General features: G+C 32.1%; 4 protein-coding genes across 4 annotated transcripts; 1 reads left to right on the top strand and 3 right to left on the bottom strand.

The window, feature by feature from the left end:
* The first annotated feature begins 15,588 nt into the window (after positions 1–15,588).
* LOC149563484 (toll/interleukin-1 receptor-like protein) lies at positions 15,589–18,853 on the top strand. Its single transcript, XM_089828201.1, has 2 exons — positions 15,589–16,100; positions 18,577–18,853. Exons 1-2 carry the CDS (start codon positions 15,589–15,591, stop codon positions 18,851–18,853), a joined length of 789 nt encoding a protein of 262 aa, XP_089684327.1.
* Positions 18,854–35,892: 17,039 nt separating this feature from the next.
* LOC149563485 (TMV resistance protein N-like) lies at positions 35,893–36,582 on the bottom strand. The gene is made up of 2 exons (XM_089828202.1): positions 36,361–36,582; positions 35,893–36,213 (listed from the first exon to the last, which is right to left on the bottom strand). The coding sequence occupies exons 1-2, from the start codon at positions 36,580–36,582 to the stop codon at positions 35,893–35,895; spliced, it is 543 nt and encodes a 180-aa protein (XP_089684328.1).
* A 28-nt stretch (positions 36,583–36,610) lies between these two features.
* Positions 36,611–39,990, bottom strand: LOC149563486 (toll/interleukin-1 receptor-like protein). Its single transcript, XM_089828204.1, has 2 exons — positions 39,479–39,990; positions 36,611–36,887 (listed from the first exon to the last, which is right to left on the bottom strand). Exons 1-2 carry the CDS (start codon positions 39,988–39,990, stop codon positions 36,611–36,613), a joined length of 789 nt encoding a protein of 262 aa, XP_089684330.1.
* A 25,933-nt stretch (positions 39,991–65,923) lies between these two features.
* Positions 65,924–69,850, bottom strand: LOC149563487 (disease resistance protein Roq1-like). The gene is made up of 3 exons (XM_089828205.1): positions 69,339–69,850; positions 66,485–66,735; positions 65,924–66,387 (listed from the first exon to the last, which is right to left on the bottom strand). Exons 1-3 carry the CDS (start codon positions 69,848–69,850, stop codon positions 65,924–65,926), a joined length of 1,227 nt encoding a protein of 408 aa, XP_089684331.1.
* Between the last annotated feature and the right edge of the window lie 2,239 nt (positions 69,851–72,089).

Here is a 72,089-nt window from a genome sequence, read left to right on the forward strand (position 1 = left end):
CTACCATAATTGGACTCTAATCCTATCCCTAACCCTAACTATAAGCATAACTCTAACCCTAGCCTTAACCATGAGCATAACTCTAACTCTAGATCTGACTCTACCATAATTGGACACTAACCCTAACCCTAACCTTAATTTTGATCCTAACTCAAACCCTAACCCTAACTCTAACCTTAACCTTGATTCAAACCTTAACCCTAACCCTAACCCTAGCCTTGCTATAAACCTAACCCTAATCATAACCATAACCATAACTCTAACCCTAACCTTAACCATGACCATAAGTCTAACCCTAACCTTAACCATAAACATAACTCTAATCTGAACCTTAACCATAAATCTAATGATAACCATAACCATAATTCTACCCTTGACCTTAACCATAGCTCAAACCCTAACCCTAACTCCAACCCTAACCCTAATGCTAACCCTAACCCTAATTCTATCCCTAAGGTGAACATTAACTGTAATGTTAACTTTGTCCCTAACCATATATCTACGTATGACTATAACATTTTACATTACAATATCCCAATTTTTTTTATTTATCTAAATTAAATTCCTTATATTAAATTAAAAGATATATTTGACTCAAACCCTAACCTTAACCCTATCCCCACTATAACCCTAACCATAACCATAATGATGACTCTAACCCTAACCTTAACCATGAGCATTACTCTAAACCTAACATTAACCATAAGCATAACTCTACCCCTAACTCTAACCCTAATTCTAACTCTACCATAATTGGATTCTAACCTTATCCCTAACCCTAACTATAAGCATAACTCTAACCCTAGCCTTAACCATAAGCATAACTCTAACTTTGGATTTGACTCTACCATAATTGGACTCTAACATTAACCCTAACCTTAATTTTGATACTAACTCAAACCCTAACCCTTTAAACTCTAACCTTAACCTTGACTCAAACCTTAACCCTAACCCTAACATTAGCCTTACTATAACCCTAACACTAACCCTAATCATAACCATAACCATAACCATAATCCATACGCATTGCATGAAGCTAAAACAACACACATGCTTTTATTGTTGGAATAATTCCACCTTACTATCTCCACGTTGCCAGTCAGTTATAACAAAACTACCAGTTTGTCATATTTCCCAGCCATTGACTGTTAGTGTTGTTAAAATAATACTAGGTCCTCTACAATGTATGAGCAAGTTAGTTTGTTTGCAACATGAATTCAGGGAATTTCTACCAACCTATAGGTGTTGGAAGCATCTATATATAGAGAGAGCCACTATAATGTGTTGCTATACTTAGATTAATAAAACAATATCTTTCTCTTTCAAATTTTTTTTGTGCTGCTATTCTTTTCTCTTAAGTTTCTTTATGTTTTCTTCATGGTATCAAACATTTTCACTAAGTTTGCTAAACATTTTTTTTTTTTTAAAGTAAGAATGTATATCATACACATCAAACACATAGTAGCGGAAGCAATAACATGTAATCATCAACAAACATACATCACAAGTTACATTCCTTAAGGATCCCAAGACGTTGAGTCACATTTAAATTTAATTAATTCTAAGTCTAACAACTACCACATCCACATGAAATAATAATAAGAAAGTCCAATGTCCATAATATACTTTTGTTCCGAATGCCTCTTGGCAATTTAATTTGGAATGCTGAATCATCCACTATACATGTCACAGGGTATGAAAGGCTTAAAAGAATATACATATGTAAAGATAAAGATACATCATCCTCAAATCCATGATACAAAGTACCGTAAAATAAATGAAACTAATAACATACTTGATACATCCATACATCCATAATGATAAAACATCTATCATAAAACACAACTAATCTAAGTGTGTGGTTCCTCCCAACCATTAATAACATCATTAGACCATCATGGGCCCTAGCCATCCCCCATGCGTAACATCCCAAGTCACCGAAGAGATCATCGGTAGTATAGTAATAGGGACATCACTCCTAAAACATACTACCTTATATGCATAAAGAAATCTAACATGCTACCACATATGCATAAAGAATTCTAACATGCAAGAATAAAGCATAAGATGATCCTCCAAAGTAGAACAAATCACCTAAACATTATGAACAAGCATCCCAAGAAGCTCCAGCCATGGTAGCACCAGACAGATCTCAATTGGTAAGAGTAAAAGCATTACCACCCGACCACGTGGAAGCTAAATGGTCCACTCCCACCGCGCTGAGGAGATAGTCTCAAGTCCCAAACAAGGTATCAAAACACAAAACACAAGTACTCTCTAAGTCTGGGAAATCCTTAAAGTACACTAACGCAAAGGTTCCAACATAGAAAGACATCTAGACCCAGAGGCACCACAAAGACACGTAGGAAACCTACTATGCAAGCGGGAAAGTGTCATCACAAAAGTCACGTAGAAGTTACCCGAGCAATCCCTTAGGAATCTCGGGTCGCTAGTGATCCCTGCGGCCACTAGTATCCTCTCGTACTGATGAGGCATACTGCGGAATGCAAGGTCATAACCAAGCATTCTCTCTACCCCATCCTAGCCTGTACTAGCACTCAAGGCATGGGAGAGAACATACAATTATCTTATTAGGTTCATTTAAGTCAGTATTTAGGTGAGATGTTTTCACTTGTTAAAACAACTTACAATGGGTTACTCCAGGCAGCCTCTTAGGGCCCCAATCCCCATTGCAAGCCACTTCCCGACACTACACATAGATAACCTACCCTAGGCTCATGAAATCACAAATCAAAGAATCATAATAAAATCACCTCAGTCCTATACAAGCAACTGAAAAATATCATCAAAGATAAGCCACAAAATTACATCAGTTCTTCATGAGCAACAGATAAGCATCAAATAATAATCATATGATCACAATAGTTCTCTATCAGCAACTGAAGGCATCAATGATAAATCACAAAACCCAATGGTTCTCCAATGAGCAACCAGAAAGTATCCCAATAATAAATCACAATACTGATCAAAGACTCCAAAATGGTCAAGTCAACACATGACATCATCAAGAACATAACAAACACTTCAGTCCTCTCAACCGACCGAAAGCAATCCAAGTGTAACTGATTGAGAATCAAAAATGGTTATCAAATATAACTGATCAAAACTCAAAAATGGTTATCCAATATAACTGATCGATGACTCAAAAATGGTTAAGTCAGGTATCTTATATACATACACTTCAGATAACACAAGGAAACTGAAGAGCAATAACAACTAGTAAAAAAAACATCCATATCATAGAGCACTTCATCGCATTACCATGGTTGGGTTAAGAAAGATCGAGACCAAATCAACATAACATCACATTCACAACCCCAAGCCTCTGGTAACAACCTAAACTGGTCAACACTAGAACAAACCTCAAAACCCCAACAACATACATAAAATAGAACGTAGGTATCACGTTCGGTTTGATTGATAATATACTATTGAGTTAATGTAACGTTTCAGTTTTAGTTTCAAGGTATGATTCTAGTTCAAAAGATTTCTAGATTACCCTACAGGTTGACCCATTTACTTGTTCGAATGAAACTAGAATTACCCTCCCATCATATTTTAAAACAATAATTCTACAATTTATTTCCAAATAGAATTCATCATTAAATAACTTTAATTAAATTAATTATTTTTTTAAATAAAGTAATTAATAATTAAAGATCTAAACGCTCATATTAATATTTTCATTATTATCAATTTATTAATATTTAATTTATAAATTAATATTTACATAACTATATTTAAAATGCATTAATAGTTAAATTATTAAATATTGATAAACTAATAATAAAAAATTATTAAATAATAATTAATATATTAAAAATTATATATAACAACAATTCAATTTTTATAAAAATGAATGCAAATTTATATCATTACAAAACAAAGTCGAATTCCAAATATATTGGAATGGCACGAATTAAATACGTTTAAGCGATTATAATCGCTGGCCCCGAAATCATGCGTACTGCTGTCGCAGGTACGGCTGCACAGTAGCCACCATCTTTTATAGCCGTCGGTCAATGAAAACAAAGGGAAGGGGGTGGTTAGGCCGCCCCTCCCTTATTTGTTATTATTTATTTATTTATTTATTTTTTTAAAAAAGGGTTTATTATAAAAACAAAACTTTTACAACATGTAATTTCTTTTAAATCTAATTTTATTTATTTCATACAATTTATAAATATTTAAATTATATATATATAATTTATTTATTTTTAATTTTTAATTAATTAATGTTTTTTTTATTTTTTTTATTTTTATTTTTTTTTAAATATTGATTTCATCTTTATTCTGAAGAAGACAAAAAAAAATTTTAACCACACGAGTTTTCAATCTATACTTTTCAATTTTAAATTTCAAATTCCTTCCCAAGTTAAATTCTAATTATCTTTATTCTAGAAAACGAGGGTTTTCTGATAACTCTAATATTCTTCATGTATACAGAAATTATCGACAAGCAATTAATAATTCACTGTTTTGAAAAGTTTAATCTTTCATCATAGAGAAGTTGGATTTACAATCCACAAACACGAAGATGACAAGGAAGAGTAATTGTGTATTTAATCAACAAATCAAGGCACAAGACCCTACCTGGTCCTGATGCTTATATGAAATCCCCGAAAAATCTTTCCTAGAATTCTCCTTCTGAAATTTTGCTTCCAAAAGTGTCTCCCAAAATTTCTGTCTTCCCCCAATTCCTTGTCCAAATTCTTGTCCCCCAAAAATGAACCCCCAAAGTTGTGATAAGGAGTCTTCTCCTCAAACTGGGGCACTAATTGTGCGTTCACCCGAGATGACTCTTTGCTCAACTGAGTTAACTCAAAATTATCTTTTATTAACCTTTGCTTTATCTTTTTAATGCATATTAAATGAATCATTAAATAACTTTATTTAATTTTTCCACTTGACTTCTATTTTTAATCTTTATTACTTTTAATCCCATGCGCACTTTAGGAAATTAAAATAACATTATTATTTCCTCTTATTTTATCTTTTAATTTATTTCTTTATTTTCAACACATGCTCGCATCATGCAATCTTACAACTTTTAATAATTAATGTATTTTCACTTTTTAATTTATTTTAGAAACTTAATTGATAAAATATTTATTTAACTTAAATAACAATAATATTTAGCATTTATTTAAAAATGAACTCTAAATATATTATTATTAAATTAAATAAATATTATATCGTTCTAAATTATCCTTAAACTTTTATCTCCAAATTTAATTCTTTTTATTTAATTAATTTCTCAATTAATTAAATATAATCAAATATTAAAATATCATAATAATCTTCTATTAAATTAAATCATTAATTAATCTTTTTAATTAATTTCTTTTATATTTAAACTCATGCTTAGATCATGCGATCTAGAAACCTTTAATAATTTAATATCTTTTCCACTTTTAATTTATTTAAGAAATTTTAATTGATAAAATATTTATTAATTTAATTAATAATAATATTTAGCATTTATTTAAAAATGAACTCTAAATATATATTATTACTAAATTAAATAAATATTATCACATTCTAAAATTATACTTAAAACTTTTTATCTCCAAATTCAAATCCTTTTATTTAATTACACTTAATTAATAAGAAATACATCAAGGACTCATAAGGCAACATACGAAAACCCGTCATAGAAAAATACATACTAAATCAAACAAAAAGGGTTATAATCACAAAATAACATCAATTGATGCATTCGGAGGGTACTTAACTCAGATACTTGTCCTAATTATCAATTAGGACAATTGACTAAAGGGTTTAGGAATTGGACTTAAGAGTTTATCTCCCCTCTCTTACTATTGAGATAATGCGATAGGGTACGCTCATCCTGGCAATTCAAGAAAGTCGATACTCGGTACCTGCAACCTGCATAAAATCCACGCATGTACAGACATAATATTCTAAGCTAAACAGAAAATGGCAGGAAGTGGTGCATCGTGTAGATCCCGACTAGCAGGTGACTACGACTCCCTTCCTTAACCACATCAGAAACACCATACATAAAGAAAACAAACACGCATACCATACACATGCAGTATGGGGTAAGTATCCATAAGAAAGCACATGTGATAATAAACCATCAATATCTAAAAACATTGTATAATCATCATGCATATATGAAATATAGAGTAAAAATCAACTGAATCTAAGACAATATCTGATAATCACCAAACAATACTGCTAATCATTAAACATAAAATTAGCCTAAAAGAGTTTGACAAAAATAACAGAAATGCGAACTAGGGGCAGGCACTACACTATGATTCACAGCTTATGGTAAAAATTGTTTGTGTGAAGTTTTAGTTTTTTTGCTGCATGTTATTTATGATTGAGCAACATCAAATAAATCTGCGAATGTTTTGGAAAAAGCTAGAAGAATCCAATAAAGTGTTTATCAGAATCATATGAGAAAATGTCTTTTAATGCCAAGCTGAAGAAAAATTAGAAAAGTGTTGAATATCGTAGGAAGCAAGACAATGTTGTTTGTGTAGTTCTTAAAAAAAATATTGAGTAGTTTGGGCTTTATGTTGGCTATTAGATCTATCGTTTTTATTGGAGTTGAGTGTCTAGGTATAGAAAATAGTTGGGAGATGGTATGTTAAAGTTTTTTTTTTATCACATAATGAAGATGATGTAGGATGTAAGTGTATGGATTGGTAGTAAGTGGATATGTCAATTTAAATGTGAAGGTTATGTTGTCAAGTTTTGGTCATGTAATGGAAGATTGTTGAATCAAATATCCCTCAAGTGAGTATTGTACCTAATCTATTGTAAGAGGTGCATTATCGGTTGTGCCCGACACCTCAAAAGTTTTAGATATTGATGAACCATGTATCTGAAAAATATTTCTAGAGAACTATTGAGCACAACGGCTAGGTACCCATGTGACTCGGTAGATGGATTATTTTTTATATGGACTCAATACTAATGTGCATGAGAAAAGTTTAGAGTTGGTTTCTCCATCATTGGATCAATGGTTTTGTGAAGTTTGAAGGGTTTGTGGTAATCCAAAACCACTTGTTTAGGTGAATCTATTGAAAGGTTTGTGGTAAGCGAAAACCACTTATTTAGGTGAAAAACCTAAAAGTCTTGAAGGGTTTGCGGTAATCCAAAACCATTTGGTTAGGTGAAAAACCTAAAAGTCTTGAAGGGTTTGTGGTAAACCAAAACCACTTGTTTGGGTGAAAGATCCTAAAGCATTTTTTGAAGAGTTTGTGGTAAGCTAAAACCACTTAACAAGAGGAATGAATTTTTCCATAGTGATAGTGATAGGGGAAACTAAAAAATTCTAATACAAAAATGAGACACAGTAGGCTTTCTTCCACTCCAAGCCTCTTTAGGGGATATGTTCATGACAACCTTTGTAGGAGTTCTATTTAGAATATAAACTGTTGTATGAATTGCTTCAGCCCAAAGATTTACCTCTATTTGTTCTTATAATTCTTAGAAATTTCCCACTTTGCTTTTCAGTTAGAACCTTAAACTCCTTAAATTTATGAAACACTTCCTCCTTCATTTGTAGAAAGTATACCCAAATTCTTCTTGAATAGTCATCTATGAATGTGATAACATACCTTGCACCTCCAAGTGAGGATGTTTTGAAAGGACCCATTACATCGCTGTGGACTAAGTGTAAAGGCGTTTTGGTTCTCCATGATTTTCCTAGGAGCATTATACGTGCAATCATACCAATTAAAGCATATAAATAGGTCTATGCTAAGAGATTCAAAAAAGGGGGATATCTAACTTTGAAATATGAAAAAGAAAGTGCCTTTCTACTCTAAAAGCTGTGGATTTGGAACTGTGATTCAAAATTCGACTATGGGTTTGTGTTCAATGCAAAGAAAACCCAAAAACCTTGAAAATCTCAAAATTCTTGATCAATTTGGGTGACATCTACCAATTTATGAGATTACAAACATGTTCAAGAAGTTTAACCTAGATCTTTCCAAATCTTTATTATATAATTAAGTTTCTTCAAATCAATAATAAAAATCACTCCAACACATATTTTGTACCATAATATTCTATAATAATTCAAAGAACAACCTAAAATATTACTGAACTGCTTACTTAAAGTATACATTTGAATCAATCTTCAAAAATATTTCATATTAATAAGTTAATGTTAATTACTATTATTCTTATTTAACGTGTTCTAGATTAATTAGATATTAGAAAATTTTAGAAAAAAATAAAAATACAGCTAATCATAAATCTAAATGAAAATGTAAATAAAAAATAGAAATCTCACCTGCAAAAATGTTACTCCAAAACTTCAATTTACTCCTATTCAAAAACTCCAATCTAATCCTCCAATAACCTCCACCTCTTCCTTCCTGCAAAAACATAAAATGAAAATGAAATGAGGAGCCTTGGTTTTATAACTTCTGAGAGGCTCCTCATATCCCCCAACAGACGTCTCTTCACATTCCATGAATTTGTTTCAAATTCCCCCACTCCCCGCAAAAAATAAGCATGAATGTGCATGCAAAATTATATTTAACAAAAAGAAAATCATATTGAAATTATTTCGCCCCTATTTTTCCGAGCCCTATTTTTTCGGGTCCTACTTTTTCGGGCCCTACTTTTTCGGGCCTATTATTTCGGCCTCCATCTAGCTTCCTATTATTTTGGCCAGCTATTATTTCGGGAATTCTTTTTTAATATTTAATTTGGAAGTTTGTAACTCCTCCCAAATCTTTTTTACTGACAAAGAATCTTGGCATATTCTTGTGTTGCCATTGTATAGAACGCCTCTCGACGTAATAAATTGATTAAAATAAATTTAAAAAATAATTGAATTTTAAAATATATGTTCCATCTCAAGACTTAAGAAAAGAACTAAAATCTAAGACAAAATTAAAACAAAAGATTATCTCAAAAAAGTAAAAATCATTAATAAAAATGATAATTTAAAAATTGAAATAAATAAATTGACATAATATACAATTTCTTTTTAATATCAAATATTAGAAACATTGACCTTAAAGATTTATCCTAATCCATTTATACAATTCACAATTACTATTTTTAAATAGAGTTCTACATAGAAATTGTGATGGAATATAATAATTTGGATCATGTGTTAGGAAAATTTCTTGTTTTTTATCTAAAACTTGATAGTAGATAATATGAAAGTAGTAATAGTTAATTATAAATATAATAATTTTAAATTGACATATAGATATATTCAAAATATCTACACCTCACTGAAAAATACCTTTGAGAGGAATGTGACCCTTTTTCTGGGAAGAGGCGCTGAGAAGTAAATATTGCAGCTGCAAGCACTTGCAGTTCAGACGTATACTTCAGGAATTCCCAATTTCTTTGCTAATATCTGAGCCCAACTTAAAATCCCATTAAAAATAATGCAGCTCAAAGAACGGGCATGTGTTGTTTCTTCAAATTGATTGAAACAATTATCTGTCATGGATTCACAAAGCTCACCAATTAATTGGTTGATTCGTCTGTGTTGAAGAGGAAGACCATGTGGAATACTTTTGAAGGCAATGGCACTCATTGACTGGATTGATCCAGATTTAAACATTTTCTCGTCCATATATTCATTATTAAAAGTGATGTGGAAGCCTGGGGGACAAAACTTTGGAAAATTGCATTAAGGCCCCGTTTGGTTGCCGGAATATGAGTGGAATAGGAAAACGAAATTAGAATATGTTCTATATTCGTTGTTTCGTAAGCTCAATCGGAATTGGGAATAGGAAGACATATTCCAATTTTGCCCCTAAAATGAGCATATGTCTATGCCCAAAAATATTTGTTATTGGAATAGGCCATTTCCATTCCCATTCCGATTTTCCATTAAAAAATATTTTTTATTAAAAAAAAATTTCGATTTTTTTTTTTTTTTTTTTTGTACTTTTTTTTTTGTTAAATTTTTTTAAAAATTTTTTTTATAACATTTTTTAAAATTATATCTATTTTTTTAAAAAAATGAAAATGAAAATGAATTAACTAAAAAAATAATAAATTAAAAAAAAATTAGGAAAAATGTTTTTAAAAATACAACACTTAACCTTACTCCTATTCTATTTTTGTACAACCAAACAATAGATTAACATATTCCAATTGCATTCCAAGTGCACCAAACATGATTGGAATTGTCTATTTCTATTCCCATTCCTCATTTCCATTCTCATTCCATTTTTCTATTCTAATTTTCTATTCCTATGCCAGCAACCAAACGGGGCCTAAGAGCATAATTAATGTGATATACAGAAGGAATACCAACATTACAACATGAGTTGGATTCTCCATGCCTATTCTTAATGTGACTCATAGATTCCTTCCAACTGTGGACATCAAATCTCCAATGGTAAATAAAAATGCAAACGTAGACATAGGCATAAATACGAGAATCTGGGTTTAACGACACAGGGCCCCACATGACGACTGTACAACTATGAGGTCAGCGTACGAATAAAAAGAATGGACAAAAAACAATGAAAAACCTGTGAGAAGGCGTGGACAAATGACAAATACATCAAGGTCATCAACAGTAATGAAATGATGAAAAAGCGGTGGACATCATCAGACGGCTGTATAGCCTTCAATCGTCTTGACTCTCGCCTATCACTTTCCCGCATTGCAAGTCATTGATAGACAAACTTAGTAAAGTCCATTTCACATAAACACCTTTCGAATAATAACTAGCAATTGCACCTTAGGTTGCAATAAGGATACCGAAGAAAATTATGTTAAGTTTAAAATGTTGGTAATGAATAATATGATAAACATTTATTTTTATTGCATATATTTGAACAAAGATAAGTACAAAAGTTTATGTGGCACACAGACATCTTTGTATGGATCTATCGTATCCAGGTTTAGCATTGCCTATTTTTTCCATAAAGAAACATAACACAAGCAATAGTCAAAAGACACATTTGAATATCAGCAAAGAAATATGAGTAGTAAGAAATTGTAAATCTGTCATTAAATTGTAACAATGAAGGTATAGAAGACATATTTATTTATTTTCGAGAAATAAACAAAAGTTCAAAGCAATCCAATCAACAATCAAATGGTATTAATTAATAAAGTATCAAGTGAGGTGTGTAAATTTAACAAATGCAAATATAGGAATGGGTATAGTTGGACAAGGTGAGAAACATGATTTGTATTATTATATGTTTCAATTTTTGAACATTTAAGCTTTAATGAACAAAAAATTATAATTGTGCCCAAATGTTGTATGGAATTGTGTGTGGATTATAAGTAGCAAATAAAAATGTTCTTTTAAACATCATTTGGTAGCTGAGCATTTGAAAAATATATTGGAAACCAAATAGAATGAAAAGCCAGTGCGTATATAAAATGTGTTGCATTCGTTGTTAATTAAGACATGCTCAATGAACTATTTTTACTGTTTTGTAGTCAACTGTAAAAGAATAGAATCTAAGATCACAACACTCATGAATTTGGTAATTAGTTTTGAGTTTGGCCGAATAATGTGGGAAAATTATGTCTTTTATGATAAAAAAAAATTCTCCATAGACAAACATTAAAAATATAAGTCTTCTTAGTGCAATCGCAGTAAGGAGAGCTAGTGCTATAATAAGAATTATGAATTGTCCCTTTTCTGATTTGATATGGTATTTCACACCTCTAATCAGATTTTCAAAATCAAACGACTGATATCACAAAGATCCACCAAATTTCTCAAGAAACCCCAAATCGGGTATGCTGAAAATAGTGCCAAAAAACTTCACAGCTTCACCTGTTATTAATAAATTTGAAAGTAGAAATTTTTACAGAAATTTGAGCAGCATAATAGCCTATAAAATGTCATTTCCAGATCTGTATAACATGCACACCATAGCTCCCGAATGGAGGACAAAAACAATGCTCATCGGGCTCCCAAAAATAGCACAAAATAGCTCGAAATCACCACAAAAACTTAATAATCTATCACAGAAGTATAATCATATCCAAATACATATTTTCAGCTCTATTTTAACATTTAAATGTCTGATATACAGCAACAACCCAAACTGATTTGAAATACTCAACCGGAAACACCAAACTCTTACAAAAATACACCTGGAAACTCACAGATCTGCACTGTTTAGCACAAAGGCAAACTCTGCATGAGCATGCACATGGAATGGCTTCAAACTCCCGTCCTTAGCCTTCTTGAAAACCTGCAAACTCTCGTTCTTGGGTCTCCCTGGAAACCTGCAAACTCCCGTTCTTGGGTCTCCTTCTCCACAGGTTTGGCAGCCTCTGAAGAATAACAAAGAATGAGCAAAATCAAGTTCTGGAATCAGCCCAAAATGCCTTCAAACCCCTTAAAAGAGGGCATAAATGTAACTCACGTCCAAGAGAGGTTAATGAAACATATTTTAATAATAATTTTCATTTATTAGTCCAACGGTTTCCAAAGATTAACCCCCTTTTTCCGAAACTTCACTTTCTTGGGCCTACCTGCCTTAGCAAAGATTATTATTTTTTAATTATTTGAAAAGGGGACATGACAAATTATACAGTAATCCACCATGCATTTAGATCCTCACAAAAATAAACATCAAAATTGGATAAAATATTATCACATCTAACACCAAATTTGTTGTGCGTATAGAAAGTAGAGCTCAGAGGCGATATTGCTCAACAAATTGATGGCCAAGGCAAGAATATCTCCCCACTGGTCTCTAGACCCAGACGCGGCTATTCCCGGCAGCAGATAACCTATAAACACACATATTATGAGTCTTCCACTCTCAATGAGGAGATGATTGCCAAGCACCATTGACATGCCCCATATGTTTGGGTTGTCCGAAAGGCTCACAGACGCCATGTCCAAGTATGACAGAGCCTCAATTGTCAGCGCACACAGAACCAAATACTTCCCCGGGATCCAGTACGTTCTCTTCTTAAAGCTTCCCCATAGATCGAGTGCTATTACACAGCTAAAATAGACAAAGTGCTATGGACGCGAATACCAGGTTTTGAATATTCGTCAAGAAGTAACCCCAAACATCCTTCTCCATTGCGCTTCCCTCACTCGATATACAATGTGATTGACATGCAGAGCATAAATCATATTGAGCCTAACCTGACGGTGGGAACGTGAACAAATAATTTTTAACAAGTATTTAATTAGTTCTACTTAATTTATTAACATTATTAACAATTCAACGATTTCGAAATGATTTTTAACTACTTCAATAGTTGCAACCAAGTTTAGTAATAACTTTAGAGTAGGGGTGAAATATATAATATAGAAGAGAACTATGAAAGCAAATTTCTGGATTCCATTGAAGGCCCTCGTAATTCTAGGCCAGACTATTTTTGTTCGAATAATAATGACAGAACATTAATTATGATAATGAGAAGCATTTATACTTGCCTATATTTTGTTGATTTCCCATCCACCAGCTAAGACTACCTAAAGAAGATAATTTTAGGAAAGATTCCACATTTTAAAATATACAATCCAGTCCCAGTTCCTCAAAGCGCACAAATGGTGATCACCAGCACTGATTTCAACATATTCTGCTGCGGTTGACGGCACTCCCATCTGAACATACACGTTGTTTCCCCAGCAATATGGCTGCCCGGAGCCCTCCAATCAGCACACAAATCCATCGCCGCCAGTCAGCCCTGTGAACGCCTTTCTGAGAGGTGCTCCGTACATGATCGCCACATCGCTTCCAAAGCGAGTCACAAATTGCGAACCATCGGCGTTCAATCCGTAGAGCGTCCGCCCATTTTCTCCATAAGAAGCCGCCAGAGAATTCATATAACCGACCGCCAAAACAGCCGTTAACTCAACAGTCAGGAAAACAAAGAACGCCGCTACATTTTCCATAATCTAAACCCATATAGGATTATGGCAGTTGGTTGAGATAAATGCGTGTTTTTTTAAAGATGCAGATCAAACACGTCCCATACAAAAAAAATTTGGAAAGGACTACATTTATCACACGGTGAGAAAAGAATTTCATATTGGACTTTCACATTCTGAAAACACTCAACAACAAATGTAATAAAATATTCTAAAGGATTACACTTGTCAGGAATTGCATATTTTCATATTTTAAAATTAATCATTGAGATTACTGCAATCATCTTGCATCCTATATTAATGAATATGATCGTTGATTTTAAAATGATGTTTTGAGACAACTCCCCCTTTCGTGGAATCCTATAACATGTTTAATTTCAACTTTACTTGCCCGGGTGCCCCACAAACGAAAGTTCTTATCTAAGTTAACCGTTACGAGCTTTCTGAGGAGAAGGATGCACATTATGTCAAATCTGAGCAGGCGAGCGAGGAAAATTTCCTAAAGGTGTTGCATTGTATTCGAATATATCGTTTTCAATCTACAAAATGCGTCAGCCAAAAAGTGCGTGTAACGTGGAAAGCGAATTGGCCGGCAAAAAGTTCAAGAAAATAAATATTTTTCCAATTTCTGTGGCTTTCCTTCACCATTCTTCTAATTAAACATATAAGTTTGATGCGGTAGTATGTTTGGGCTTTTGTTAGAATCTTAGGAGGAGGGCCAATTCCTGTTAGATGCCATAGAATCAACCAAATGGTCAAGTAGGTCCACCTCCAGCTCAGTCTTATCTTCATGATTAGTGCAACCTGATCACAAACTATATATGTCATGAATACTATAACCAACTTCATGACCACCATTTATTATGCATTTGACTATAAATCTAATAGATTGATGCTCCTTTGTATCTCCTCCGGTGCATGTTTTTCATAATTCGCAGAAGCTTCATGTTGAAGCATCGCTCAGGACTCAAATATTATATCGTTCTAATTCCAGAACAAGCGGCAAGGCAATGCGGTAGAAGTTAAAAAGTACGCCCTCACTCGACCCTAAACTCTCAAGCTCGTGAAGCTATGCAGATGTTTCTTCCAAAACAACGTCAAACTCTCTGTCGGAAAATTTAACCCTGTTAGAGTCCTGTTTGACAGTGACTTTCAGACTGAAGTTTTCTTACCATTTGCTTTAGCAAATTATTGAATTTGTAAGTCTTCTTTATATTTGCTTTGTTTCAGTATTTTTACCACCAAGTCCAGTTGACCGAAAAAATATTATACATTTAAAATATATTAACTTTTATTTAATACAAATTTTTAAAATATCATACATGTAAAATATAGTAGCTTTTATTTAATACAATTTTTTTTTAAATTATTGATAAATTTTAATCTTTTGTTTTGGAGAATATTAAATTTCAAAAAATTAAAACTTGAACATTATCAGATATAAAGGCTCCCATTGAAATTGACATGGTAATAGTAAATAGATAATAATAAAGATCTTCTATACCAATACATCTAGAGAGCTGCACACTACAGTATATCACATTTGTAATAGTACGACGAAAGAGTGCATTTATGGAATGTCTATTAATGAGTTGAAAGGAAGTTTCCTGCTATATGGAGTACAAGTTAAGATCTGATCTTTCCTATAATATTTTTCATTTTTGGGTTGTGCCCAATATCGCCCTTCTGTATCTGGGTTTCATTACATTCTCCTTCCTTTCAATTGGAACTCTGACATGGAAGGATTCATGCCTTACCTTCTGGCCACCATGACAAAGGTTTCTTTCCATGCTAAGAGATATCATGTGTTTTTGAGTTTTAGGCGAAAAGATGTGAGAAAGACTCTAGTTGACCATCTCTTCCAAGCTCTTTCCATAGCCGGATTGAATGTATTTCTTGACACCCACAAATTAAATAAGGGGGGAACCATTGATTCCAGCCTGAAAAATGCAATTATGTGGAGCGCAATATGTATTCCTATATTTTCCAAACGCTATGCAAGCTCAGTATGGTGTCTTAGGGAAGTTGCCTTTATGTTGGAATCTTCTGGGACGATTATTCCTCTCTTTTATGAATTGGAACCGACCCATGTTAGGTATCCTCTAGGAGATTCCAGCCCTTACAAGGAATCATTTGAAAAGCACTACAACCATCCAAATCGATATTCAAGAGAAGAGATTGATGGGTGGCAGCATGCCCTTGAGCAGATCTGCTCTCGTTCAGGGTGGTCACTAGATATGACTGCAAGGTTAGTAATTGATCTTTGTTTTTTTGTTTTTTCAAATTCAATTATTAGTTTAAAATTGAATTATTTTTTAAAAGTAAAGGATGAAATGTGTCAAATTTCTTTTTTATAGTTAGATAAGAAGAAAAATAGATAGATATAAATAGAAATGGAAAATAAATAGTCAAAAGAGATATTGAGGGAGTTTAAATGGATAGAACTCTATGTAATTATATATAAAAAAGGGGAAGAGAGAGAATTTTTAGTCATGAAATTGTTTTAAAACTAACATTTTCAACTTGGTGTGAAATGGATACACTCAAGAGATTTCGAAAGTCTATACTTCTGCAAGTTTCAGCTAGAAATGGCAAATAGTTTGTCTAAAATGCTAAGATTTAAAAACAAAAATATAAATTAGATACTACATACTGAAGGGCAAGACCTTTTTGATAAAAGACTCACAATTTACCATTGTGGTGTAAGCTCTTGCCTATAATCTATTAAACTTTATTATTCACTATACAAATAAAATATAAATGAATATTTTTAATAGTTATAATACATTTATAATCCAATTACACTTTCTCCTTTCTTTATATTGGCAATCTCAAGTGAAACCTAATATGCCGAATCAAAAATGTTTTTTAAGGAGACGGAAAATAGGATAGCATTTATTTACTTTAAAAGCATAAACCCAAAAATCTCCTAAAAAATAGTTATTTTTATTTTATATCGCACCATTCATGGATACTCTGGTGGCCTCGGTCATATATATATATATATATATACATATATATATATTCACCTATTGAGTATTGAGAGGTTTAGAGCCATCCAATTTAGTGGAGATAATGTTGATCTCTACTTTGTAGTATAATATTTGTACCCACTGCAATATAAAATGCGGGTTGTACCGGGCATCTTCTGAGCGATGTAACGTTATTGATGCCTGTAAGCTGCTCTTATGTAGAAGGGTTACCAGCTGCATCTACGGATGAGATACACATGTACATATGGTAAATATGAGTCAAATGGACATACAATGAATAATATGGACATTTCATTGATGCAGCATATGAACAATTTAGCCCTGTTGATTCTTATTTAATTCTAAGTCTGTGAATTCCAAAATAAATATTATGAATTGTCACGTGACTGAAAGTGTAAATCTATCAATTTAAAATTGAGGAGTTTCAACAGTTGAATGCCTCCACAAAGCCAGCCTATTTTAAGAAGGAAAAGAAATACCAGATTCGTTTATCACATAATTAATGCCCCATATCTAATATAGTGAGCACTCTTAAGAACGTCAAAAGAAAAAGCCAAACACCTGAACTCAATCATTCAAAATAACCAAATTTGAGCATCTAGAGGTTTCCTGTGGGCTTCTCATTTCTGACTATAAGTATGGGACAAGTTGAATTGTTTTGGTCGTAATAAAAGTAGCAAGGAATCTAGTCTATTTTGTAAAGCTGAAATAGCTAATATCTTGCAATTGAAGAGCATGTGCAAATTTTCATTTCCATTGAGAAATAGAAAACAAGTTTTTAATTACTGCAAAAGAGTTCTAGATTAACTTTCATATGATATATGTAAAAGAAGTTTAGATTGCAGAATATATATTTTTAAATGTTGATAATATAAAAATGATGTGTTGAGTGACCTTCATGTTATGTAAAAGATCACAGACTTTGAATAGGTTAAGATCATCACTCTGCTTATAGTATTCATGAAAGTTACACAGAATAGTAGATCAATAATTCACGATCAAATATTAATACAGATTTAAATATATATGAAATATGAATTTTTTTTTAATTTGATTTTTAAAAATCTTACCTCTCTAGTTTTCTGTTCCTTTTTATTTCATTTTTCCTGTGCTCTTTCTTTCACTTTTCTGACGTAAAGACTCCATCATATCACTAAGCTTTATTTCCTTGCACGGTAGTTCGCAAGCATTAGCTTTCACTTGAAATACTTGGAAAACCTGAAGCAATAATGATTCGAAAAATGGAGTTAAAAGGAAGATTAGAGAGGATAATCTTTTAAATTAAATATGGAAGAAAGCTGGAGCAGATGAAAAAAAGAATTCTTACCTTAGGTTTTCCTTCATACGCATGAGATAAGATGCCAAACAATAAAGATCATCAGAGATAGTTGTGTGGCTTTACTCATATCCATCCATTGTACACTATTAAAACAAAATCATAAAACATTTAAAATCTGCCCTCTTGGAAAATAACAGGAGATACTTAATTGGCTGGACAAAAACTAGCACAATGTTTCAAAGCAATATGCACCAAGTTTTTAGTATGAGCAAATTTCCATAAATACATAGATTTGCCATGGTTATTATGAAGATTATATATTTTTTGGGTGATTAGGATGGGCACAAATTAGATATACTTCATAATTGCAATTGCATTGTCATTTGAAATGATAGAAAATAGATTCAATTATTTTGTCATTGTACAGGTGTCACTAACTTCGCAATATACAGATTCGAAGGTCAGCTAGTGAAGAAAGTGGTGAACGACCTAATGAAGACACTTGACAGGGTGCCGTTACAAGTTGCCAAACATCCGGTGGGATTTGAAACTGTACGAAAATGTCTAATTCAGAAATTGCATCTCATTTCATCCCAATATGGAATATTGGGTATAGGTGGCATTGGGAAGACCACAGCTGCGAAGGCCGTGTATAATAAAATTTATAGTGAATTCGATGCTGCTTCCTTCCTGTTTAATGTCCACGACGCTAGCCTTCCAAAATTGTAGGGTCAAATTCTCAAAGATTTGGTCAACTATGAAGAAGATCTGTGTGGAAAAGGGCAAATATTTGTTGACAGATCGTTTGCAAGGAATCTGCACCCTTGTCATCTTGGACGATGTTGATAATCACGTGCAATTGGACGCCTTGGCTGGGGATTGGCTAGCCCCTAGAAGCCGTTTAATCGTTAGACACATTCTCAATACCGCTCATATCTCATCCGATTGCATTCACGAGATGCGAAGATTTGAGGAAAGCATAGGGCTCCAGTTGTTTTGTTGGCACGCCTTCCTCAGACCATCCCCCATTCCCCGTTTTAAACAACTCTCAAGAAGAATAGTGGAGGCTTGCAAGGGACACCCTCTTTCTCTCGAGATCATTGGAGCTTTTTTGTACGATAAGCAGGATGACCTTCACATTGATTGCTGGAATGAAACCCTTGAAAACGTTGCAGGCAATAGAGACATTTTTGAAACACTCAAGATCAGTTATAGTGGTCTTAGTAGTGAGGAAAAGGAAATGTTTATGGACATTGCTTGCTATTTTATTGGAGAATGCACAACTTCTCCCATAGTTTTATTGAAATCCATGTACAAGAATGTGCGCATTGCTATCAATAATCTATCAAATAACTTGTTGATAAAGATAGACGATAAAGGTGTATTTGAAATGCATGACCTTGTGCGAGATATTGGCCGAATCATTGCTGAGGAAGATCAAACCCAGCAACGGGAGACTGTCCACTTCCAGTCAAGCAGCTCATTCAACAATGCAAGTAGCACTATCAATATCTCTCGCCTTCATCTCCATCAAGGTGATTCACGGTGCCTTAAAAAGTTGTGTACACCTAGTCTTCACTATCTTCATTTGGAGCAAGTGCTCATAGAAGATATCTTAGAAATTCTTCCTCTAACTTTGAGATGGGTCAAGGTGAATTCTTAGACAACCTGAGTTGGTCTAGTGGTGGAGAACTTGTACTCTTGAAAGAGAGGTCACAAGTTCAAATCCCACTGGGGGGTAGGGTATGTATGTCTCATTTGTAGTGCCAAGCGCCTCTCGAAAAAGAGTACGAGGTAGTCCCATATCACTGTCACCATACGTAAACCCAAAAACTATGGCATAGTGTCGTGGACTATAAAACCACCTTGCCTTGCCTTTTTGCAAGCATGGGGTGTAGCTAGAATTCGTTGGAGGAGTTACTTTTAGCAATAAAGGAGAAATCATCTGTTTTAGGCACGAGATCGCAATTGAGGATCATCAACTAGACTGACTGCAGGTCCCTGCGAAACCTCCCGGACAGTGTTAGTTATTTGTCACTTTTGCAGTCCTTGAATTTTTCACTATGTCAGAATTTGAATTGTCTTCCTAACATCATTTCCGACCTCTCACAACTGCAATACATGAAGTTGAGTTACTTTGAAATTTTTTTTTGCCTTCCTGACAGTATTGGGAACCTCTCTGGGCTTGAGTACTTGAACTTAACCTGTTGTAAGATCTTAGTTCAACTTCCCGACAGTATTGGCAATCTATCACAGTTGAAACATTTAAGCCTAAGCTGGTACGTAAAATTGCAGAGCCTTCCAGAAAGCATTAGCAACTTGTCAAATCTGGATAAGTTGGACATTATGAGTTGTTATTCTGCATGGAAATCAACTCCATATGCCATTTTGATCAAACCAACAATATGCCTCTTGGGATTGCCTCCTCAGGCAGAGAACTGGCGGAAGAATTTAATTATAACCCCAGGATGTAAATAAATACTATATATTTATTTCGATATTGAATACTAGCAATCAGCTCATTACAGCTTGTCTTATGGTTTGATGCAATGAAATTTATGCTTTCCCTTATTTGCATAAAAGCATGTGTAATGTGTAATGTACTGGCAGCGTCACACAAAGAGTAGATCAAAACGGTATACCTCAACCTCCTGATCATATCTTAAATGCATTAAATTCTTGGTCATTTTTTGTATGCAATCTTAAATAAATTTTACACTTCAAAGCTCTTAAAAAATATACTTACTATCACATGCTAAAGGGGATGCTTTCCTTCAATCCAGAAAAATTAGTGTCCAAGCTAATAAAAGTCAAATGGTCGCGGGGTAAAAGTTCAAAACTAAAATCCAAATTGTCTGGCAAACCCAGTAAAGGTAAAAAGCATATCAATCGCCTTGCATGTAAGTTCAGACTCGTCTTATTTTTTCTTCACGATTTTGTTTGATTAAAATCTCTTGGATACAATCTCATTTTTAAAATTCAATTAAGAATATATTAGAAGAATACTGAAAAGTTTTTTTTGCCATATATATTAAAATGGTTGGAAGCAATTGTATAATGGTAATGCTTTAAAATAAGGTTGTATTGTTTCAGCTTCATATTTATAGTATTATATCTATACTAATATGAATATGAGAACTTATATTTAATTTAAATTTTTACGCTAATTTTTTATTTTTATATTGTTGAAGACTTGATTTTTAGGCTATAACTGTTAAAAAGTTAAATTTAACTACTTTTTACAAAAATTAATTTATTTCTTAATATGTGATGTCTAAACTGCTAAATTCTTCTATGAATAGTAAATATTAAAATATAACATGATTTTATTTTTCTAAATCTTAGAAAATTTAGATTCTTGTGACGAAACCAAACCCATTGATCATGCGTGGAGTGTCCCAATATTCTCAGCAGAGAAATCTGGTTTTTCCATATAGACAAGGAGTGCCCCTATTTTCCCATGATATAAAGAGAAAACCCGTGGATATGATGAACAACAAAAATGGGATGAGTAAGCCACGTTTGTTGAAATGAATCAAGACGGGAATTCAAGCTGGTAGGAAAACAAACTAAAAGTAACAATGAGATTTATATTTGTAATCTCAAATGCAAATTGACCCTCTATTTGTTATGTGCTACCAAAAATTATATTGGAATTTATTTTGTGAGTTGTCAAATTTTATAATAAATACCTTTCTCTGGTGCCTTTTTAAATTCTTTATTGAACAACGGCATGGTTTTAGAAATCAATGACTTAAAGTTTTTTTTTTTTTTTTTTCGATCTTCTATAACTTAGAACCCATTTTTTTGATTGCATGAATTAGCAATCTAGCATTTGTCTAATATTGGAATTTGTTAGATGTTGGATTTGTTAATCTAGAGTTTGATTTTGGAAATATAATTGGATCCATTTGGTTCACTTGAAATTTGATGGGAAGATGTTTTCCTTGTTTGATTATACATAATCAGAATTGGAATAAGATTAACTTTATAATTTATTTTGAAATCTCATTGAAATGAAATCTTCCAGAGATTGCATGAAAATAAAATTTTGTATATTATGCAAACTAGTTAACAAATTTCGGGGTGCTTCTTTAAATTCTTTATTAAGAAAGTGCTTTAATATTAAGGCGTGGTTTTGGAAAACACTAGCTTGGATTTTTATTTCTTTTGTCTTCTATATCTGTTTGACTGGAGGAATTAGCAAATGCAACATTTGTGTAATACTGGAATTTGTTAGTTATTGAATTTGTTAATCTAGAGTTTGATTTTGGGAATATGATTGAATCCATTTGGTTCACTTGAAATTCAATGGGAACATATTTTCCAGTGTTTGGTTGTACAAAACTAGAATCAGAATAAGATTAATTTTATAATTTATTTTGAAATATTAATTTTTTTAATTTATTAATTTTTTTATTATATTTTTTAATAGAACATAAAGTATTTCTTCAAGTTTTCTCTAACTATGTTTACCCAATTTTTTTACTACAAATTATCAATATTCATTTTTTTGTATTATGCATCCAGTTGATAATTTGGTAAAACAAAATTCCTATCAACTCATTGTTGCAGGCAAAAAAAATCTGCAACAACTAGTTTTTATGAACATTTTGAGAAAGGAGTTGGATGGAAGGGTTCCAAGATTCTGAATTTCCACCACAGTGAGGAAGAAGAGATGTTTTTGATTGAATCTCAAGATCCTAAATTTGATTATTCAAAAATGATTTCCATTATTAAAATAGTATTATCCCATGCTCCATCTAAGTCCTCCTCCAAGAAGAGATGTCAAAAATATAAGATAGCTAAATTGAAGGAAGAAATTGACATTGGTAGTCAATCCATCTTGGATGGAAAATCATTAGTTTCTAAAAGGTTGAGGAGACTGTATCGCTTTCCTTGAGCCCAATGAAAATTATAACATGGAATGTCAAAGGTTTAAATGCATCTAATTAGAGGTACGAGATCAAGTATCAATTGTATGCACTTAAGGTATATATTATAATGTAACAAGAAACCAAAAATTCTCTACAAAACTTTGAAGACACTATTCAAAAATGTTATAAATAGAATGCAGTTCATACACTTATTGCAGGAGCCCTATGTGGTCTTATTACTATCTAGAACCTAGAATCAATGGTTATTCATGCTGAAAAATAGGATCCAATTGGCAGGATCTAATGGTTGTCAATTATAATCTAAACTTCCTATTACTTAATTTATATGGACCAACTTAGACCTATAATAAAAAGAAGTTATGGATTTCTCTACTTAAATATGAATCAATAAAATAAAATATTAAGTCTTCAATACTTATAAAAATTTGTTTTTTTTCTAGATGTTTTCTTCCATGCTAGTATAGCATTGTTCTCATATTGTTTTCCTCAACATGATATCAAAGAAAAATTTGATACTTGGAAAGTGATATGGCTTTTTTGTGAAATTGTGATCTTTTCTGCTAAATAGTGTCAAGAATTTTTCTTGTGTCAACTAATTTCTATATATGTTTAGTGAGATTTTTTTCATTTGTTAATTTGAGATTTGATGATTCTAATTTTTTTTCTTGTCCAAAAATGAGAGAAGTTGATACAATAGATTATCTTAGTGTTATTTTACATGCAGAAAGTTAAGTGGAGATAATTACTAGTATTGGGTTTCACAAATAGAGATGTCTCTAACACATCAACATTATTATAATATTGTTATTGGGATGAACAAAGATAGAGCAAGTAGATTGGGATAAAATGGACAAGAAGGCATCAACTTTGATCAAGCTTGCACTTTCAAAAAAAAGTCTTTTCGAAAGTAGTGTGAAAATATAAGAAATGTAAACAAAACTATCAAAATTGAGGTGATATATGAATCATATCCCTCACCATAGACTTGTACAATATGGAGTTATCAAATTCACAAGAAATAGTCTATCATTTAAGTAAATTAAAGGAATAGAAGAATTAGTTGTTTTCAATAGAAAGGAATATAAATGATAAAGATTTTGTACAAATAATATTACAAAATCTTGAATAATCTTATCAATCATTTAAAAAGGACTTGATACTCCAGATAAATTAAAAATATTAAATCTAATGAGTCATGTGCTAAGTTAATCTATGAAGAGAAACATAAAATAAAGGAAAGAGAATCATTTATTGCTTAATCTTGAGTCTTAAGCATTTAAGAAAATAATGTTATAAAAAGGCACAAAATAATTAATCTAAAGAAAGGAATCAAAATTATGGAGATAAAACAATGAACTCTTATTGGGTTGGGGGGGGATGGAAACACTCAATAAATTATGTATCAAATAAGCCTTCCACTTCCTAAATAGAAAATACAGGTGAAAGAGGGGTATTCCAAACATAACTCTTAATATAATCAAGGTTAGACTAGCAAAACTCAAATAGGATGGAGAGATGTCAATATTAAACTCATATTATGTAATCAGGAAGTGTTCATGCAAATCAACTTTCATGCAATGTTCATTTACTTTAAGATGTGCAGTATAAGTGTAAATTGAACCAATTAATTAAATGAAATATATCTTGGAGCATTATACGTGCAATCATAACAATTAAAGCATATAAATAGGTCTATGCTAAGAGATTCAAAAAAGGGGGAAATCTAACTTTGAAATATGAAAAAGAAAGTGCCTTTATACTCTAAAAGCTGTGGAATTGGAACTGTGATTCAAAATTCGACTATGGGTTTGTGTCCAATGCAAAGAAAACCCAAAAACCTTGAAAATCTCAAAATTCTTGATCAATTTGGGTGTCATCTACCAATTTATGAGATGACAAACATGTTCAAGAAGTTTAAACTAGATCTTTCCAAATCTTTATAATATAATTAAGTTTCTTCAAATCAATAATAAAAGTCACTCCAACACATATTTTGTACCATAATATTCTATAATAATTCAAAGAACAAACTAAAATATTACTGAACTGCTTACTTAAAGTATACATTTGAATCAATCTTAAAAAATATTTCATATTAATAAGTTAATGTTAATTACTATTATTCTTATTTAACGTGTTCTAGATTAATTAAATATTAGAAAATTTTGAAAAAAATAAAAATAAAGCTAATCATAAATTACCTAACAATTGTTCTTTGCACTACATAGAGTTTTTACATAAATCTGACGAGCAAAGTCGCAAACCGATTTTCTAAGGTATACGCCCCCTAAAACTACTTGGACATTTCTTCTCGAACAAGGTCAAGCTCCTCTCTCAGAAAATTTAGTCTTGATAGAGATTCGTGTGCCACCAACTTTCAAAATAGATTTACAAAAAATTATAAAATGTGTTTGACATTGACTTTCAAAATAGATTTAACATAACATTGCAAAATAGATTAAAAAATAGACATGCATGGAGGTACCCACTACAATATAACAATTGTATGGGGAAAGAGTGGGGAAAGAGCATATAGGATGGCTATCAAGAAGTTGGAATAAATTCCAATGATATATGTAGTAGAGGTTAAGATCTGATGCGTGGATTTAGGTTTTGTCTCATTAAATTCTTCTTCTTCCTTTGAATTCAAACTCTAACATGGAGGGAGTCAAACTCTACATTCCTACCGCCATAAAAGTTTCTTTCAATTCTACCATGAAATATCATGTGTTTTTTACTTTTAGGGGAAAAGATGTGAGAAAACTCTGGTTGATCATCTCTTTCAAGCTCTCTTTGTAGGCTGATTGAATGTGTTTCTTAACATCCACAAGTTAGAGAAGGCGCAAATCATTGATTTAAGCCTGGAAAATGCAATTAAGTGCATTCCAATATATGTTCCTATATTTTCCATAGGCTATGTGATCTTGGCATGGTTTCTTGGGGAGTCTGTCTCAATGTTGAAATCTTCTGCTCTTATGGGCGAGCTTTCCGATTTATAGGAAGGAAATGAATGAAATTTTAATTGAAAGCTCCTTGTTATAATCTTCATGCGGTGCATTTCTATAAGAAAATTTAATTCTAATTAGTACTTTGGGTTATTGCCTCTCTTTGTTGCCCATATTCGTTGAACAAGAGAAGTCTTCTATGTGTTGGCAGTAGCCAACTACAAGGGTCTCTCTCTGATGTAGGAGAATTTGGGGGCATTGGACAATTTTACATCTTGTTTAAGTATTATTATTTCTTTTTTAATAATAGTTAAGTAGTTGAAAATGAATGCAGGCATATATAAATTTTTATGTATTGGGCTGGGAAAAGTGTTCAAGAGAACACAGAAGTCTGAAAATACATCTAAACTATAATTTTCAACAAGGTACACCTGAACTATCATTCATAATGGTTAAATCAAAAAAATTGATTTTTTGAGGTGTGGAGAAATCTACCTTTAGTTTTGCAAGTCTGAAGAACAATTGGAAGATAGTATCTCTATGGTGTTATGAAAAAGTAAATTTGAGTGTCTGCGATAATGAAGTTTTAATAAAAATAAAATGGAGCAAAGAAAAACAGAACAAAGATAGGGCAGAAAAGAGGAATTAAATACAACACATATGGACACTGAAAATTTAGAACTTTACTGCCAGAGCACACTGCAACTTTTTGTTATATACATGAGCCAAAGCAACTGGAAATTTATAACCATTTATGCAGACCTCTAGAAAGCTCCCAATAAGCTACGTTGAAGATGGGATAAGATGGGGAACAATCTGGATGTTTAAGGTACCTATTTTGGAAAATTGAATAGATACACTTTTTAGAAGCTCTGTTGGAAAAGTTGAAAGGTGGTCTACTCGTTATGTGTTTCTTATATTGATAGAGATGTGTTGTTCATCAAAAGGAAGAGAGATTTCTAAGAGGTGAAAAAAATATAAAAAGAAGTCGTAGACTAGAAGTTATTTATTGGAAGTTGAGTTCTTCTCTTCTAGATAAAATAAATAGTAAGGAATCTCGAAGAATAGCTTGTAACTTACAATTTGTAAAACTAAAATAGATAATATTTTGCAATTGAAATAGAATAGCATGTGTGAATTATCATTCTCATTAAGAAATAGAAGGCAAATTATTTCCTATAAATTTCTTACTTTGAATATATTATATTAGTTTGAATAATCCTCTTATGATATGAAACAACATGAACTTTAAGTATTTTAAGAAAGTTCTTTTGATCACTTTGATTTTCTCTTTATAAAAATCAAATAGTAACAATAGTTCTATGATTTGATATATATTCAATTAAATATTAATAAAATTTAAAATAAACATGAAATATGAATTTAAAAAATTTCTATTTTTTTTTATTTTTATTTTTCCTCTGCTACTTTCTTTCTCTTTTCTGACATAAAAGACTCAGTGATATCAAGGATCTTGATTTCCTTGCACATTAGTTTACAAGAATTGGCTTTAGCTTAAAATACTTAAAAACCTAATGAAATAATGATTGAAAAAATGGATTTATAAAAAAAATTAGAAAGGGTGATCTTTTAGGTAAGTTTAGATATGAAAGACAGTTGATACAGATGAGCATGAGATATTCTGACCTTAAGTTTTCCTCCGTTTGCATTAGATAAGATGCAAGAAAATAAAGATCTTCAAAGACAGTTCTATGGCCGCCTTGGTTTTCATCTATTCTATAGGATATAAAAATATGGAAAAAATTTAAAATATTCCCTCTTGGAAAATAAGTGGGGATAATTCACTAGTTGAACAAAAACTGGCAAATGCGTCATAGAAATATGTACCAAGTTTTTAGTATAAACAGATTTCTGTAAATACATAGTTCTACCATGGTTATTTAGTTCCCTTTATAATACATTCAGCAGCTAAGATTTCCCTATACTATTAGAAAGGGAACTAAATAACCATGGTAGAACTATGTATTTACAGAAATCTGTTTATACTAAAAACTTGGTACATATTTCTATGACGCATTTGCCAGTTTTTGTTCAACTAGTGAATTATCCCCACTTATTTTCCAAGAGGGAATATTTTAAATTTTTTCCATATTTTTATATCCTATAGAATAGATGAAAACCAAGGCGGCCACAGAACTGTCTTTGAAGTTCTTTATTTTCTTGCATCTTATCTAATGCAAACGGAGGAAAACTTAAGGTCAAAATATCTCATGCTCATCTGTATCAACTGTCTTTCATATCTAAACTTACCTAAAAGATCACCCTTTCTAATTTGTTCTATAAATCCATTTTTTCAATCATTATTTCATTAGGTTTTTAAGTATTTTAAGCTAAAGCCAATTCTTGTAAACTAATGTGCAAGGAAATCAAGATCCTTGATATCACTAAGTCTTTTATGTCAGAAAAGAGAAAGAAAGCAGCAGAGGAAAAATAAAAATAAAATAAAATAGATATTTTTTTAATCCATATTTCATGTTTATTTTAAATTTTATTAATATTTAATTGAATATATATCAAATCATAGAACTATTGTTACTATTTGATTTTTATAAAGAGAAAATCAAAGTGATCAAAAGAACTTTCTTAAAATACTTAAAGTTCATGTTGTTTCATATCATAAGAGGATTATTCAAACTAATATAATATATTCAAAGTAAGAAATTTATAGGAAATAATTTTCCTTCTATTTCTTAATGAGAATGATAATTCACACATGCTATTCTAATTCAATTGCAAAATATTATCTATTTTAGTTTTACAAATTGTAAGTTACAAGCTATTCTTCGAGATTCCTTACTATTTATTTTATCTAGAAGAGAAGAACTCAACTTCCAATAAATAACTTCTAGTCTACGACTTCTTTTTATATTTTTTTCACCTCTTAGAAATCTCTCTTCCTTTTGATGAACAACACATCTCTATCAATATAAGAAACACATAACGAGTAGACCACCTTTCAACTTTTCCAACAGAGCTTCTAAAAAGTGTATTTATTCAATTTTCCAAAATAGGTACCTTAAACATCCAGATTGTTCCCCATCTTATCCCATCTTCAACGTAGCTTATTGGGAGCTTTCTAGAGGTCTGCATAAATGGTTATAAATTTCCAGTTGCTTTGGCTCATGTATATAACAAAAAGTTGCAGTGTGCTCTGGCAGTAAAGTTCTAAATTTTCAGTGTCCATATGTGTTGTATTTAATTCCTCTTTTCTGCCCTATCTTTGTTCTGTTTTTCTTTGCTCCATTTTATTTTTATTATAACTTCATTATCGCAGACACTCAAATTTACTTTTTCATAACACCATAGAGAAAATATCTGCCAATTGTTCTTCAGACTTGCAAAACTAAAGGTAGATTTCTCCACACCTCAAAAAATCAATTTTTTTGATTTAACCATTATGAATGATAGTTCAGGTGTACCTTGTTGAAAATTATAGTTTAGATGTATTTTCAGACTTCTGTGTTCTCTTGAACACTTTTCCCAGCCCAATACATAAAAATTTATATATGTCTGCATTCATTTTCAACTAATTAACTATTATTAAAAAAATAATAATAATAATACTTAAACAAGATGTAAAATTGTCCAATGCCCCCAAATTCTCCTACATCAGAGAGAGACCCTTGTAGTTGGCTACTGCCAACACATAGAAGACTTCTCTTGTTCAATGAATATGGGCAACAAAGAGAGGCAATAACCCAAAGTACTAATTAGAATTAAATTTTCTTATAGAAATGCACCGCATGAAGATTATAACAAGGAGCTTTCAATCAAAATTTCATTCATTTCCTTCCTATAAATCGGAAAGCTCGCCCATAAGAGCAAAAAATTTCAACATTGAGACAGACTCCCTAAGACACCATGCCAAGATCACATAGCCTTTGGAAAATATAGGAACATATATTGCAATGCACTTAATTGCATTTTCCAAGCTTAAATCAATGATTTGCACCTTCTCTAACTTGTGGATGTTAAGAAATACATTCAATCAGCCTGCAAAGAGAGCTTGAAAGAGATGATCAACCAGAGTTTTCTCACATCTTTTCCGCTAAAAGTAAAAAACACATGATATTTCATGGTACAATTGAAAGAAACTTTTATGGTGGTAGGAATGTAGAGTTTGACTCCCTCCATGTTAGAGTTTGAATTCAAAGGAAGAAGAAGAATGTAATGAGACAAAACCTAAATCCACGCATCAGATCTTAACCTCTACTACATATATCATTGGAATTTATTCCAAGTTCTTGATAGCCATCCTATATGCTCTTTCCCCACTCTTTCCCCATACAATTGTTATATTGTAGTGGGTACCTCCATGCATGTCTATTTTTTAATCTATTTTGCAATGTTATGTTAAATCTATTTTGAAAGTCAATGTCAAACACATTTTATAATTTTTTGTAAATCTATTTTGAAAGTCGGTGGCACACGAATCTCTGTCAAGACTAAATTTTCTAAGAGAGGAGCTTGACCTTGTTCGAGAAGAAATGTCCAAGTAGTTTTAGGGGGCGTATACCTTAGAAAATCCGTTTGCGACTTTGCTCGTCAGATTTATGTAAAAACTCTATGTAGTGCAAAGAACAATTGTTAGGTAATTTATGATTAGCTTTATTTATTTATTTTTCAAAATTTTCTAATATTTAATTAATCTAGAACACGTTAAATAAGAATAATAGTAATTAACATTAACTTATTAATATGAAATATTTTTTAAGATTGATTCAAATGTATACTTTAAGTAAGCAGTTCAGTAATATTTTAGTTTGTTCTTTGAATTATTATAGAATATTATGGTACAAAATATGTGTTGGAGTGTATTTTATTATTGATTTGAAGAAACTTAATTATATAAGAAATATTTGTAAAGATCTAGGTTAAACTTCTTGAACATGTTTTTCATCTCATAAATTGGTAGATGTCACCCAAATTGATCAAGAATTTTGAGATTTTCAAGGTTTTTGGGTTTTCTTTGCATTGAACACAAACCCATAGTCGAATTTTGAATCATAGTTCCAATTCCACAGCTTTTAGAGTAGAAAGGCACTTTCTTTTTCATATTTCAAAGTTAGATTTCCCCCTTTTTTGAATCTCTTAGCATAGACCTATTTATATGCTTTAATTGGTATGATTGCACGTATAATGCTCCTAGATATATTTCATTTAATTAATTGGTTCAATTTACACTTATATTGCACATATTAAAGTAAATGAACATTGCATGAAAGGTTATTTGCATGCACACTTCCTGATTACATAATATGAGTTTAATATTGACATCTCTTCATCCTATTTGAGTTTTGCTAGTCTAACCTTGATTATATTAAGAGTTATGTTTGGAATACCCCTCTTTCACCTGTATTTTCTATTTAGGAAGTTGAAGGCTTATTTGATACATAATTTATTGAGTGTTTCCATCCCCCCCCAACCCAATAAGAGTTCATTGTTTTATCTCCATACTTTTGATTCCTTTCTTTAGATTAATTATTTTGTGCCTTTTTATAACATTATTTTCTTAAATGCTTAAGACTCAAGATTAAGCAATAAATGATTCTCTTTCCTTTATTTTATGTTTCTCTTCATAGATTAACTTAGCACATGACTCATTAGATTTAATATTTTTAATTTATCTGGAGTATCAAGTCCTTTTTAAATGATTGATAAGATTCTTCAAGATTTCGTAATATTATTTGTACAAAATCTTTATCATTTATATTCCTTTCTATTGAAAACAACTAATTCTTCTATTCCTTTAATTTACTTAAATGATAGACTATTTCTTGTGAATTTGATAACTCCATATTGTACAAGTCTATGGTGAGGGATATGATTCATATATCAACTCAATTTCGATAGTTTTTTTTACATTTCTTATATTTTCACACTACTTTCGAAAAGACTTTTTTTTGAAAGTGCAAGCTTGATCAAAGCTGCTACCTTCTTGTCCATTTTATCCCAATCTACTTGCTCTATCTTTGTTCATCCCAATAACAATATTATAATAATGTTGATGTGTTAGAGACATCTCTATTTGTGAAACCCAATACTAGTAATTATCTCCACTTAACTTTCTGCATGTAAAATAACACTATGATAATCCATTGTATCAACTTCTCTCATTTTTGGACAAGAAAAAAAATTAGAATCATCAAATCTCAAATTAACAAATGAAAAAAATCTCACTAAACAAATATAGAAATTCGTTGACACAAGAAAAATTCTTGACACTATTTAGCTGAAAAGATCACAATTTCACAAAAAAGCCATATCACTTTCCAAGTATCAAATTTTTCTTTGATATCATGTTGAGGAAAACAATATGAGAACAATGCTATACTAGCATGGAAGAAAACATCTAGAAAAAAAAAAACAAATTTTTTATAAGTATTGAAGACTTAATATTTTATTTTATTGATTCATATTTAAGTAGAGAAATCCATAGCTTCTTTTTATTATAGGTCTAAGTTGGTCCATATAAATTAAGTAATAGGAAGTTTAGATTATAATTGACAACCATTAGATCCTGCCAATTGGATCCTATTTTTCAGCATGAATAACCATTGATTCTAGGTTCTAGAGAGTAATAAGACCACATAGGGCTCCTGCAATAAGTGTATGAACTGCATTCTATTTATAACATTTTTGAATAGTGTCTTCAAAGTTTTGTAGATAATTTTTGGTTTCTTGTTACATTATAATATATACCTTAAGTGCATACAATTGATACTTGATCTCGTACCTCTAATTAGATGCATTTAAACCTTTGACATTCCATGTCAGAATTTTCATTGGGCTCAAGGAAAGCGATACAGTCTCCTCAACCTTTTAGAAACTAATGATTTTCCATCCAAGATGGATTGACTACCAATGTCAATTTCTTCCTTCAATTTAGCTATCTTATATTTCTGACATCTCTTCTTGGAGGAGGACTTAGATGGAGCATGGGATAATACTATTTTAATAATGGAAAGCATTTTTGAATAATCAAATTTAGGATCTTGAGATTCAATCAAAAACATCTCTTCTTCCTCACTGTGGTGGAAATTCAGAATCTTGGAACCCTTCCATCTAACTCCTTTCTCAAAATGTTCATAAAAACTAGTTGTTGCAGATTTTTCTTGCCTGCAACAATGAGTTGATAGGAATTTTGTTTTACCAAATTATCAACTCGATGCATAATAATAAAAAATGAATATTGATATTTTGTAGTAAAAAAATTGGGTAAACATAGTTAGAGAAAACTTGATGAAATACTTTATGTTCTATTAAAAAAATATAATAAAAAAATTAATAAATTAAAAAAATAAATATTTCAAAATAAATTATAAAATTAATCTTATTCTGATTCTAGTTTTGTACAACCAAACACTAGAAAATATGTTCCCATTGAATTTCAAGTGAACCAAATGGATTCAATCATATTCCCAAAATCAAACTCTAGATTAACAAATTCAATAACTAACAAATTTCAGTATTACATAAATGCTGCATTAGCTAATTCCTGCAGTCAAACAGATATAGAAGACAAAAAAAATAAAAATCCAAGCTAGTGTTTTCCAAAACCACGCCTTAATATTAAAGCACTTTCTTAATAAAGAATTTAAAGAAGCACCTCGAAATTTGTTAACTAGTTTGCATAATATGCAAAACTTGATTTTCATGCAATCTCTAGAAGATTCGATTTCAATGAGATTTCAAAATAAATTATAAAGTTAATCTTATTCCAATTCTGATTTTGTATAATCAAACAAGGAAAACATCTTCCCATCAAATTTCAAGTGAACCAAATGGATCCAATTATATTTCCAAATCAAACTCTAGATTAACAAATCCAACATCTAACAAATTCCAATATTAGACAAATGCTAGATTGCTAATTCATGCAGTCAAAAAAATGGGTTCTAAGTTATTAAAGACCGAAAAAAAAAAAAAAAAACTTTAAGTCATTGATTTCTAAAACCATGCCGTTGTTGAATAAAGAATTTAAAAAGGCACCAGAGAAAGGTATTTATTATAAAATTTGACAACTCACAAAATAAGTTCCAATATAATTTTTGGTAGCACATAACAAATAGAGGGTCAATTTGCATTTGAGATTACAAATATAACTCTCATTGTTACTTTTAGTTTGTTTTCCTACCAGCTTGAATTCCAGTCTTGATTCATTTCAACAAACGTGGCTTACTCATCCCATTTTTGTTGTTCATCATATCCACGGGTTTACTCATTATATCATGGGAAAATAGGGGCACTCCTTGTCTATATGGAAAAACCAGATTTCTCTACTGAGAATATTGGGACACTCCACGCATGATCAATGTGTTTGGTTTCGTCACAAGAATCTAACTTTTCTAAGATTTAGAAAAATAAAATCATGTTATATTTTAATATTTAATATTCATAGAAGAATTTAGCAGTTTAGACATCACATATTAAGAAATAAATTAATTTTTGTAAAAAGAAGTCAAATTTAACTTTTTAACAGTTATAGCCTAAAAATCAAGTCTTCAACAATATAAAAATAAAAATTAGCCTAAAAATTTAAATTAAATATAAGTTCTCATATTCATATTGGTATAGATATAATACTATAAATATGAAGCTGAAACAATACAACCTTATTTTAAAGCATTACCATTATACAATTGCTTCCAACCATTTTAATATATATGGCAAAAAAAACTTTTCAGTAATCTTCTAATATATTCTCAATTTAATTTTAAAAATGAGATTGCATCCAAGAGATTTTAATCAAACAAAATCGTGAAAAAAAAAAGGACGAGTCTGAACTTACGTGCAAGGCGATTAATATGCATTTTACCTTTATTGGGTTTGCCAGACAATTTGAATTTGAGTTTTGAACTTTTACATCGTGACCATCTGACTTTTGTTAGCTTGGACACTAATTTTTCTGGATTGAAGGAAAACATCCCCTTTAGCATGTGATAGTAAGTATTTTTTAAGAGCTTTGAAGTGTAAAATTTATTTAAGATTGCATACAAAAATTGACCAAGAATTTAATGCATTTAAGATATGATCAGGAGGTTGAGGTATACCATTTTGATCTACTCTTTGTGTGACGCTGCCAGTACATTACACATTACACATGCTTTTATGCAAATAAGGGAAAGCATAAATTTCATTCCATCAAACCATAAGACAAGCTGTAATGAGCTGATTGCTAGTATTCAATAACGAAATAAATATATAGTATTTATTTACATCCTGGGGTTATAATTAAATTCTTCCAACAGGTTAAGTTCAAGTACTCAAGCCCAGAGAGGTTCCCAATACTGTCAGGAAGGCAACGCAATTTTTCACAGTAACTCAAATTTATGTATTGCAGTTGTGAGAGGTCGGAAATGATGTTAGGAAGACAATTCAAATTCTGACATCTGGAAAAATTCAAGGACTGCAAAAGTGACAAATAACTAACACTGTCCGGGAGGTTTCGCAGGGACCTGCAGTCAGTCCAGTTGATGATCCTCAATTGCGATCTCATGCCTAAAACAGATGATTTCTCCTTTATTGCTAAAAGTAACTCCTCCAACAAATTCGAGCTACACCCCATGCTTGCAAAAAGGCAAGGCAAGGTGGTTTTATAGTCCACGACACTATGCCATAGTTTTTGGGTTTACGTATGGTGACAGTGATATGGGACTACCTCGTACTCTTTTTCGAGAGGCGCTTGGCATTACAAATGAGGCATACATACCCTACTCCCCCAGTGGGATTTGAACTTGTGACCTCTCTTTCAAGAGTCCAAATGAAGATAGCAAAGACTAGGTGTACACAACATTTCAAGGCACCGTGAATCACCTTGATGGAGACGAAGGCGAGAGATATTGATAGTGCTACTTGCATTGTTGAATGAGCTGCTTGACTAGAAGTGGACAGTCTCCCATTGCTAGGTTTGATCTTCCTCAGCAATGATTCGGCCCATATCTCGCATGAGGTCATGTGTTTCAAATACACCTTTCTCGTCTATCTTTATCAACAACTTATTTAACAGATTATTGATAGCAATGCGCACATTCTTGTACATGGATTTCCAGAAAACTATGCGAGAAGTTGTGCATTCTCCAATAAAATAGCAAGCAATGTTCAGAAACATTTCTTTTTCCTCACTACTAAGACCACTATAACTGATCTTGAGTGTTTCAAAAATGTCTCTATTGCCTGCAATGTTTTCAAGGGTTTCATTCCAGCAATCAATGTGAGTGTCATCCTGCTTATCGTACAAAAAGGCTCCAATGATCTCGAGAGAAAGAGGGTGTCCCTTGCAAGCCTCCACTATTCTTCTCAAGAGTTGTTTAAAATGGGGAATGGGGGATGGTCTGAGGAAGGCATGCCAACAAAACAACTAGAGCCCTACGCTTTCCTCAAATCCGCGCATCTCGTGAATGCAATCGGATGAGATATGAGCGGCATTGAGAATGTGTCTAATGATTAAACAGCTTCCAGGGGCCAGCCAATCCCCATCCAAGGTGTCCAATTGCACGCGATTATCAACATCGTCCAAGACGACAAGGGCGCGGATTCCTTGCAAACGATCTGTCAACAAATATTTGCCCTTTTCCACACAGATCTTCTTCATAGTTGACCAAATCTTTGAGAATTTGACCCTACAATTTTGGAAGGCTAGCGTCGAGGACATTAAACAGGAAGGAAGCAGCATCGAATTCACTATAAATTTTATTATACATGGGCTTCGCAGCTGTGGTCTTCCCAATACCACCTATACCCAATATTCCATATTGGGATGAAATGAGATGCAATTTCTGAATTAGACCTTTTCGTACAGTTTCAAATCCCACCGGATGTTTGGGAGCTTGTAACGGCACACTATCAAGTGTCTTTATTATGTCGTTCACCACTTTCTTCACTAGCTGACCTTCGAATCTGTATATTGCGAAGTTAGTGACACCTGTACAACGACGAAATAATCGAATCTATTTTCTATCATTTCAAATGACAATGCAATTGCAATTACGAAGTATATCTAATTTGTGCCCATCCTAATCACCCAAAAAATATATAATCTTCATAATAACCATGGCAAATCTATGTATTTATGGAAATTTGCTCGTACTAAAAACTTGGTGCATATTGCTTTGAAACATTGTGCTAGTTTTTGTCCAGCCAATGAAGTATCTCCTGTTATTTTCCAAGAGGGCAGATTTTAAATGTTTTATGATTTTGTTTTAATAGTGTAGAATGGATGGATATGAGTAAAGCCACACAACTATCTTCGATGATCTTTATTTTCTGGCATCTTATCTCATGCGTATGAAGGAAAACCTAAGGTAAGAATTCTTTTTTTCATCTGCTCCAGCTTTCTTCCATATTCAATTTAAAAGATTATCCTCTCTAATCTTCCTTTTAACTCCTTTTTTCGAATCATTATTGCTTCAGGTTTTCCAAGTATTTCAAGCGAAAGCTAATGCTTGCGAACTACCGTGCAAGGAAATAAAGCTTAGTGATATGATGGAGTCTTTACGTCAGAAAAGTGAAAGAAAGAGCACAGGAAAAATGAAATAAAAAGGAACAGAAAACTAGAGAGGTAAGATTTTTAAAAATCAAATTAAAAAAAAATTCATATTTCATATATATTTAAATCTGTATCAATATTTGATCGCGAATAATAGATCTACTGGTCTATGTAACTTTCATGAATACTATAAACAGAGTGATGATCTTAACCTATTCAAAGTCTGTGATCTTTTACATAACATGAAGGTCACTCAACACATCATTCTTATATTATCAACATTTAAAAATATATATTCTGCAATCTAAACTTCTTTTACATATATCATATGAAGGTTAATCTAGAACTCTTTTGCAGTAATTAAAAACTTGTAATAAATAACTTGTTTTCTATTTCTCAATGAAAATGAAAATTTGCACATGCTCTTCAATTGCAAGATATTAGCTATTTCAGCTTTACAAAATAGACTAGATTCCTTGCTACTTTTATTACGACCAAAACAATTCAACTTGTCCCATACTTATAGTCAGAAATGAGAAGCCCACAGGAAACCTCTAGATGCTCAAATTTGGTTATTTTGAACGATTGAGTTCAGGTGTTTGGCTTTTTCTTTTGACGTTCTTAAGAGTGCTCACTATATTAGATATGGGGCATTAATTATGTGATAAACGAATCTGATATTTCTTTCCCTTCTTAAAATAGGCCGGCTTTGTGGAGGCATTCAACTGTTGAAACTCCTCAATTTTAAATTGATAGATTTACACTCTCAGACATGTGACAATTCATAATATTTATTTTGGAATTCACAGACTTAGAATTAAATAAGAACCAACAGGGCTAAATTGTTCATATGCTGCATCAATGAAATGTCCATATTATTCATTGTATGTCTATTTGACTCAAATTTACCATATGTACATGTGTATCTCATCCGTAGATGCAGTCGGTAACCCTTCTGCATTGGAGCAGCTTACAGGCATCAATAACGTTACATCGCTCAGAAGATGCCCGGTACAACCCACATTTTATATTGCAGTGGGTACAAATATTATACTACAAAGTAGAGATCAACATTATCTCCACTAAATTGGATGGCTCTAAACCTCTCAATACTCGATAGGTGAATATATATATATATATATATGACCGAGGCCACCAGAGTATCCGTGAATGGTGCGGTATAAAATAAAAATAACTATTTTTTAGGAGATTTTTGGGTTTATGCTTTTAAAGTAAATAAATGCTATCCTATTTTTCGTCTCCTTAAAAAACATTTCTGATTCGGCATATTAGGTTTCACTTGAGATTGCCAATATAAAGAAAGGAGAAAGTGTAATTGGATTATAAATGTATTATAACTATTAAAAATATTCATTTATATTTTATTTGTATAGTGAATAATAAATTTTAATAGATTATAGGCAAGAGCTTACACCACAACAGTAAATTGTGAGTCTTTTATCAAAAAGGTCTTGCCCTTCAGTATGTAGTATCTAATTTATATTTTTGTTTTTAAATCTTAGCATTTTAGACAAACTATTTTCCATTTCTAGCTGAAACTTGCAGAAGTAAAACTATTAGCATGCAGGCTCCCATTTAGTCTTACCAAATTTTTATAAAGTGGTGAATTGACAATAATTTTGGAGTCTTTAATATATGTCAAAAGAAAAAAGAAAAAAAATCGCATAGACTTTCCAAATCTCTTGAGTGTATCCATTTCAAACCAAGTTGAAAATGTTAGTTTTGAAACAATTTCATGACTAAAAATTCTCTCTCTTCCCCTTTTTTATATATAATTACATAGAGTTCTATCCATTTAAACTCACTCAATATCTCTTTTCACTATTTATTTTCCATTTCTATTTATATTTGTCTATTTTTCTTCTTATCTAACTATAAAAAAGAACTTTGACACATTTCATCCTTTACTTTTAAAAAATAATTCAATTTTAAACTAATAATTGAATTTGAAAAAACAAAAAAACAAAGATCAATTACTAACCTTGCAGTCATATCTAGTGACCACCCTGAACGAGAGAAGATCTGCTCAAGGGCATGCTTCCACCCATCAATCTCTTCTCTTGAATATCGATTTGGATGGTTGTAGTGCTTTTCAAATGATTCCTTATAAGGGCTGGAATCTCCTAGAGGATACCTAACATGGGTCGGTTCCAGTTCATAAAAGAGAGGAATAATCATCCCAGAAGATTCCAACATAAAGGCAACTTCCCTAAGACACCATGTTGAGCTTGCATAGCCTTTGGAAAATATAGGAATACATATTGCGCTCCACATAATTGCATTTTTCAGGCTGGAATCAATGGTTCTCCCCTTATTTAATTTGTGGGTGTCAAGAAATACATTCAATCCGGCTGTGGAAAGAGCTTGGAAGAGATGGTCAACCAGAGTCTTTCTCACATCTTTTCCCCTAAAACTCAAAAACACATGATATCTCTTAGCATGGAAAGAAACCTTTGTCATGGTGGCCGGAAGGTAAGGCATGAATCCTTCCATGTCAGAGTTCCAATTGAAAGGAAGGAGAATGTAATGAAACCAAGATACAGAAGGGCGATATTGGGCACAACCCAAAAAAGAAAAATATTATAGGAAAGATCAGATCTTAACTTGTACTCCATATAGCAGGAAACTTCCTTTCAACTCATTAATAGACATTCTATAAATGCACTCTTTCGTCATACTATTACACATGTGATATACTGTAGTGTGCAACTCTCTAGATGTATTGGTATAGAAGATCTTTATTATTATCTATTTACTATTACCATGTGAATTTCAATGGGAGCCTTTATATCTGATAATGTTCAAGTTTTAATTTTTTGAAGTTTAATATTCTCCGAAACAAAAGATTAAAATTTATCAATAATTTAAAAAAAAATTGTATTAAATAAAAGCTACTATATTTTACATGTATGATATTTTAAAAATTTGTATTAAATAAAAGTTACTATATTTTAAATGTATAATATTTTTTCGGTCAACTGGACTTGGTGGTAAAAATACTGAAACAAAGCAAATATAAAGAAGACTTACAAATTCAATAATTTGCTAAAGCAAATGGTAAGAAAACTTCAGTCTGAAAGTCACTGTCAAATAGGTCTCTGACAGGGTTAAATTTTTCGACAGAGAGTTTGACATTGTTTTGGAAGAAACATCTGCATAGCTTCACGAGCTTGAGAGTTTAGGGTCGAGTGAGGGCGTACTTTTTAACTTCTACCGCATTGCCTTGCTGCTTGTTCTGGAATTAGAACGATATAATATTTGAGTCCTGAGCGATGCTTCAACATGAAGCTTCTGCGAATTATGAAAAACATGCACCGGAGGAGATACAAAGGAGCATCAATCTATTAGATTTATAGTCAAATGCATAATAAATGGTGGTCACGAAGTTGGTTATAGTATTCATGACATATATAGTTTGTTATCAGGTTGCACTAATCATGAAGATAAGACTGAGCTGGAGGTGGACCTACTTGACCATTTGGTTGATTCTATGGCATCTAACAGGAATTGGCCCTCCTCCTAAGATTCTAACAAAAGCCCAAACATACTACCGCATCAAACTTATATGTTTAATTAGAAGAATGGGGAAGGAAAGCCACAGAAATTGGAAAAATATTTATTTTCTTGAACTTTTTGCTGGCCAATTCGCTTTCCACGTTACACGCACTTTTTGGCTGACGCATTTTGTAGATTGAAAACAATATATTCGAATACAATGCAACACCTTTAGGAAATTTTCCTCGCTCGCCTGCTCAGATTTGACATAATGTGCATCCTTCTCCTCAGAAACCACATAATGGTTAACTTAGATAAGAACTTTCATTTGTGGGGCACCCGGGCAAGTAAAGTTGAAATTAAACATGTTATAGGATTCCACGAAAGGGGGAGTTGTCTCAAAACATCATTTTAAAATCAACGATCATATTCATTAATATAGGATACAAGATGATTGCAGTAATCTCAATGATTAATTTCAAAATATGAAAATATGCAATTCCTGACAAGAGTAGTCCTTTAGAATATTTTATTACATTTGTTGTTGAGTGTTTTCAGAATGTGAAAGTCCAATATGAAATTCTTTTCTCACCGTGTGATAAATGTAGTCCTTTCAAATTTTTTTTTGTATGGGACGTGTTTGATCTGCATCTTTAAAAAAATACGCATTTATCTCAACCAACTGCCATAATCCTATATGGGTTTAGATTATAGAAAATGTAGCGGCGTTCTTTGTTTTCCTGACTGTTGAGTTAACGGCTATTTTGGCGGTCGGTTCTATGAATTCTCTGGCGGCTTCTTATGGAGAAAATGGGCAGACGCTCTGCGGATTGAACGCCGATGGTTCACATTTTGTGACTCGCTTTGGAAGCGATGTGGCGATTGTGTACGGAGCACCTCTTAGAAAGGCATTCACAGGGCTGACTGGCGGCGATGGATGTGTGTGCTGATTGGAGGGATCCGGGCAGCCATATTGCTGGGGAAACAATGTATATGTTCAGATGGGAATGCCGTCAACCGCAGCAGAATATGTTGAAATCAGTGCTGGTGATCACCATTTGTGCGCTTTGAGGAACTGGGACTAGATCGTATATTTTAAAATGTGAAATCTTTCATAAAATTATCTTTTTTAGCTAGTCTTAGCTGGTGGATGGGAAATCAACAAAATATAGGCAAGTATAAATGCTTCTCATTATCATAATTAATGTTCTGTCATTATTATTCGAACAAAAATAGTCTGGCCTATTATTATGAGGGCCTTCAATGGAACCCAAAAATTTGCTTTCATAGTTCTCTTTTATATTATATATTTCTCCCCTACTCTAATGTTATTACTAAACTTGGGTGCAACTATTGAAGTAGTTAAAAATCATTTCGAAATCGTTGAATTGTTAATAATGTTAATAAATTAAGTAGAACTAATTAAATACTTGTTAAAAATTATTTGTTCGCGTTCCCACTGTCAAGTTAGGCTCAATATGATTTATGCTCTGCGTGTCAATCACATTGTATATCGAGTGAGGGAAGCGCAATGGAGAAGGATGTTTGGGGTTACTTCTTGACGATTATTCAAAACCTGGTATTTGCGTCCATAGCACTTTGTCTATTTTAGCTGTGTAATAGCACTCGATCTATGGGGAAGCTTTAAGAAGAGAATGTACTAGATCCCGGGGAAGTATTTGGTTCTGTGTGCGCTGACAATTGAGGCTCTGTCATACTTGGACGTGGCGTCTGTGAGCCTTTTGGACAACCCAAACATATGGGGTATGTCAATGGTGCTTGGCAATCATCTCCTCATTGAGAGTGAAAGACTCATAATATGTGTGTTTAGAGGGTATCTGCTACCGGGAATGGCCGCGTCTGGGTCTAGAGACCAGTGGGGAGATATTCTTACCTTGGCCATCAATTTTTTGAGCAATATCGCCTCTGAGCTCTACTTTCTATACGCACAACAAATTTGGTGTTAGATGTGATAATATTTTATCCAATTTTGATGTTTATTTTTGTGAGGATCTAAATGCATGGTGGATTACTATATAATTCTTATTATAGCACTAGCTCTCCTTACTGCGATTGCACTAAGAAGACTTATACTTTTAATGTGTGTCTATGGAGAATTTTTTTTTATCATAAAGGATATAATTTTCCCACATTATTCGGCCAAACTCAAAACTAATTACCAAATTCATGAGTGGTTTGATCTTAGATTCTATTCTTTTACAGTTGACTACAAAACAGTAAAAATAGTTCATTGAGCATGTCTTAATTAACAGTGAATGCAACACATTTTATATACGCACTGGCTTTTCATTCTATTTGGTTTCCAATATATTTTTCAAATGCTCAGCTACCAAATGATGTTTGAAAGAACATTTTTATTTGCTACTTATAATCCACACACAATTCCATACAACATTTGGTCACAGTTATAATTTTTTTTTCATTAAAGCTTAAATCTTCAAAAATTGAAACATATAATAATGCAAATCATGTTTCTCACCTTGTCCAACTATGCCCATTCCTATATTTTCATTTGTTAAATTTACACACCTCACTTGATACTTTATTAATTAATACCATTTGATTGTTGATTGGATTGCTTTGAACTTTTGTTTATTTCTCGAAAATAAATAAATATGTCTTCTATACCTTCATTGTTACAATTTAATGACAGATTTACAATTTCTTACTACTCATATTTCCTTGCTGATATTCAAATGTGTCTTTTGACTATTGCTTGTGTTATGTTTCTTTATGGAAAAAATGGGCAATGCTAAACCTAGATATGACAGATCCATACAAAGATGTCTGTGTGCCACATAAACTTTTGTACTTATGTTTGTTCAAATATATGCAATAAAAATAAATGTTTATCATATTATTCATTACCAACATTTTAAACTTAACATAATTTTCTTCGGTATCCTTATTGCAACCTTAGGTGCAATTGCTAGTTATTATTCGAAAGGTGTTTATGTGAAATGGACTTTACTAAGTTTGTCTATCAACGGCTTGCAATGTGGGAAAAGGATAGGTGAGAGTCAAGACGATTGAAGGCTATACAGCCGTCTGATGATGTCCACCACTTTTTCATCATTTCATTACTATTGATGACATTGATGTATTTGTCATTTGTCCAGGCCTTCTCACAGGTTTTTCATTGTTTTTTGTCCATTCTTTTTATTCGTACACTGACCTCATAGTTGTACAGTCGTCATGTGGGGCCCTGTGTCGTTAAACCCAGATTCTCATATTTATGCCTATGTCTACGTTTGCATTTTTATTTACCATTGGAGATTTGTTGTCCACAGTTGGAAGGAATCTATGAGTCACATTAAGAATAGGCATGGAGAATACAACCCATGTTGTAATGTTGGTATTCCTTCTGTATATCACATTAATTATGCTCTTAGGCCCCGTTTGGTTGCTGGCATAGGAATAGAAAATTAGAATAGAAAAATGGAATGAGAATGGAAATGAGGAATGGGAATAGAAATAGACAATTCCAATCATGTTTGGTGCACTTGGAATTCGACTGGAATATGTTAATCTATTGTTTGGTTGTACAAAAATAGAATAGGAATAAGGTTAAGTTTTGTATTTTTAAAAACATTTTTCCTAATTTTTTTTTAATTTATTATTTTTTTAGTTAATTCATTTTCATTTTCATTTTTTTAGCCAAATAGATATAATTTAAAAAAGTGTTATAAAAATTTTTTAAAAAAAAAATTTAACAAAAAAAATTCAAAAGTAAAAGTACAAAAAAAAAAAAAAAAAAAAAATCAAAATTTTTTTTAAAAAAAATAAATTTAAAATTTAAAAAAAAAAAATTAATAAAAAATATTTTTTAATGGAAAATTGGAATGGGAATGGAAATGGCCTATTCCAATAACAAATATTTTTGGGCATAGACATATGCTCATTTTAGGGGCAAAATTGGAATATGTCTTCCTATTCCCAATTCCGATTGAGCTTACCAAACAACGAATATACAACATATTCTAATTTCATTTTCCTATTCCACTCATATTCCGGCAACCAAACGGGGCCTTAATGCAGTTTCCCAAAGTTTTGTCCCCCAGGCTTCCACATCACTTTTAATAATGAATATATGGACGAGAAAATGTTTAAATCTGGATCAATCCAGTCAATGAGTGCCATTGCCTTCAAAAGTATTCCACATGGTCTTCCTCTTCAACATAGACGAATCAGCCAATTAATTGGTGAGCTTTGTGAATCCATGATAGATAATTGTTTCAATCAATTTGAAGAAACAACACATGCTCGTTCTTTGACCTGCATTATTTTTAATGGGATTTTAAGTTGGGCTCAGATATTAGCAAAGAAATTGGGAATTCCTGAAGTATACGTCTCAAAGGTATTTTTCAGTGAGGTATAGATATTTTGAATATATCTATATGTCAATTTAAAATTATTATATTTATAATTAACTATTACTACTTTCATATTATCTACTATCAAGTTTTATATAAAAAACAAGAAATTTTCGTAACACATGATCCAAATTATTATATTCCATCACAATTTCTATGTAGAACTCTATTTAAAAATAGTAATTGTGAATTGTATAAATGGATTGGGATAAATCTTTAAGGTCAATGTTTCTAATATTTGATATTAAAAAGAAATTGTATATTATGTCAATTTATTTATTTCAATTTTTAAATTATCATTTTTATTAATGATTTTTACTTTTTTGAGATAATCTTTTGTTTTAATTTTTTCTTAGATTTTATTTCTTTTCTTAAGTCTTGAGATGGAACATATATTTTAAAATTCAATTATTTTTTAAATTTATTTTAATCAATTTATTACGCCGAGAGGCGTTCTATACAATGGCAGCACAGGAATATGCCAAGATTCCTTGTCAATAAAAAAGATTTGGGAGCAGTTACAAACTTCCAAATTAAATATTAAAAAAGAATTCCCGAAATAATAGCTGGCCGAAATAATAGGAAGCTAGATGGAGGCCGAAATAATCGGCCCGAAAAAGTAGGGCCCGAAAAAGTAGGACTCGAAAAAATAGGGCTCGGAAAAATAGGGGCGAAACAATTTCAATATGATTTTTTTTTTTTTGTTAAATATAATTTTGCATGCACATTCATGCTTATTTTTTGCGGGGAGTGGGGGAATTTGAAACAAATTCGTGGAATGTGAAGAGACGTCTGTTGGGGGATATGAGGAGCCTCTCAGAAGTTATAAAACCAAGGCTCCTCATTTCGTTTTCATTTTATGTTTTTGCAAGAAGGAAGAGGTGGAGGTTATTGGAGGATTAGATTGGAGTTTTTGAATAGGAGTAAATTGAAGTTTTGGAGTAACATTTTTGCAGGTGAGATTTCTATTTTTTATTTACATTTTCATTTAGATTTAGATGTAGATGTAAATTGAAATTCAAAATTAGTTATAATATTCTACTTTGATTTAGATTTCAATTTTAATTAAATTCATTTAGATTTAGAATTATGTTCATAACTATTTAGGCTTGCATTTAATAGTTTAGTCTTGCATGTTTGATTTTGATTTAGATTTGTATTCAAAATCTATTTGATATATATATTTTATAATACTTTTCATTGTTAATGGTGCTTGATGTGAGTGTTTTAGGGATGTCTTCTTTTCTATTTTTGAAATATTTTGGTCCAATATGTACTTTCCTAACCAAATCTATCCATTTTCTTTTGATTCATGCATGGAGCTTCCTGACGCTATTAGCACGTTGCTGGGACTAAATGGTAATGGATTAAAGATAAATGACTGACTTTGGATGTGGATATTCATTTTGAATTGGCTCTGTTGTGGCTCCAATTTATAGGTTCCTTCCAGTCTATGAGCGCACTAAAATATTTGCAGAATTTAGAAGATCCATGACAAATTGAAACATTGAATTTTTGGAGCCTTTTGATTTCAATTTCTATTTGACTTTGATTTGGGTCATTGTATTTGGACAAAATTCCAGAGTTGCTCGGTCTTCTCAGATTTTATTTATTTTATTTCTCTGTAAATGTTGTTAATAAGAATGAGTCTTGTTCATTTGAGTGTTGATAGCATCAATCTCTCTATTTTGAAAATATAGTATTTGTAATGTTTTTATAAAAAAAACCTAAATGAATATTCGATTGTTCTGTGATAGATTGTTTTGTGAGGTTCCAACTTGGAGCTAATAAGATGCTCACTTCTAAAAACTCTTCATAGTATACCCGTGTGTCTTCTTTAAGTTCTTTACTAATCTTTATCGCCTCCCTGTAATGGATTGTTTTTCAGTTTATTTTAGCCGGTGTGATTCATGAGTACGAAATCAATTTAAACTATTGATGCAAGAATGCAAATCCATGGCAAACCCATTTTGGATTCTGTCATACTCTTCTATCAATGTGAAAAAAAATTATTTCCCACTTACATTAATATTAATTGGTATGGATTTACTTTCATTATATAATGTATGATATGAACAAAATAATTTATATTAGAGAAGATACAAATAGTTGGAAGTCAGGAATAAATTGTTGTTACATAGTTTTAAAATCTATATTATGCAGAACAACAAATCTTTTACATAGTTTCAAAATCTGCATTATGCAGAATAGATCTATGTTGTGTAGATTTTCTATTTTTAATTTAATCACGTTTGAAACAGAGCAATTAAGTTTTACAATGGGGTGGGTAGATTTGGTAATTTAGTAATTCAATATAAAAGTCATCATTTAATCAATAAAATACACTTCAACACAATTTATTTCTGCCTTGCATCCTGAGCATTTGATATTTTAGTCATTCATTTTAATATTTTCAACTTTGACATTTTATATCTTGATATTGCTTACTCATCTTTGGAAGATGCAATGCCAAGATGAGACAAAGTTCATTCAAAACCATTAGATAAATGAAAAAAATTAATGCATTTAGTGCAGAAAATAAAGAATGCATATGCAATCAATTTTTTTTATCAATCTTTATGATAGCTTTTTTTTTAAATAGAAAATAAAAAATAGAAAATAGAAATTATTCTTTTATGTATGTAGAAAAAAATTAGAAAGATTTTATGTATGTAAAAAATTAAAAGAATTCTATATATATTTAGATTTTTTGAAAAGAATTCTATTTACATCTAGATATTTTGATCGAAATAACCATAATGTAAAAACAAAATATAAAATAGAAATGTTAATATATGTATGTAGAAAAAATTAGAAAGATTGCATGCATCTAAAAAAATTCTATTTAAATCTAGATTTTTTTAGAATGGAAAAAAATGGATAATAGAAATATCAATTGCATGTTTGTAGAAATAAATTAGAAAAACATGTATCTAGAAATTAAAAAGATTCTATATGTGTCTAATTTTTAGATTTTACTTTATTCTAAACTAATTATTGATGGATATATATTTTAAAAATATTTATGTAGTTTAATGTTTAGATTTTAATTAATTTGTATGCAAATAGGAAGAAGAATAAATATTTTATATATATATGTAGATTAATTTCTATTTTTAAAATTTACAAGTAAATGAGTACTTTATTCATTTAAAGTAAACAATTTTTTAAGTAATATATTTTCATTTTAGAAATATATTAATCATAATGTTCATTTATTATTACTTATTTAATATACTTACTCTCAAATCTAAGACAATAGAAATGATATTTTATTAACTTTGAAATAGGGAAGTGTTAAGCAAGTTCGTTTACAAAAATACCAAAAATATATTTGGTCTTTGATCAAATTGGAGTTAATATTAGAAATATAAATATGATCATTAACAATTAAGCTAAATTCAGTTCAAAACAATAATATTATTTAAATTTAAATAAAATAAGCCATGTTTACTTTGAAACATCAAACAACTAATTAACTAATACAATAATTAAAATAAATGAATCTATTATGACATAGAAAAATATTTTAGAAGTATAATTTCATTGTTTTTCAATCAATATGAGTTTTTTTTCTACTTGAAAAGATAAACCATAAGGTAGCATGATGCAGTTCTGGGCTTTAGAGCATTGAAGAAACAATGCAGCGTAAGCAGGCGTTAGAATGGACACTCATGGGAAGAAGAGGAAAGACTTTCATGTCACTGGCAGAAAACTACGAAAAGAGATAACATGATGTGTTAACCTCCCACAAAAAATGCAAGGTTGACCACAATGGGGAATTTGGTTTCCCCAAAAATGAATGATGGTCATCAATGAAGGTCTTCCTCTCGAAATAGACGGCATAGATGCATCGTGAATCCTCACCAATGAAGGATTAAGTCGTAACCGTCGATGTAGATTCTCCCCTCAAAAAGGATGACTGAGATGCAACGAGGAAACTCCTTCTAATGAAGGATTAAGTCACATTCGTCGATCAAGATTGGCTTTATTTCCAATGGATGACTAAGATGTAGTGAAGAGATTCCTCCCAAAAAATGAAGCAGATAGCACAAAAGGTGCGAACCCCCTCCATGTGGCACAATTTTGGGTCTCAAAGACTCATGAAAGCATTGTGGAGTGAGGAAATTTTGGAAAGGCAATGCGTGGTAGCATGATGCAATTCTGGGCTTCAGATAATTGAAGAAACAATGTAGCATGACGATGCATCAGAATGGAGATGCATGGTAGCATCTTGTGTAATTCTAGGCTTTAGAGTGTTTTAAAGACACTAGCGTATAAAGAAACGTTAGAATGGGAATGCATGGCAACATCTTATGCTTTTGGGAAGATGGGAAGATAGCTCGTGAAGAAATAAGAGTTATCGAATCTCGCAGCATGAATCAACCTGACCAAGAAAAAATGATCCAACGTGGTCAATGAAGAAACCGAGCCAACAAAAAATGTTAGCCACCAACTTTAGCGATGGTAACCCTCTACAAAGAACCTATCCCATTTAAGGTCTCTCAGATCAGACATCAGTGATGGGTTGAATAGGGGAAAAAAATAGCACACAATGCCCTCCTAAATGAAATTCTAAATGTAACACTAATAACCATGGTCCTACTTCTTCTTTCCCTAACCTTATCCATGAGCGTGGGAATATACATATTATTATGTAGGGCACCTTATATAATAATAAATATAATCTAAAATTCCAACCCTTACTCCCCTCCTAGCTATAACTGTGACCATAAGAAAACTTCTAAATATAACCCTTCCTCTAACTCTAACCCTAACCCTAACCCTAACTATAATCGTAACCCTATCCCTACCACTAACTGTAACCCTGAATCTAACTCTACCATAATTGGACTTTAACCCTAACTATAACTGTAACCCTAAACCTAACTCTAACCTTAACCGTAACCCAAAACCTAACCCTAATCGTAGCTAGAATTCTAATACTCTATCTACCCCTAACTCAAACTATAGCCCTAACTATAACTCAAACTCTAACCCTAACTCATATTCTAACCCTAAACCTAACCCTAACCTTGACCCTAACCCAAACCTTAAGCCTAAGCCTAACCCTTTGTCTACTCCTATCTCTAACCCTAACCCTAACCCTAACCCTACCCCTAACTCTAACCCTAAATCTAACTCTTACTATAAATCTAACTCTACCATAATTAGACTCTAACCCTAACCCTAACTTTAATCCTGATTGAAACCCTAACCCTAACCCTAACTCTAACCTTAACCCTGACTCAATCCCCTTACCCTAACCTTAACATTGATATAACTCTCTCTATGTATAACCCTAACTCTAAATATAAACCTAACCCTAACCCTAACCCTAACCCTAAATCTAACTCTAACCCTAACTATAAGCGTAACCCTACCCCTTCCCATAACTCTAACTGTAAATCTAAGTCTACCATAATTGGATTTTAATTTTAACCCTACCCCTAACTCTAACCTTAACCCTGACTCAAAACTCTAACCCTAACCCTAACTCTAACATTAACCCAACTGTAAAATTTCTATTGGTAACTCAAACCCTAAACCTAACCCTAATTCTAACCCTAACTCTAACTCTAGCTCTAGCTATAACCCTAACTCTAACCATAACTCAAACTCAAACCCTAAACGTAACTCTAACCATAACTCAAACTCAAACCCTAAACGTAACCCTAATCCTAACCCAAATTATAATGCTCTGTCTACCCCTAAGTCAAACTATAACCCTAACCCTAACTCAAACTCTAACCCTAACTCATACTCTAACCCTAAACCTGACCCTAGCCCTAACCCTAACCCAAAACCTTAACCTAACCCTAACCCTAACCCTATCTATAACCCTAACCCTAACCCTAACTCTAATCCTAATCTTAACCCTAATTCTAATCCTAACACTAACCTTAACCCTACCCCTAACTCTAACCATAAATCTAACTCTACCATAATTACAATCTAACCCTAACCCTAACCTTAACCCTAGCTCAAACCCTTACCCTAACTTTGTCCCTAACCATATATCTACGTATGACTATAACATTTTACATTACAATATCCCAAAAATAAAATATATATTTTTATCTAAATTAAACTCCTTATATTAAATATAAAATAATATTTGACTCAAACCTTAACCGTAACCCTAACCTTAACCATGAGCATTACTCTAACTCTAACCTTAACCATAAACATAACTCTACGCCTAACTCTAACCCTAATTCTAACTCTACCATAATTGGACTCTAATCCTATCCCTAACCCTAACTATAAGCATTACTCTAACCCTAGCCTTAACCATGAGCATAACTCTAACTCTAGATCAGACTCTACCATAATTGGACACTAACCCTAACCCTAACCTTAATTTTGATCCTAACTCAAACCCTAACCCTAACTCTAACCTTAGCCTTGATTCAAACCTTAACCCTAACCCTAACCCTAGCCTTACTATAACCCTAACCCTAATCATAACAATAACCATAACTCTAACCCTAACCTTAACCATGACCATAACTCTAACCCTAACCTTAACCATAAACATAACTCTAATCTGAACCTTAACCATAACCATAATTCTATCCTTGACCTTAACCATAGCTCAAACCCTAACCCTAACTCCAACCCTAACCCTAATGCTAACCCTAACCCTAATTCTATCCCTAAGTTTAACATTAACTGTAATGTTAACTTTGTCCCTAACCATATATCTACATATGACTATAACATTTTACATTACAATATCCCAATTTTTTTTATTTATCTAAATTAAATTCCTTATATTAAATTAAAAGATATATTTGACTCAAACCCTAACCTTAACCATGAGCATTACTCTAAACCTAACATTAACCATAAGCATAACTCTACCCCTAACTCTAACCCTAATTCTAACTCTACCATAATTGGATTCTAACCCTATCCCTAACCCTAACTATAAGCATAACTCTAACCCTAGCCTTAACCATAAGCATAACTCTAACTTTGGATTTGACTCTACTATAATTGGACTCTAACATTAACCCTAACCTTAATTTTGATCCTAACTCAAACCCTAATCCTTTAAACTCTAACCTTAACCTTGACTCAAACCTTAACCCTAACCCTAACATTAGCCTTACTATAACCCTAACACTAACCCTAATCATAACCATAACCATAACCATAATCCATACGCATTGCATGAAGCTAAAACAACACACATGCTTTTATTGTTGGAATAATTCCACCTTATTATCTCCACGTTGCCAATCAGCTATAACAAAACTACTAGTTTGTAATATTTCCTAGCCATTGACTGTTAGTGCTGTCAAAATAATACTAGGTCCTCTACAATGTATGACGAAGTTAGTTTATTTGCAACATGAATTCAGGGAAGTTCTACCAACCTATAGGTGTTGGAAGCATCTATATATAGAGAGAGCCACTGTAATCTGTTGCTATACTTAGATTAATAAAACAATATCTTTCTCTTTCAAATTTGTTTTGTGCTGCTGTTCTTTTCTCTTAATTTATTTATGTTTTCTTCATGGTATCAAAGCAACTTTTGATTCATGGGCTGTGATATGGTTTCTTGCTATGATGTATGACTATATCAGAGCATCTATGATTTACAGCTTATGGTAAAAATTGTTTGTGTGAAGTTTTAGTTTTTTTGCTGCATGTTATTTATGATTGAGGAACATCAAATAAATCTGCGAATGTTTTGGAGAAAGCTAGAAGAATCCAATAAAGTGTTTATCAGAATCATATGAGAAAATGTCTTTTAATGCCAAGCTGAAGAAAAATCAGAAAAGTGTTGAATATCGTAGGAAGCAAGACACTGTTGTTTGTATAGTTCTTAAAAACTATATTGAGTAGTTTGGGCTTTATGTTGGCTATTAGATCTATCATTTTTATTGGAGTTGAGTGTCTAGGTATAGAAAATAGTTGGGAGATGTTATGTTAATGTTTTTTTTTTATCACATAATGAAGATGATGTAGGATGTAAGTGTATGGATTGGTAGTAAGTGGATATGTAAATTTAAATGTGAAGGTTATGTTGTCAAGTTTTGGTCATGTAATGGAAGATTGTTGAATCAAATATCCCTCAAGTGAGTATTGTACCTAATCTATTGTAAGAGGTGCATTATCGGTTGTGCCCGACACCTCAAAAAGTTTAGATATTGATGAACCATGTATCTGAAAAATATTTCTAGAGAACTATTGAGCACAACGGCTAGGTACCCATGTGACTCGGTAGATGGATTATTTTTTATATGGACTCAATACTAGTGTGCATGAGAAAAGTTTGGAGTTGGTTTCTCCATCATTGGATCAATGGTTTTGTGAAGTTTGAAGGGTTTGTGGTAATCCAAAACCACTTGTTTAGGTGAATCTATTGAAAGCTTTGTGGTAAGCCAAAACCACTTATTTAGGTGAAAAACCTAAAAGTCTTGAAGGGTTTGCGGTAATCCAAAACCATTTGGTTAGGTGAAAAACCTAAAAGTCTTGAAGGGTTTGTGGTAAACCAAAACCACTTGTTTGGGTGAAAGATCCTAAAGCATTTTTTGAAGAGTTTGTGGTAGGCTAAAACCACTTAACAAGAGGAATGAATTTTTCCATAGTGATAGTGATAGGGGAAACTAAAAATTTCTAATACAAAAATGAGACACAGTAGGCTTTCTTCCACTCCAAGCCTCTTCAGGGGTTATGTTCATGACAACCTTTGTAGGAGTTCTATTTAGAATATAAATTGTTGTATGAATTGCTTCAGCCCAAAGATTTACCCCTATTTGTTCTTATAATTCTTAGAAATTTCCCACTTTGCTTTTCAGTTAGAACCTTAAACTCCTTAAATTTATGAAACACTTCCTCCTTCTTTTGTAGAAAGTATACCCAAATTCTTCTTGAATAGTCATCTATGAATGTGATAACATACCTTGCACCTCCAAGTGAGGATGTTTTGAAAGGACCCATTACATCGCTGTGGACTAAGTGTAAAGGCGTTTTGGTTCTCCATGATTTTCCTTCTGGGAAACTTTTTACATGTTGGTTGCCCATTGCACATCCTTCACATACTGCTTTTTTTGGAGAGATTCTTTGTAGACCATGCACCATCTTCAACTTCTCTATAATTTTGAGACTTTGATAGTTTACATGCCCTATACGCTCATGCCACACCCTGCTTACATCATCATACTTTGCAATAGCACATAAATCTTTATTTCCAATAAATTCTTGAAATTTATAAAGCCCATTTTCCACTCTACCAATTGCAGTCACTTCATAATTTTTATTCACATCCTTGACTAAGCATTTATCATTGTAAGATTCTACTTTGTATCCTTGATTTGCAATTTGAAAGACATAGAGAAGATTTGTTGATAGTTGAGGGACAAGCTTCACATTTTTTAACATTCCATTATTTACATGCACATTTCCACTTCCTTGAACTTCTAGAGGACTATTATCTCCTAGATATATATTCTCACCATTTCTTTCACTGAATAACTCAAACTGCTCCTTATTATGTGACATATGTTGTGTGCAACCAAAATCAATTATCCATTCATCCTTAAAAGAACTATTTTCTTTAAGTGCTACATAGAAGGTATTCCTCTTAGAATCAAATGATTTTGTAGACTTATTCTTTTCTCAATCATTGATCCTTTTGTAACATTCATTAGCTTTGTGTCATTTCTTACCACAGTGATGACATTTCCACTTACTTCTATTTGGATTCCTATATGAATTATTATTATCTCAATACTTCCAAATCTTTCAATTAGATCTATTATCTTGTGTCCTTTGATGATATTGTTTTCTTGTCATTACAAATGCTTGAGATTCACAATCAACAATAGAGGATTCTCTTTCTTTTATTTGACATTTTTCTTCTTGAATTAACTTAGCACACAACCCATCAGATTTAATGCCTTTTAATTTATCAACAGTATTAAGTCCCCTTATAAAAGATTGATAAGAGCCTAGAAGACTTTGTAAAATTATTTGCACAAAATCCTTATCATCTATGCTCTTTCCAAGAGAAACCAAATCATTTTTCTTTTCCTTTAATTTACTTAAATGAGTCACTACTTCCTGTGAGCCTTTTAATTTTAGATTATACAACTTTGTGATGAGAGATATAATCCATACATCACTTGAATTTTGATACAAACTTTCCAAGATCTTCCATACTTGGCACTCCTCTTCTTTCATTTCAAACTTCTTGAAAATCTTCTTCTGAAAGTGTTAACTTTATCAAAGCAGATGCCTTCTTGTCTCTCCTGTTCCAATCATCATGTTCTTTTCTAGAATCTACTAGTCTCTGCTCACTACCATTTGCAATATCATAACATTTTTTTAGAGTTAGAGACATTTCACTTTGTGAAACCCAATCATAGTAATTCTTTCCATTCAATCTAATTGAGGGTAGAGGAGTACCAAGAGAATCCATTAATCAACTTCTCTTCTTTTTTGAAAAAAATAGAACTTTCAACACTTCAAAGTTAACAAGGACATGAAGTTCTTACCAAACTTGTGTAGAGAATAAACTTAGTGTTGTTCAACAAATTTTTAGCCTGCAAAAAAGAAGATTAGAGATTTTCTCCATAAAGCCACTGCCCAGAAATTAGATCTACTCAAAAGAAGGTGGATGAAAAATTGTATAGGTAGCTTGTCGGTAGTCTCTTATATCTTACCATAACTAGAGCAAGTATTGCATATGTTGTTTGTGTTGTATCTAGGTACATGGAAAACCCATGCTTTGATCATTGGAAGGCTACTAAGAGGGTCTTGAAGTACATCAAAGACCCTTACAAGCTTGGCACTGAGTACCAACATGGAGGAGACCCTACTTTAGTAGGCTATATAGATTTTGATTATGTAGCTGATATTGATGATAGGAAATCAACTTCAGGATATATCTTCCACCTTGGATTCAAACCAATCTCTTGGAGCAGGAAGAAGCAATCAACAGTGACACTATCATCAATAGAAGTCAAATATATTGTAGCATCAAAGGCATCTCAAGAAGCTCTATGGATCAAAAGACTACTTGAAGAGACATGACATCAACAAGCTCATCGAACTACCATATTCTGTAACAACCAAAGCACTATTAAGCTTGCAAAGAATCATGTCTGCCATGCAAGATTCAAACATATTGAAGTTCACCACCACTTTGTTTGAGATCTCATGGAGAGTGAAGTAATCAAGCTACACTTCTGTGGCATTGAAGATCAAATTGTAGATATATTTACCAAAGCATTATCTACTGTCAAATTTCTCAAGTTTAGAACATTGCTATATCTCAAAGAGGTTGATGTTTGAATTCATTCTTTTAATAATTTCTCCCACTTAAAGATGCATTCATGGTAGAAATTAAGGGAAAGTGTCGGAATAATTCCACCTTATTATCTCCACATCACTGGTCCATTATAACAAAACTGCCAGTTTATCATATTTTCCAGCCATTGACTTTTAGTGCTGTCAAAATAATATCGGGTCCTCTACAATGTATGAGGAAGTTAGTTTATTTTCAACATGAATTCAGGAAAGTTCTACCAACCTATAGGTGTTGGAAGCCTCTATATACAGAGAGAGCCATTGTAATGTGTTGTTGTAGCTAGATTAATAAAACAATATCTTTCTCTTTCAAATTTGTTTTGTGCTGCTATGCTTCTCTCTTAAGTTTGTTTATGTTTTTTTCATTTATACTAATAAACAAAAATAATAATTTGAATCCATGTAATCACAAGACAAGCTACAATGGATGCACTGTTAGTATTTAAAATCCAAATGAATATATATTATTTACTTACCACATTCAGCGGCTAAGATTGCCCTATACTCTTCCATGTCTTGTATATTAATCGAAAGAATAGACTCTGTTTGACATTGCAGGGCTAGTATTCCAAATTTCCGCCAGTTATCTACCTGGGGAGGTAAGCCCAATACCACTATTTATAATAAAAAAAATGAATCTTCTTATCCATTTCACACACATTCTAATCCTCTAGACAAAATATAATCGTCACAGTATTAGAAAGGGAACTAAATAACCATGGTAGAACTATGCATTTACAGAAATCTGTTTATACTAAAAACTTGCTACATATTTCTATGACGCATTTGCCAGTTTTTGTTCAACTAGTGAATTATCCCCGCTTATTTTCCAAGAGGGAATATTTTAAATTTTTTTCCATATTTTTATATCCTATAGAATAGATGAAAACCAAGGCGGCCACAGAACTGTCTTTGAAGATCTTTATTTTCTTGCATCTTATCTAATGCAAACGGAGGAAAACTTAAGGTTAGAATATCTCATGCTCATCTGTATCAACTGCCTTTCATATCTAAACTTACCTAAAAGATCACCCTTTCTAATTTGTTTTATAAATCCATTTTTTCAATCATTATTTCATTAGGTTTTTAAGTATTTTAAGCTAAAGCCAATTCTTGTAAACTAATGTGCAAGGAAATCAAGATCCTTGATATCACTGAGTCTTTTATGTCAGAAAAGAGAAAGAAAGCAGCAGAGGAAAAATAAAAATAAAATAAAATAGAAATTTTTTAAATTCATATTTCATGTTTATTTTAAATTTTATTAATATTTAATTGAATATATATCAAATCATAGAACTATTGTTACTATTTGATTTTTATAAAGAGAAAATCAAAGTGATCAAAAGAACTTTCTTAAAATACTTAAAGTTCATGTTGTTTCATATCATAAGAGGATTATTCAAACTAATATAATATATTCAAAGTAAGAAATTTATAGGAAATAATTTTCCTTCTATTTCTTAATGAGAATGATAATTCACACATGCTTTTCTATTTCAATTGCAAAATATTATCTATTTTAGTTTTACAAATTGTAAGTTACAAGCTATTCTTCGAGATTCCTTACTATTTATTTTATCTAGAAGAGAAGAACTCAACTTCCAATAAATAACATCTAGTCTACGACTTCTTTTTATATTTTTTTCACCTCTTAGAAATCTCTCTTCCTTTTGATGAACAACACATCTCTATCAATATAAGAAACACATAACTAGTAGACCACCTTTCAACTTTTCCAACAGAGCTTCTAAAAAGTGTATCTATTCAATTTTCCAAAATAGGTACCTTAAACATCCAGATTGTTCCCCATCTTATCCCATCTTCAACGTAGCTTATTGGGAGCTTTCTAGAGGTCTGCATAAATGGTTATAAATTTCCAGTTGCTTTGGCTCATGTATATAACAAAAAGTTGCAGTGTGCTCCGGCAGTAAAGTTCTAAATTTTCAGTGTCCATATGTGTTGTATTTAATTCCTCTTTTCTGCCCTATCTTTGTTCTGTTGTTCTTTGCTCCATTTTCTTTTTATTAAAAGTTCATTATCGCAGACACTCAAATTTACTTTTTCATAACACCATAGAGAAAATATCTACCAATTGTTCTTCAGACTTGCAAAACTATAGGTAGATTTCTCCACACCTCAAAAAATCAATTTTTTTTGATTTAACCATTATGAATGATAGTTCAGGTGTACCTTGTTGAAAATTATAGTTTAGATGTATTCTCAGACTTCTGTGTTCTCTTGAACACTTTTCCCAGCCCAATACATAAAAATTTATATATGTCTGCATTCATTTTCAACTACTTAACTATTATTAAAAAAATAAAAAATAATAATACTTAAACAAGATGTAAAATTGTCCAATGCCCCCAAATTCTCCTACATCAGAGAGAGACCCTTGTTGTTGGCTACTGCCAACACATAGAAGACTTCTCTTGTTCAACGAATATGGGCAACAAAGAGAGGCAATAACCCAAAATACTAATTAGAATTAAATTTTCTTATAGAAATGCACTGCATGAAGATTATAACAAGGAGCTTTCAATCAAAATTTCATTCATTTCCTTCCTATAAATCGGAAAGCTCGCCCATAAGAGTAGAAGATTTCAAAATTGAGACAGACTCCCTAATACACCATGCCAAGATCGCATAGCCTTTGGAAAATATAGGAACATATATTGTACCGCACTTAATTGCATTTTCCACGCTTAAATCAATGATATGCGCCTTCTCTAACTTGTGGATGTTAAAAAACACATTCAATCAGCCTGCAAAGAGAGCTTGAAAGAGATGATCAGCCAGAGTTTTCTCACATCTTTTCCCCTAAAAGTAAAAAACACATGATATTTCATGGTACAATTGAAAGAAACTTTTATGGTTGTAGGAATGTAGAGTTTGACTCCCTCCATGTTAGAGTTTGAATTCAAAGGAAGAAGAAGAATGTAATGAGACAAAACCTAAATCCACACATCAGATCTTAACCTCTACTACATATATCATTGGAATTTATTCCAACTTCTTGATAGCCATCCTATATGCTCTTTCCCTACTCTTTCCCCATACAATTGTTATATTGTAGTGGGTACCTCCATGCATGTCTATTTTTTAATCTATTTTGCAATGTTATGTTAAATCTATTTTGAAAGTCAATGTCAAACACATTTTATAATTTTTTGTATATCTATTTTGAAAGTCGATGGCACACAAATCTCTATGAAGACTAAATTTTCTGAGAGAGAAGCTTGACCTTGTTCGAGAAGAAATGTCCAAGTAGTTTCAGGGGGCGTATACCTTAGAAAATCCGTTTGCGACTTTGCTCGTCAGATTTATGTAAAAACTCTATGTAGTGCGAAGAACAATTGTTAGGTAATTTATGATTAGCTGTATTTTTATTTTTTTCAAAATTTTCTAATATTTAATTAATCTAGAACACGTTAAATAAGAATAATAGTAATTAACATTAACTTATTAATATGAAATATTTTTTAAGATTGATTCAAATGTATACTTTAAGTAAGCAGTTCAGTAATATTTTAGTTTGTTCTTTGAATTATTATAGAATATTATGGTACAAAATATGTGTTGGAGTGATTTTTATTATTGATTTGAAGAAACTTAATTATATAATAAAGATTTGGAAAGATCTAGGTTAAACTTCTTCAACATGTTTTTCATCTCATAAATTGGTAGATGTCAACCAAATTGATCAAGAATTTTGAGATTTTCAAGATTTTTGGGTTTTCTTTGCATTGAACACAAACCCATAGTCGAATTTTGAATCACAGTTCCCAATCCACAGCTTTTAGAGTAGAAAGGCACTTTCTTTTTCATATTTCAAAGTTAGATTTCCCCCTTTTTTTAATCTCTTAGCATAGACCTATTTATATGCTTTAATTGGTATGATTGCACGTATAATGCTCCTAGATATATTTCATTTAATTAATTGGTTCAATTTACACTTATATTGCACGTCTTAAAGTAAATGAACATTGCATGAAATTTGATTTGCATGCACACTTCCTGATTACATAATATGAGTTTAATATTGACATCTCTTCATCCTATTTGAGTTTTGCTAGTCTAACCTTGATTATATTAAGAGTTATGTTTGGAATACCCCTCTTTCACCTATATTTTCTATTTAGGAAGTGGAAGGCTTATTTGATACATAATTTATTGAGTGTTTCCATCCCCCCCCCAACCCAATAAGAGTTCATTTTTTTATCTCCATACTTTTGATTCCTTTCTTTAGATTAATTATTTTGTGCCTTTTTATAACATTATGTTCTTAAATGCTTAAGACTCAAGATTAAGCAATAAATGATTCTCTTTCCTTTATTTTATGTTTCTCTTCATAGATTAACTTAGCACATGACTCATTAGATTTAATATTTTTAATTTATCTGGAGTATCAAGTCCTTTTTAAATGATTGATAAGATTCTTCAAGATTTCGTAATATTATTTGTACAAAATCTTTATCATTTATATTCCTTTCTATTGAAAACAACTAATTCTTCTATTCCTTTAATTTACTTAAATGATAGACTATTTCTTGTGAATTTGATAACTCCATATTGTTCAAGTCTATGGTGAGGGATATGATTCATATATCACCTCAATTTTGATAGTTTTTTTTTACATTTCTTATATTTTCACACTACTTTCGAAAAGACTTTTTTTTGAAAGTGCAAGCTTGATCAAAGTTGCTGCCTTCTTGTCCATTTTATCCCAATCTACTTGCTCTATCTTTTTTCATCCCAATAACAATATTATAATAATGTTGATGTGTTAGAGACATCTCTATTTGTGAAACCCAATACTAGTAATTATCTCCACTTAACTTTCTGCATGTAAAATAACACTAAGATAATCCATTGTATCAACTTCTCTCATTTTTGGACAAGAAAAAAAATTAGAATCATCAAATCTCAAATTAACAAATGAAAAAAATCTCACTAAACATATATAGAAATTAGTTGACACAAGAAAAATTCTTGACACTATTTAGCAGAAAAGATCACAATTTCACAAAAAAGCCATATCACTTTCCAAGTATCAAATTTTTCTTTGATATCATGTTGAGGAAAACAATATGAGAACAATGCTATACTAGCATCGAAGAAAAACATCTAGAAAAAAAAAAAAAAATTTATAAGTATTGAAGACTTAGTATTTTATTTTATTGATTCATATTTAAGTAGAGAAATCCATAGCTTCTTTTTATTATAGGTCTAAGTTGGTCCATATAAATTAAGTAATAGGAAGTTTAGATTATAATTGACAACCATTAGATCCTGCCAATTGGATCCTATTTTTCAGCATAAATAACCATTGATTCTAGGTTCTAGAGAGTAATAAGACCACATAGGGCTCCTACAATAAGTGTATGAACTGCATTCTATTTATAACATTTTTGAATAGTGTGTTCAAAGATTTGTAGAGAATTTTTTGTTTCTTGTTACATTATAATATTTACCTTAAGTGCATACAATTGATACTTGATCTCGTACCTCTAATTAGATGCATTTAAACCTTTGACATTCCATGTCAGAATTTTCATTGGGCTCAAGGAAAGCGATATAGTCTCCTCAACCTTTTAGAAACTAATGATTTTCCATCCAAGATGGATTGACTACCAATGTCAATTTCTTCCTTCAATTTAGCTATCTTATGTTACTGATATCTCTTCTTGGAGGAGGACTTAGATGGAGCATGGGTTAATACTATTTTAATAATGGAAAGCATTTTCGAATAATCAAATTTAGGATCTTGAGATTCAATCAAAAACATCTCTTCTTCCTCACTGTGGTGGAAATTCAGAATCTTCAAACCCTTCCATCCAACTCCTTTCTCAAAATGTTCATAAAAACTAGTTGTTGCACATTTTTTTTGCCTGCAACAATGAGTTGATAGGAATTTTTTTTTACCAAATTATCAACTGGATGCATAATACAAAACAATGAATATTGATAATTTGTAGTAAAAAAATGGCGTAAACATAGTTAGAGAAAACTTGAAGAAATACTTTATGTTCTATTAAAAAATTATAAAAAGAAATTAATAAATTAAAAAAATAAATATTTCAAAATAAATTATAAAATTAATCTTATTCTTATTCTAGTTTTGTACAACCAAACACTGGAAAATATGTTCCCATTGAATTTCAAGTGAACCAAATAGATTCAATCATATTCCCAAAATCAAACTCTAGATTAACAAATTCAATAACTAACAAATTTTAGTATTACACAAATGCTGCATTTGCTAATTCCTGCAGTCAAACAGATATAGAAGACAAAAAAAATAAAAATCCAAGCTAATGTTTTCCAAAACCACGCCTTAATATTAAAGCACTTTCTTAATAAAGAATTTAAAGAAGCACCCCGAAATTTGTTAACTAGTTTGCATAATATGCAAAACTTGATTTTCATGCAATCTCTGGAAGATTCGATTTCAATGAGATTTCAAAATAAATTATAAAGTTAATCTTATTCCAATTCTGATTTTGTATAATCAAACAAGGAAAACATCTTCCCATCAAATTTCAAGTGAACCAAATGGATCCAATTATATTTCCAAAATCAAACTCTAGATTAACAAATCCAACATCTAACAAATTCCAATATTAGACAAATGCTAGATTGCTAATTCATTCAGTCAAAACAATAGGTTCTAAGTTATAGAAGACCGAAAAAAAAAAAAAAAAAAAAAAAAAAAACTTTAAGTCATTGATTTCTAAAACCATGCCGTTGTTGAATAAAGAATTTAAAAAGGCACCAGAGAAAGGTATTTATTATAAAATTTGACAACTCACAAAATAAATTCCAATATAATTTTTGGTAGCACATAACAAATAGAGGGTCAATTTGCATTTGAGATTACAAATATAACTCTCATTGTTACTTTTAGTTTGTTTTCCTATCAGCTTGAATTCCAGTCTTGATTCATTTCAACAAACGTGGCTTACTCATCCCATTTTTGTTGTTCATCATATCCATGGGTTTACTCTTTATATCATGGGAAAATAGGGGCACTCCTTGTCTATATGGAAAAACCAGATTTCTCTGCTGAGAATATTGGGACACTCCACGCATGATCAATGTGTTTGGTTTCGTCACAAGAATCTAACTTTTCTAAGATTTAGAAAAATAAAATCATGTTATATTTTAATATTTAATATTCATAGAAGAATTTAGCAGTTTAGACATCACATATTAAGAAATAAATTAATTTTTGTAAAAAGAAGTCAAATTTAACTTTTTAACAGTTATAGCCTAAAAATCAAGTCTTCAACAATATAAAAATAAAAATTAGCCTAAAAATTTAAATTAAATATAAGTTCTCATATTCATATTGGTATAGATATAATACTATAAATATGAAGCTGAAACAATACAACCTTATTTTAAAGCATTACCATTATACAATTGCTTCCAACCATTTTAATATATATGGCAAAAAAAACTTTTCAGTAATCTTCTAATATATTCTCAAATGAATTTTAAAAATGAGATTGCATCCAAGAGATTTTAATCGAATAAAATCGTGAAGAAAAAATAAGATGAGTCTGAACTTACATGCAAGGCGATTGATATGCTTTTTACCTTTACTGGGTTTGCCGGACAATTTGAATTTGAGTTTTGAACTTTTACCCCGCGACCATCTAACTTTTGTTAGCTTGGACATTAATTTTTCTGGATTGAAGGAAAACATCCCCTTTAGCGTGTGATAGTAAGTATATTTTTTAAGAGCTTTGAAATGTAAAATTTATTTAAGATTGCATACAAAAAATGACCAAGAATTTAATGAATTTAAGATATGATCAGGAGGTTGAGGTATACCATTTTGATCTACTCTTTGTGTGACGCTGCCAGTACATTACACATTACACATGTTTTTATGCAAATAAGGGAAAGCATAAATTTCATTCCATCAAACCATAAGACAAGCTGTAATGAGCTGATTGCTAGTATTCAATATCGAAATAAATATATAGTATTTATTTACATCCTGGGGTTATAATTAAATTCTTCCGCCAGTTCTCCGCCTGAGAAGGCAATCCCAAGAAGCATATTGTTGGCTTGATCAAAATGGCATATGGAGTTGATTTCCATGCAGAATAACAACTCATAACGTCCAACTTATCCAGATTTGACAAGTTACTAATGCTTTCTGGAAGGCTCTGCAATTTTTCGCACCAGCTTAGGCTTAAATGTTTCAGCTGTGATAGATTGCCAATACTATCGGGAAGTTGAACTAAGATCTTACAATAGGTTAAGTTCAAGTACTCAAGCCCAGAGAGGTTCCCAATACTCTCAGGAAGGCAACGCAATTTTTCACAGTAACTCAAATTTATGTATTGCAGTTTTGAGAGGTCGGAAATGATGTTAGGAAGACAATTCAAATTCTGACATCTGGAAAAATTCAAGGACTGCAAAAGTGACAAATAACTAACACTGTCCGAGAGGTTTCGCAGGGACCTGCAGTCAGTCCAGTCGATGATCCTCAATTGCGATCTCATGCCTAAAACAGATGATTTCTCCTTTATTGCTAAAAGTAACTCGTCCAACGAATTCGAGCTACACCCCATGCTTGCAAAAAGGCAAGGCAAGGTGGTTTTATAGTCCACAACACTATGCCATAGTTTTTGGGTTTACGTATGGTGACAGTGATATGGGACTACCTCGTACTCTTTTTCGAGAGGCGCTTGGCACTACAAATGAGGCATACATACCCTACCCCCCCAGTGGGATTTGAACTTGTGACCTCTCTTTCAAGAGTACAAGTTCTCCACCACTAGACCAACTCAGGTTGTCTAAAAATTCACCTTGACCCATCTCAAAGTTAGAGGAAGAATGTCTAAGATATCTTCTATGAGCACTTGCTCCAAATGAAGATAGTGAAGACTAGGTGTACACAACATTTTAAGGCACCGTGAATCACCTTGATGGAGAGGAAGGCGAGAGATATTGATAGTGCTACTTGCATTGTTGAATGAGCTGCTTGACTGGAAGTGGACAGTCTCCCGTTGCTGGGTTTGATCTTCCTCAGCAATGATTCGGCCCATATCTCGCACGAGGTCATGCATTTCAAATACACCTTTCTCATCTATCTTTATCAACAACTTATTTGATAGATTATTGATAGCAATGCGCACATTCTTGTACATGGATTTCCAGAAAACTATGGGAGAAGTTGTGCATTCTCCAATAAACTAGCAAGCAATGTCCAGAAACATTTCTTTTTCCTCACTACTAAGACCACTATAACTGATCTTGAGTGTTTGAAAAATGTCTCTATTGCCTGCAACGTTTTCAAGGGTTTCATTCCAGCAATCAATGTGAGTGTCATCCTGCTTATCGTACAAAAAAGCTCCAATGATCTCGAGAGAAAGAGGGTGTCCCTTGCAAGCCTCCACTATTCTTCTCAAGAGTTGTTTAAAACGGGGAATGGGGGATGGTCTGAGGAAGGCGTGCCAACAAAACAACTGGAGCCCTACGCTTTCCTCAAATCCGCGCATCTCGTGAATGCAATCGGATGAGATATGAGCGGCATTGAGAATGTGTCTAATGATTAAACGGCTTCCAGGGGCCAGCCAATCCCCAGCCAAGGCGTCCAATTGCACGCGATTATCAACATCGTCCAAAACGACAAGCGCGCGGATTCCTTGCAAACGATCTGTCAACAAATATTTGCCCTTTTCCACACAGATCTTCTTCATAGTTGACCAAATCTTTGAGAATTTGACCCTGCAATTTTTGAAGGCTAGCGTCACGAACATTAAACAGGAAGGAAACAGCATCGAATTCACTATAAATTTTATTATACACGGCCTTCGCAGCTGTGGTCTTCCCAATACCACCTATACCCAATATTCCATATTGGGATGAAATGAGATGCAATTTCTGAATTAGACCTTTTCGTACAGTTTCAAATCCCACCGGATGTTTGGCAACTTGTAACGGCACCCTGTCAAGTGTCTTTATTATGTCGTTCACCACTTTCTTCACTAGCTGACCTTCGAATCTGTATATTGCGAAGTTAGTGACACCTGTGCAACGACGAAATAATCGAATCTATTTTCTATCATTTCAAATGACAATGCAATTGCAATTACGAAGTATATCTAATTTGTGCCCATCCTAATCACCCAAACAATATATAATCTTCATAATAACCATGGAAAATCTATGTATTTATGGAAATTTGCTCATACTAAAAACTTGGTGCATATTGCTTTGAAACATTGTGCTAGTTTTTGTCCAGCCAATGAAGTATCTCCTGTTATTTTCCAAGAGGGCAGATTTTAAATGTTTTATGATTTTGTTTTAATAGTGTAGAATGGATGGATATGAGTAAAGCCACACAACTATCTCCGATGATCTTTATTTTCTGGCATTTTATCTCATGCGTATGAAGGAAAACCTAAGGTAAGAATTCTTTTTTTCATCTGCTCCAGCTTTCTTCCATATTTAATTTAAAAGATTATCCTCTCTAATCTTCCTTTTAACTCCATTTTTCCAATCATTATTGCTTCAGGTTTTCCAAGTATTTCAAGCGAAAGCTAATGCTTGCGAACTACCGTGCAAGGAAATAAAGCTTAGTGATATGATGGAGTCTTTACATCAGAAAAGTGAAAGAAAGAGCACAGGAAAAATGAAATAAAAAGGAACAGAAAACTAGAGAGGTAAGATTTTTAAAAATCAAATTAAAAAAAAATTCATATTTCATATATATTTAAATCTGTATCAATATTTGATCACGAATTATAGATCTACTGTTCTGTGTAACTTTCATGAATACTATAAACAGAGTGATGATCTTAACCTATTCAAAGTCTGTGATCTTTTACATAACATGAAGGTCACTCAACACATCATTCTTATATTATCAACATTTAAAAATATATATTCTGCAATCTAAACTTCTTTTACATATATCATATGAAGGTTAATCTAGAACTCTTTTGCAGTAATTAAAAACTTGTAATAAATAACTTGTTTTCTATTTCTCAATGAAAATGAAAATTTGCACATGCTCTTCAATTGCAAGATATTAGCTATTTCAGCTTTACAAAATAGACTAGATTCCTTGCTACTTTTATTACAACCAAAACAATTCAACTTGTCCCATACTTATAGTCAGAAATGAGAAGCCCACAGGAAACCTCTAGATGCTCAAATTTGGTTATTTTGAATGATTGAGTTCAGGTGTTTGGATTTTTATTTTGACGTTCTTAAGAGTGCTCACTACATTAGATATGGGGCATTAATTATGTGATAAACGAATCTGGTGTTTCTTTTCCTTCTTAAAATAGGCTGGCTTTGTGGAGGCATTCAACTATTGAAACTCCTCAATTTTAAATTGATAGATTTACACTCTCAAACACATGACAATTCATAATATTTATTTTGGAATTCACAGACTTAGAATTAAATAAGAAGCAACAGGGCTAAATTGTTCATATGCTGCATCAATGAAATGTCCATATTATTCATTGTATGTCTATTTGACTCAAATTTACCATATGTACATGTGTATCTCATCCGTAGATGTAGCCAGTAACCCTTCTGCATAGGAGCAGCTTACAGGCATCAATAATGTTACATTGCTCAGAAGATGCCCGGTACAACCCACATTTTATATTGCAGTGGGTACAAATATTATACTACAAAGTAGAGATCAACATTATCTCCACTAAATTGGATGGCTCTAAACCTCTCAATACTCGATAGGTGAATATATATATATATATATATATATGACCGAGGCCACCAGAGTATCCATGAATGGTGCGGTATAAAATAAAAATAACTATTTTTTAGGAGATTTTTGGGTTTATTCTTTTAAAGTAAATAAATGCTATCCTATTTTCCGTCTCCTTAAAAAACATTTCTGATTCGGCATATTAGGTTTCACTTGAGATTGCCAATATAAAGAAAGGAGAAAGTGTAATTGGATTATAAATGAATTATAACTATTAAAAATATTCATTTATATTTTATTTGTATAGTGAATAATAAAGTTTAATAGATTATAGGCAAGAGCTTACACCACAACGGTAAATTGTGAGTCTTTTATCAAAAAGGTCTTGCCCTTCAGTATGTAATATCTAATATATATATATATTTTTAAATCTTAGCATTTTAGACAAACTATTTGCCATTTCTAGCTAAAACTTGCAGAAGTAAAACTATTAGCATGCAGGCTCCCATTTAGTCTTACCAAATTTTTATAAAGTGGTGAATTGACAATAATTTTGGAGTCTTTAATATACGTCAAAAAAAAAAGAAAAAAAAAAAAAAAAATCGCATAGACCTTCCAAATCTCTTTAGTGTATCCATTTCACACCAAGTTGAAAATGTTAGTTTTAAAACAATTTCATGACTAAAAATTCTCTCTCTTCCCCTTTTTTATATATAATTACATAGAGTTCTATCCATTTAAACTCCCTCAATATCTCTTTTCACTATTTATTTTCCATTTCTATTTATATCTGTCTATTTTTCTTCTTATCTAACTATAAAAAAGAACTTTGACACATTTCATCCTTTACTTTTAAAAAATAATTCAATTTTAAACTAATAATTGAATTTGAAAAAACAAAGAAACAAAGATCAATCACTAACCTTGCAGTCATATCTAGTGACCACCCTGAACGAGAGCAGATCTGCTCAAGGGCATGCTTCCACCCATCAATCTCTTCTCTTGAATATCGATTTGGATGGTTGTAGTGCTTTTCAAATGATTCCTTGTAAGGGCTGGAATCTCCTAGAGGATACCTAACATGGGTCGGTTTCAGTTCATAAAAGAGAGGAATAATTGTCCCAGAAGATTCCAACATAAAGGCAACTTCCCTAAGACACCATGCTGAGCTTGCATAGCCTTTGGAAAATAAAGGAATACATATTGCGCTCCACATAATTGCATTTTTCAGGCTGGAATCAATGGTTCCCCCCTTATTTAATTTGTGGGTGTCAAGAAATACATTCAATCCGGGTGCGGAAAGAGCTTGGAAGAGATGGTCAACCAGAGTCTTTCTCACATCTTTCCCCCTAAAACTCAAAAACACATGATATCTCTGAGCATGGAAAGAAACCTTTGTCATGGCGGCCAGAAGGTAAGGCATGAATCCTTCCATGTCAAAGTTTCAATTGAAAGGAAGGAGAATGTAATGAAACCCAGATACAGAAGGGCGATATTGGGCACAACCCAAAAATGAAAAATATTATAGGAAAGATCAGATCTTAACTTGTACTCCATATAGCAGGAAACTTCCTTTCAACTCATTAATAGACATTCTATAAATGCACTCTTTCATCGTACTATTACAAATGTGATATACTGTAGTGTGCAGCTCTCTAGATGTATTGGTATAGAAGATCTTTATTATTATCTATTTACTATTACCATGTGAATTTCAATGGGAGACTTTATATCTGATAATGTTCAAGTTTTAATTTTTTGAAATTTAATATTCTCCGAAACAAAAGATTAAAATTTATCAATAATTTAAAAAAAAATTGTATTAAATAAAAGTTACTATATTTTACATGTATGATATTTTAAAAATTTGTATTAAATAAAAGTTAATATATTTTAAATGTATAATGTTTTTTCGGTCAACTGGACTTGGTGGTAAAAATACTGAAACAAAGCAAATATAAAGAAGACTTACAAATTCAATAATTTGCTAAAGCAAATGGTAAGAAAACTTCAGTCTAAAAGTCACTGTCAAATAGGTCTCTGAGAGGGTTAAATTTTTCGACAGAGAGTTTGACGTTGTTTTGGAAGAAACATCTGCATAGCTTCACGAGCTTGAGAGTTTAGGGTAGAGTGAGGCCGTAATTTTTAACTTCTACCGCATTGCCTTGCCGCTTGTTCTGGAATTAGAACGATATAATATTTGAGTCCTGAGTGATGCTTCAACATGAAGCTTCTGCGAATTATGAAAAACATGCACCGGAGGAGATACAAAGGAGCATCAATCTATTAGATTTATAGTCAAATGCATAATAAATGGTGGTCATGAAGTTGGTTATAGTATTCATGACATATATAGTTTGTGATCAGGTTGCACTAATCATGAAGATAAGATTGAGCTGGAGGTGGACCTACTTGACCATTTGGTTGATTCTATGGCGTCTAACAGGAATTGGCCCTCCTCCTAAGATTCTAATAAAAGCCCAAACATACTACTGCATCAAACTTATATGTTTAATTAGAAGAATGGGGAAGGAAAGCCACAGAAATTGGAAAAATATTTATTTTCTTGAACTTTTTGCCGGCCAATTCGCTTTCCACGTTACACGCACTTTTTGGCTGACGCGTTTTGTAGATTGAAAATGATATATTCGAATACAATGCAACACCTTTAGGAAATTTTCCTCGCTCGCCCGCTCAGATTTGACATAATGTGCATCCTTCTCCTTAGAAACCACGTAATGGTTAACTTAGATAAGAACTTTCGTTTGTGGGGCACCCAGGCAAGTAAAGTTGAAATTAAACATGTTATAGGATTCCACGAAAGGGGGAGTTTTCTCAAAACATCATTTTAAAATCAACGATCATATTCATTAATATAGGATACAAGATGATTGCAGTAATCTCAATGATTAATTTCAAAATATGAAAATATGCAATTCCTGACAAGTGTAGTCCTTTAGAATATTTTATTACATTTGTTGTTGAGTGTTTTCAAAATGTGAAAGTCCAATATGAAATTCTTTTCTCACTGTGTGATAAATGTAGTCCTTTCCAAATTTTTTTTGTATGGGACCTGTTTGATCTGCATCTTTAAAAAAACACGCATTTATCTCAACCAACTGCCATAATCCTATATGGGTTTAGATTATAGAAAATGTAGCGGCGTTCTTTGTTTTCCTGACTGTTGAGTTAACGGCTGTTTTGGCGGTCGCTTCTATGAATTCTCTGGCGGCTTCTTATGGAGAAAACGGGCGGACGCTCTGCAGATTGAACGCCGATGGTTCGCATTTTCTGACTCCCTTTGGAAGCGATTCGGCGATTGTGTACGGAGCACCTCTCAGAAAGGCGTTCACAGGGCTGACTGGCGGCGATGGATTTGTGTGCTGATTGGAGGGCTCCGGGCAGCCGTATTGCTGGGGAAACAATGTGTATATTCAGATGGGAGTGTCGTCAACCCCAGCAGAATATGTTGAAATCAGTGCTGGTGATCACCATTTGTGCGCTTTGAGGAAGTGGGACTGGATCGTATATTTTAAAATGTGGAATCTTTCCTAAAATTATCTTCTTTAGCTAGTCTTAGCTGGTGGATGGGAAATCAACAAAATATAGGCAAGTATAAATGCTTCTCATTATCATAATTAATGTTCTGTCATTATTATTTGAACAAAAATAGT

This window comes from Cupressus sempervirens, chromosome 4 (assembly GCF_028749045.1).
Source record: "Cupressus sempervirens isolate cs-2001-9-10 chromosome 4, ASM2874904v1, whole genome shotgun sequence".
Taxonomy (NCBI): Eukaryota; Viridiplantae; Streptophyta; class Pinopsida; order Cupressales; family Cupressaceae; genus Cupressus; species Cupressus sempervirens.

What these genes read in the sequence shown, in the direction of transcription:
- LOC149563484 (XM_089828201.1), top strand. Translation starts at nt 15,589, where the DNA reads ATGGAAGGATTCATGCCTTACCTTCTGGCCACCATGACAAAGGTTTCT. An exon ending in TCACTAGATATGACTGCAAG is followed by an intron (nt 16,101 to 18,576) that starts GTTAGTAATTGA and finishes CGCAATATACAG; the next exon opens with ATTCGAAGGTCAGCTAGTGA.
- LOC149563486 (XM_089828204.1), bottom strand. Translation starts at nt 39,990, where the DNA reads ATGGAAGGATTCATGCCTTACCTTCCGGCCACCATGACAAAGGTTTCT. An exon ending in TCACTAGATATGACTGCAAG is followed by an intron (nt 36,888 to 39,478) that starts GTTAGTAATTGA and finishes CGCAATATACAG; the next exon opens with ATTCGAAGGTCAGCTAGTGA.
- LOC149563485 (XM_089828202.1), bottom strand. Translation starts at nt 36,582, where the DNA reads ATGAAGAAGATCTGTGTGGAAAAGGGCAAATATTTGTTGACAGATCGT. An exon ending in TGCGCGGATTTGAGGAAAGC is followed by an intron (nt 36,214 to 36,360) that starts GTAGGGCTCTAG and finishes TACGATAAGCAG; the next exon opens with GATGACACTCACATTGATTG.
- LOC149563487 (XM_089828205.1), bottom strand. Translation starts at nt 69,850, where the DNA reads ATGGAAGGATTCATGCCTTACCTTCTGGCCGCCATGACAAAGGTTTCT. An exon ending in TCACTAGATATGACTGCAAG is followed by an intron (nt 66,736 to 69,338) that starts GTTAGTGATTGA and finishes CGCAATATACAG; the next exon opens with ATTCGAAGGTCAGCTAGTGA. An exon ending in TTCCTTCCTGTTTAATGTTC is followed by an intron (nt 66,388 to 66,484) that starts GTGACGCTAGCC and finishes ATTTGTTGACAG; the next exon opens with ATCGTTTGCAAGGAATCCGC.